This window comes from Ptychodera flava, chromosome 21 (genome assembly GCF_041260155.1).
Source record: "Ptychodera flava strain L36383 chromosome 21, AS_Pfla_20210202, whole genome shotgun sequence".
Classification (NCBI taxonomy): domain Eukaryota; kingdom Metazoa; phylum Hemichordata; class Enteropneusta; family Ptychoderidae; genus Ptychodera; species Ptychodera flava.
The window spans coordinates 22451668-22523756 of NC_091948.1; the positions used below are offsets into that span (position 1 = coordinate 22451668).

General features: G+C 38.0%; 4 protein-coding genes across 4 annotated transcripts in view; 3 read left to right on the top strand and 1 right to left on the bottom strand.

Annotated features, from left to right (window-relative positions):
- The first annotated feature begins 233 nt into the window (after positions 1-233).
- Positions 234-12266, top strand: LOC139121735 (solute carrier family 40 member 1-like). Its single transcript, XM_070686861.1, has 7 exons — positions 234-878; positions 1844-1926; positions 3351-3510; positions 4835-5083; positions 5518-5730; positions 10437-11198; positions 11879-12266. Exons 1-7 carry the CDS (start codon positions 476-478, stop codon positions 12205-12207), a joined length of 2199 nt encoding a protein of 732 aa, XP_070542962.1. The 5' UTR covers positions 234-475; the 3' UTR covers positions 12208-12266.
- Positions 12267-14901: 2635 nt separating this feature from the next.
- On the bottom strand, positions 14902-28331 carry LOC139121736 (sorbitol dehydrogenase-like). The gene is made up of 9 exons (XM_070686862.1): positions 28173-28331; positions 26828-26861; positions 26201-26365; positions 19832-19991; positions 18362-18480; positions 17693-17758; positions 16727-16902; positions 16464-16585; positions 14902-15882 (listed from the first exon to the last, which is right to left on the bottom strand). Exons 1-9 carry the CDS (start codon positions 28227-28229, stop codon positions 15726-15728), a joined length of 1056 nt encoding a protein of 351 aa, XP_070542963.1. The 5' UTR covers positions 28230-28331; the 3' UTR covers positions 14902-15725.
- A 20810-nt stretch (positions 28332-49141) lies between these two features.
- Positions 49142-58996, top strand: LOC139121737 (NXPE family member 2-like). The gene is made up of 6 exons (XM_070686863.1): positions 49142-49367; positions 50632-50819; positions 51398-51786; positions 52324-52890; positions 56200-56252; positions 56962-58996. The coding sequence occupies exons 2-6, from the start codon at positions 50721-50723 to the stop codon at positions 57198-57200; spliced, it is 1347 nt and encodes a 448-aa protein (XP_070542964.1). The 5' UTR covers positions 49142-49367; positions 50632-50720; the 3' UTR covers positions 57201-58996.
- Positions 58997-65036: 6040 nt separating this feature from the next.
- LOC139121739 (NXPE family member 3-like) overlaps positions 65037-72089 on the top strand; it is a 7838-nt gene continuing 785 nt past the window's right edge. Inside the window, exons 1-5 of the mRNA XM_070686864.1 lie at positions 65037-65225; positions 65668-66056; positions 66650-67216; positions 70431-70483; positions 71218-72089. The exon at positions 71218-72089 is cut by the window's right edge and continues 785 nt beyond it. Of these exons, the coding sequence (XP_070542965.1) occupies positions 65127-65225; positions 65668-66056; positions 66650-67216; positions 70431-70483; positions 71218-72056 (1947 nt within the window). The 5' untranslated portion in view covers positions 65037-65126 and the 3' untranslated portion in view covers positions 72057-72089. The remainder of the gene's footprint in view (positions 65226-65667; positions 66057-66649; positions 67217-70430; positions 70484-71217) is intronic.

Consider the following 72089-nt stretch of genomic DNA (forward strand, 5'->3'; position numbering starts at 1 on the left):
TACCGGCCAAGCTATTGGTATCTGAAGTTGTTGACTAAGCGTTATGTAATGTCTGATTATATCTGATATAACTACTTTAGATTGCATATTATCAGTGCAGAAAGAGCCCAAAAAAGTGCACTGTTTTTTTAGATGCAAGCGTCCCATCATGGTGGGATTCTGAGATCTGGGTTTGAAACAGCGCCACCAACGAAAAGGTTGCATAATAATGACCCTGCCATGACCCTTAGGTTATCTTTGTTTACGTCATCGATTAGACGAAAACGATGATTACAAATGATGGCCGCGTAGTGCTGGCAAATTTTGCGTAGGGTCCTTTAAAACATTTCAGTCAACAGGTGTGGCCATGCGCGGCGTAACTTCACCATCATCGTCAGATCTGCAGTTTTATTGAGGGGTGGTGGAGTGTAAAATCTAATGCTGTGAGTTTGTCGCCTCGTTCATTAATTATGCGGGGAACAAAACCTGTGGAATAATGGCTGATAGTGACAAAACTACATTTGATGAAGGAGATATCGACAACACCCAGTCCGAAAATGACTGTGGAATAGTTGGCAGCGAAAATGAAGGTGGGTCGGATCCTTTTGAGCCCGATGAAGACACCAACTTTACAACGGACAAACATCGACAAGGCAAGAAGTCGGACAGCGCAGAATCACCGACGGCCAACACTGAAGTTAAACAAGATGAAAAGCTAAGGGACGAAGCGGACGACAGTACAGATGCAAATGGCGAGACCGCTGACAAGCCTCTACTAGAGAAGCCTGCAAATTCCGTATCTGACGATGATGATCGAGAACTGGGTGACGGTGCCAATGTAAATGTTTCCACACGGACTTCTACCGAAGAAAGTTTGCCGAGAGGTCAAAGAGATGAAGGTATTTCCTGAAGGGAACATACATGTACGAGTTGCACGCATTGGCTAATTATGAATATGATAACGCGTAGGAAAATGTTTACTGACGATTAAATTATGATTTGAACATTTGACGTACTTTCCTAATACCCCTAATCTCTTGCCAAATATCTTCAGTTCTTGGCAAACTGAATCACATTTCTCAGAAATGGATATACGTTGTAGGAAAACTTGAGATAGAAACATCGAACCTAATAGGGGAGACTGCTATTAAAATCATGACGGCGTTGATTTGTGCATGCAGAAATGGGCCACAAAAAACATGTAGTGTTTCGCTTATTTTCTTCTAGCTTTGTTAAATTTGTTCATTTATATTGTTTGTTTGTTTGCATGCTTTTTGTGCTGAATTCAGGGCTAGACTAGACAAATCCAACGTTACCTGTATCAAATGTTATTTCACATTCACACGTTTATGCTTTTGGTTTAATTTCTTTGTCTGTTTACACATTTTTAGCTCATATTTGGGGTATGTATATAAATACCAAAAAGAGCTTATATGGTGAGTCGGTGGCGTCTGTATGTATGTATGTATGTTTTAATGCTTTCGTGAGATATCAGCAAAACAAATGAGCAACCCTGATGAAATACTAACACGCTTTTATTGTTATCAGTATTTCATAATTATATTATTTTTAATAATTACAAAAATAATATCATATTGTCTAGACTGTTTACTCCTAGTTTGCCTGCTAGTATGCATATTGTGATTTTGAGGTAGTATGAGTCAGTAAATTGTAATGGTTTTTGTTGTCATATTTTACCAATGGTACATGTATTTTAGAAATTTACCCTAGAGATCTACATCGACTAATGATTATCAAATCTTATAAAAAACCTAAATTTTGAGTATTCTCTACAATTGTTTGCTTACATTCCAAGTTTTTGAAATTTCTTTTTTCTTTTTTTGCTTTTACTGTGTCACCGCAGACGTTCCAACAGAACATGGATGCAGAGCATATGTGAAGAGTCCAAGCTTTGTGATATATTCCAGTCAAAGCCTGTCTGCATGGGTAAGAAAGTTCATGAACTGGGGTCAAACAGAAAATAATCCATGTATGGTCATAAAAGTGTTGCTTGAAGAGGCAGGTTATTTATCATCAGCTTTATCTGAACGCAAATTGACTCACTTGATGAAGATTACAATGGAAAATAGGGGCACACAGCATGGAAGTACACAATGTCATGAAGAACTATCGGATTAAATCCGAAAATCATTGAGTGTCCAAAAGACCAGATAAATGGTAATGTGTTCTCCCCAGAGCAATTAAAGAATTGTGGACATTTCTCTTGAATTTTGGTAAAAACATTAGAAATTCATTAACATAACTACTGATTGTATTGTTATGTAAATTGGTCTTTTTAGAAATTCTGGGGGAGGGGGAAGAAGCATCGTAGATACACATATGGTCAAACTTTACATGGAGTGAAGCAAAACCTACTCCAGTTGTCACACATTTATACTTGTGCAAGAATACTGCAGTATTGTGTAGCATGTACTTATAGAGCTAGAAACGGATCCGTTTCTAAAAACTCCATGAAGTACTCCATCCAATGCATCTCAAAATTGCTCCTGATTTAGATGATAGGACTTTAAACTCCCTCTTACACTAATGATCGTTGATTTTATTTTCAAACAAAGTGAAATTCTTCTCTATAATCAACCAAGTGGTCAGATGAACATACTGCACTTCTGTTTGTTATGATTCTGGTTGTAAATTGTGAAAGAGCGGTATTTTGTCTTTGATAACACACTGAACAGCAGCGCTGTCCCAAGGTAATTTTTGAAAATTTAGCAGCTAAGTTTGCAATATGATCAATTGTTGTTTTTCGAATGAATTTCTACTGTAACTGTTTTGCCGAAGGGAGAACGCTGAAAAAGGTCAAATATCCTGAAAGTACTATGCATATATGCAATGTTAGTTTCTTCAAATTAACCCTTTTCCTGCAAGACAGTATCACTTCCCCATCAGCCAACACAGTGAAAAGTGGTATTGAGCTAAAACCATACCTATTTCCACCCATTTATCTTGGTCTGTTCCAACAGCTTTAGTCAAAATCATGTTTACAGTATCTGTGATTTCAGGGGCCTTCAAATGTCCAATTTTTTGTTAAAATGCACCAAATGGGACATATTATGCTTCACTAGTTTTAACGAACTTGACCTGATGGTGAAATATGAACTTTGCAGGAAAAGGGTTAATTCTCCAATAACGTGTCTTAACCTTTTCACCTTTGTAACCCCCTGAGGATCAAATCAATGTCAAACAATTTAAGCTTCATGTTTAATTAATTAATTCATTACGTATACAAAATGGATCCTATACACTTCATAAGTACTGTTTATGACAATTTAGTTAGTCCATATCTCAAGGTTAAACAAATTTCTGAGCTTTATACCTGCAAAACCATAAGCGATTTACCGTCTTTTTTCTAGGGAGATCGTATGTGGAGGTTTGCTGTTGGTCTGTACTTGGTAGCCATTGAAGTTGATTCCCTGAGACTGACTGCTGTCTATGGTCTTGTGTTAGGATTGTCAGCTTTGATGTTTGGTGCTGTCATCGGCAACTGGATCGATGCTAATCCAAGGCTCAGAGGTTAGTACTAGCATAGACCTTCTCAAGGGTCTATAGTAATAGACAATGAAACATCTCTTTGCCATCCCTGGTGATTGTGGTCACATTATGTGATTTGCTGTGCATTTCATTGTTCTCCATAGATTGGAAAAAAACAGAGGGGGGGCAAATTTACATAACAATATATAATTTGCATATCCTTTTCTTGTGAAAATACATTCCTTTGGATTTCTCAAAAAAACACCCCTAAAAATCCCCTTGTGGAGAACAGTGTATTTGTATAACCTGCTTGAAATTTGTGAATGTGATTCTTACAGTAGAGGGATAGATATTCAGACTCTCAAATTTTTGATAACTTTTCTGGCCTACTGTTTTTGGGGACTGATTTCTAAGCCCATGGACTAAATAAAAGTTTCAGGTATCTTATTTTTGTTATTATTAAAAATTAATTTTTACCCCCACAGAGTTATAACAGGGATGTCAAGTGTTGGGATTATTAGATGCCAGTATCAATTTGTTTCTCAAGCGTAAAATTTTGCATGGTTTACTAAAATTTTTATTCTTGATTTTAAAAGGAGTAGTTGAAAGTTTGAGAAAAGTTTGACCAATAAAAACGACCATAAAAATGTTCAGGCAGATTAAACTACCTTAGGCAAGCTATCTTGTGCTGCAGTTTATTACTCCAACCTAATACAGTATCCATGTATGTCATCAAGAGGTATTTGAGACAGTTATAGAATTGCCCCATTGTCAAAACCAGTCACAAATTTTAGGTCACATTTCTTCACTTATAGGGACAATATTCTGGTCAACAAACACATTAAAAGCCAACACTATAAACGGCAACTGCAGAATAATGCGATAATCAATGATATCTTTTGTGCATGTAAATAAACATCTGAAAAGGCAAACAAAAGGAAATCAAGGGCACATCAGAGACATAAATTTGCTGCTTTTAAAAGCTCGTCCATTGATACATGGATAACCTATAATTTCCATAATCCAAGTAAATTAAGGCAGACAAGTGGCTCTGATAGATGCTTGTTTGGTCCACATGACATCAAGTGACTGTATAAGATGTCACATCGTGCAAAACTCTCTCTATATGGCATTAAGAACCATGATACTTCATGGTCAGGTACATGTATGGCGGTTTTGATGTCAAGAAAAAGGGGTAAAACATAGGTTATAAAGTATTGATGAAAAAATATATTGTATGTGAATGAAAGGAACAAGAAAAGGGTCATATTTGTTGTTACTACTCACCATCACATCACTTTTTCAGAATGCCAAGGATCAGAAACTAATATTTTTCTTTATACCATATCTTTTTTATACAATTCAGTGGTTAGGTTATGTCTGCTGATCCAGAACTCATCTATTATAGTGTGTGCATGTCTGCTCGGCGTCCTCATCATGTTCCAGTCAGAGATCGAACAGGTGATGGGAGGAAAACTCCACCTAGCAACCATCTTCCACATCCTTATCATCACTTTTGGTGCCATAGCAAACTTGGCAAGCATTGGCAACAAGATATCTGTACAGAAAGACTGGGTGGTCGTGGTAGCAGGCACTGACAAAGGAAAACTTGCCAGTAAGTTTGATGGTTAAACATGTGTTTGTATGTAGTTATAGAGTGCCAGGACTCTGTAATCACAATCACCAATTTTATCTTTACATTTATTGTGAATTTTTTACCAAGTTCAATCAAATCTGTCTGTCTGTCTGTGTCTTTCTGTCTGTCTGTCTGTCTGTCTGTCTCTTTCTCAGCAGGTCATTTCTTACATCTGAGCAACAATCATCTTCCTACCAAAATGCCATGTCAATTCACAGTTGGAAAAGCATGTGGTAACGTGAGAAAAGCACCTTTGCAAATGTTCAGTTACTTTATTCACATACAGCACCGTAGTACATGTGATACACAGGGCTGTGCATGTATTCTCGCATTATACATTTCCCATTTTCATTTGTCCTGTCATATTTCCTTTACAATAGGCTTCAAAAATCTATATGATGTTATATTTTCAGATCTGAATGCAACACTACGGCGTATTGACTTATTCGTCAATATCATCTCTCCCATCGTGGTTGGTCAAATCATGACATTTGCATCAATGTTTGCTGGTACGGTCTTCATCGCTGTCTGGAACATTGTGTCAGGCTTCATTGAGTACTTCCTTCTAGTGACGGTTTACAAGAAAGTTCCAGCATTGGCCATCAAGAAGGATGAAACATTTGCCGGTATGTAGAGAGATAACCCATTTAAAATGCTTCATAAAAACTTTGTTTTCTTTCCCCGAGGCATTTAAAATCCCCAGTATTCCGTTGCACTCACAGTCTGTGCAAGATATATTACATGTATTGTTTTTAAAGTTCCATTAGCTGTATCTTCTGGCAATTTTTCAGTTAGTTTTGATCGAAATAATCATTGGCTCATGTTGAATAGCCTGTCAAATAACAGAGAATTGCATATTATTCTGAAACATTACGTGCCCTACAACTAAATAACATGTGATTTTACAACGAAAATTTCAATTTTTGTCCGGACAGAAATACAAACTCTGTTGACATGCGGATTGCAACGTAGGCATTCTTCTTTTGCACCTGCGCGAGCCATTTACAGCAATTTTAAAATAAATATTCATTACTTTTGCCCGGTACTTACGTCGTAGTCCATTGTCCGAGCACGTTGCGTAGCCAGATGTCTGGCAATCCACGACGCGATGTTGTTTTGATCCCGCAATAAACGTGAACTTGTACATCTCGCGTGATCGCGGGGTCACCATATCTGCGTTCTCCCCAGCACGCTGAGCATGCCAGACGTTAACAAACGAGCTCAGAAGGGCAACACGTTTGAACAAAAATTAGCAGCTTTATGTGGCTATAACATCACTAATCGTGTTTATTAGTCCCCACGGACACCGTCCGGGGGGACTTATAGGTTTGGTCATGTCCGTGCGTGCGTGTGTGCGTGCGTCCGTCCGTTCACACAGATATCTCAGAGATGCAAGAAGCGATTTCATTCAAACTTGGTACAAGGATTACTTCATATGTCATACAGATGCACGTCGATTTGTTTTGGGATACGATCCAATATGGCCGCCAGGCGGCCATTTTATTACGATTTTTTCATGTACAGAGCCATAACTCAGACATGTTTCAACCAATTTTATTCAAAGTTGGTACAAGGACATTGACCAATGTCATAGATATGCACGTCGATTTGTTTTGTGATACAATCCAATCCAACGATTTTGTTACGATGTTTTCATATACAGAGGCATAACTCAGGCATATCTCAACCGATTTTATTCAAAGTTGGTACAAGGACATTGACCAATGTCATAGATATGCACATCAATTTGTTTTGTGATACGATCCAATATGGCTGCTGTGTGGCCATTTTGTTACAATTCAGTGTTCTCCCTGAATAAGGTAACAGGGGCGTGGCGCCCTCTTGTAAATTCCGAGCGCCCCCTTGCCAGAAATGAAAAAGATTTATTTTTTTGAAAAATAAAACAATAAAATTTACGGGGGAAAAAGTTGACAGTGATTTACAAGCAAAATGCGAGCGTGAGCGTCGATCCTGCAGACTGCAAACGTAATTCTCATCGATCTTGCAAATCTCGCGAGTTTGTGATATCATCCGAGATCATAAGCCCATGTGCAACTCATCGAAGGCAGCCATATTTGCATGGCTCAGTCCGTAACGGTACGTTAGCCACGGTCCCTCCATAGGGACCGTGCATTAGGTAACTGACGGTAGCTGAGTAAACATGGCAAGGAGCTTGAGGGTAACCAAGGACAGCAGAGTACACTGAAGTTTTTATAGGAGGTTAGAATTTCGTTTGTGTATTCCTTCCAAAAGCAAAACAACCTAATTTTAGGCTCGGTCGGACTTGTATCAGGATGAGAACACGTGAGTGTTATGGTGATAATTTTGCCATCGATGAATAAATGTATGTCTCTAGACTCGCTATGTTTTCGTTTGTAATAAAAGTTATGGAACACTGTTTCAGATCTCTTTTCCTTTGAGTTTTTTGTACGAAAAAAATCTGAAAAAATGCTCCCCAAACCTGAGTGTTATGGTGATAATTTTGACATCGATGAATAAATGTATGTCTCTCGCTACATTTTCGTTTTCAAAAAATGAAATCTTCATAATTGAAATCAGTGAACTGTAATAAAAGTCATGGTACACTGTCTCAGATCTCCATTCCTTTGAGTTTTTTATACGAAAAAAATCTGAAAAAATACTCCCCAAGTGCCACCAAATAACACCATTTTAATCGCTGTTTTTCAAAAGCTCCAACGGCAGGAGGGGGACACCCCCCTCCTGACCTCCCCCCGCGACCGCTGACGCGGTCGCTTGTGGTGCTTCGCACCACGTCTTCGCCCTCTTCTCAAAAAATCCTGGGGAGAACACTGCAATTTTTTCATATACAGAGGCATAACTCAGGCACATCTCAACCGATTTTATTCAAAGTTGGTACAAGGACATTGACCTATGTCATACATATGTACGTCGATTTTTTGTGTGATACAATCCAACATGGTCGCTAGGCAGCCATTGTATTACGATGTTTTCATATACAGAGCCATAACTCAGACATATTTCCACCAGTATCATTCAAAGTTGGCATTGACCTATTTCATACATATGCTTGTAAATTTGTTTCACGTCATGTAGCAGTAACATGTCAATTATTGAAGTTTCATAAGTAGGCTGATATGTCAAGAAATATGTACTGCATTAAATTCATGAAACTTTATACAGATGTTAACCGATGTAAAGCTCACATTGCTTTAACATTGAAAAAGACATTTATCAGTGTCATTTTAATTAATTTGTAATTGCATAAGTAATGAACTTTCCTAATTAGGGTGATATAGCCACAAATTAATACAACATCAAATGTGATGAAACTTGATACAGATGTTGATCTCATAGTGTTGTAAATACTGCATCAAACTTTATGAAATATGGTACCAGTGATAATCTGTTAAGTGTTAGAATTGTATGCAAAAATGTTTTGCAACATCCTGTTGATTAATTCCTAGTTGACTCATTTTATGAACTTTAGGATGGTGGCCTACATTGGTTTTATGTTTTCATCACCATGGAACTCATTCTTGGTCATTGAGCGCCATCTGTATCAAAGTATTTTTATCACAGACCTAATTAATGAAGAGGACTCTATCCTCTCTGAGGACATGTAATCAAAGTGCCCATTATTAACAAGTGGGGACTGTGTCATCAACGATGACTTGTTTCTTCGTAAAACAACATTTTGCAACAAATATGAGCCTCCAACATGGAATTTTCCGAGGTAAAAAATGGTCAAAAGTTACAAATAATGGCCCTTTAAGAAGAAAATATAAACCTGAAAGCAAGGTACAAGAAAGCATACAGACATTCACCATTCCATAACAAGTACAAATGGGATATTTAGTAAATAAACTATCGATGTCGAAAAATACATGGGTTGAAACGAAGAGTACTGGCAATGCAATGAGCATTGACAATACTGTCGATTTTATTCATGAAACAATCAGAAACGTGACTATCAATCCACAGCATGCTTTATTGGAACACTTTTTGATGTTCAAATTGTTTGATCTTTTGACTCTGTTTTGTCCATGATAAAGTGAGCAGGGAGCAGCCTGATGCAATCTTCTTTCAGTCACATACACATTACCTACAGTTCAACTTTGATGATGTTGTGCTGTTTTCAGTTCCTGCTTCCCATATTAAATTGAAACCACAGCCAAGACAAATTACATAGGCTAGAAAATTTGTTCCAGTTTCCTGACTTTTGAACGACCCACTGAACAGTACCTATTAGCGACCATCATCTCTAAAAATCAAACACGGCCCTTCTCCTATTGTTTACAATCAAGTTCTCTCATACAGTACATGTGTACAATGGTAAAACCATGACAACTCGTTACATGTAGCTTTTGCTTGTCAGTTTTACTGCTACATCATTTTCACATGGTAATTACAAGTATGAAACTTTGAAGATATTACTGTTCTTTGAGTTGCATAGCATTGTGCTTGGAGTTGAATAGACTGTGATTGAAGTTGCAGATTTTTAAAAATCTGCAGTATAGATACATGTAGGCCTCTGACAGGAAAATATCTCGAAGTTTAGGTACACACCATGAAAGTGTAACATATTGAGTGGTTATTTTGATTTTACCAAACATCTACATGCAATATATACATACATTCTTGTACTATTATAAATATAATTTTTACTATAACCCAAACGGGATTCGAACCCCACACACTCACGGCAACATCGCCTAGCTGCTAGGCCTCACACAAAACCAGTCGGCTACCGTTTCCAACCCAAAAGAGTTGGTCACAGCAACCGACTTAGATGTTACAATCCTGTGCGCGACCGAACAACACAGTGTACATGGAGCAGACGACACACAGACACAGTACAAACACACATATAGTAATCGGAAAAGCACGAAGCTTTTTACTGAGCTATCAGACAGACTCGGGGACAAGTAAATATCCACCAGCAGAAACTGTCCACTCAGGTTAAAGAAATATAATTTTTACTATAACCCAAACGGGATTCGAACCCCCACACACTCACGGCAACATCGCCTAGCTGCTAGGCCTCACACAAAACCAGTCGGTTTTAGTCGGTTTCCATAAAGGTTGTTTCGCAGGTGGGTGGCTAGATGGGTAGGTAGGTATGCAGTTAGCTAGGTTGGTGGTTGAGTGGGTTATAATATAGATCGATATGTACATGTACATGTACCCTGTAGTTGTAAAGTGGGTGGTTGGATTAACATATACATGTAGGTAGGTACATGTACTGTTATTAGATATGTTGATGGGTAAGGGAGACTAGATAGAGAGATAGGATGATGGGTAAGGTTGATTGATTCACTCGTTTATACACAATTTCTGCCTTCTTATCCAGAGAGAGCAGACAAAAAACATGATGGTGGTGATAATTTGGAAGAAATAAATCTTGAAGACGGAAACCCTCAGGAAGAGAAACTGAAGAGCAAAGATCAGGAAGATGCTGAAACTGAGGAAGGAGAGCGAAAGAAGATGAAAGCAGTTCACCAAATGTTTGGTGTTATCATAAATCTGGTGAAAGGATGGAAAGTGTATATGAATTACCAAGTTCATTTTGCTGGTCTTGGCCTGGCATTTCTCTACATGACTGTACTTGGCTTTGATTCCATCACCAATGGTTATGCCTATTCCCAGGGAGTGCAGGAGTGGCTCATTGGCATATTCCGGGGTGTTGGCGCCCTCTGTGGTATCCTGGGAACCCTGCTGTTCCCGTTCCTGAGGCGGAAGATTGGACTTGAAAGGACGGGACTTTGGGCAATCACAGAGCAGTTGAGCAGTCTGATGCTGTGTGTGGCATGCATCTGGGCTCCTGACGGTCCGTTCGATCTAAACTACGCATCCAAGATTGGTGGTAACATCAACATGACCGAAGTGGCAACACCAATGACATCCTTAAGTCCCAATATCAGCTTGGTAGTGGATACTTCTCTGAATGGGTCAACAGATTTTGCGTACAAGCCTTTACATGATAATAGTGTTTTACATATGATGAACAGCAGCAGCAGCACTGAGGCACCTAGGTTTTCCGAGACATACGAAGAGCCACAGTCCTATATATCAATCTCTTTATTCTTTACTGGAATTATATGTGCCAGACTAGGTAAGCCATTGTCACCTCACCCTGAAATACATGTAAGCTAGCTTTGTGTGCATCAGAATCAGGATGGTTATTCCATTGTCATTTTACTACTCATACATGTACATGTCGCACCTACCAGTTGAAGCTTATAGGGTAGGGATAAGGTTTAATGTTAGTGTCTGTGGGGTAATTTCCAGGGGTAAACTGTTCTGGAATCAGGGGTTCTCCAGGGTGCTCTCTATTTTGGAGCAATCCATTTATATGTTAATAACTGTACAAAAGAATACATTTTTACCACAGAAGAATATTCACATTATACATTGTTATGTAAATTGGTCACCGCTCTGTATTTTTCAAGCTGTGGGGAGCACTACTAGAACCTAAACCACCAGAGAGATTACTAAATCATCTAAAAATACCTGTATACAGTTTTCAAGATGAATTACATCTCCACTTTCTTACCAGAACTGCAGAAATTAATTTCATCTTAGTGGCTGGCAGTGAGTGTATGCGTATTACTTTATCACCATACTTTTTGAAAAGATATGATGATGATTATGATGATGATGATGATCATCATCATCATCACCACCACTACCACCACCACCATCACCATCACCATCATCATCATCATCAACATCATCACCATCATCATCATCATGAACTTGCACGATAACAGATTTCTCATGTCTGACCAACAGGTCTGTGGATGTTTGACCTCACAGTCACCCAGCTCCTGCAGGAAAACGTGAAAGAGACCCAACGAGGAGTCGTCAATGGCGTCCAGAATTCCCTAAACAGTCTCATGGATATGCTGCACTTTGTTCTAGTCATCATTGCGCCCAGACCAGAGACGTTCGGAATCCTAATAATCCTATCCATCTCATTCGTTTTCATGGGGGCGCTCCTGTATGCAGTCTACTGCTTCAAGGTCAGAGGTCACATTCTACCACTGCATCAGGTGCACGCATGTGGGAAGAACAAGTATCGGAATGGACACATTGAAAATAAAGATGATGTTGTTGCATAGATTTCAAGTTTTTAACCAACGAACTTTTTCATTAAATTTGGTTGGGGTGAGTAAATAGATGACAAGGTATTAAGGCCTGCATTTGATACTCTCAAAGACTAAAGGGCATTTTTTTACACTCTAAAGAGTACATCAGTATTCTATCTCTTGTGATTTAGCAAACTAGGCACCTTGCCCTTATATTATTGCCAGGTCCATCACTTCACTGTCTGATCAGTACATGAAAAGTTCTTTATCTATACATATTTTCACCTACTTCGCATGGTTTAACATAACAGGTTTATTTAATATATGTAGTGTTTACAGCATCTGTTTTCAGGGGCCTTCAAATGTTTAACGATGTACGAGCGGTACGCGCCGCGTGGAATTTGTCACTTCCCATAGGATTACATTGAAATTTGCTGGAAAATCAATTTCTACTAATGTCATTTTCATGCAAATTTGCACAAAGCTCAGTCTAGAGAAATAAATAATACTGATCAAATAAAATTATCACCGCGCTAAATTTTGAGATAAACAGCATTGAATTATTTCGTCCATAGAAAATACATTGGTGAAAAAATGCTGACTCAGCATTTTTTCTCACAAATGGCAAAATTCATGGTCATTTATGTCACAAACGAGCACGGTGACCCCTATATATTATCGCACATTTTGATAATACTTACAAAGGAGAATCCAAAAATTGACAATTTAGAGAAATGACACTACTTTTAATTTTACCGATCGTACATCCTTAAGTATTTGTCAAATGCAACATATGGGACATGTTATGCCTCTCTAGTTTAAACCACCTTGACCTGGTGGTGGCATATGAACTTGGCAGGACAAAGGGTAAAGGGTTGACACCAGGTTGACACCATGGTGATTTGACAGGGAACATTTGCAATATTGCTGCCATCTTACCAGTTTTCCTTTTGAGACAATAAGTATATCATATGCATGGAATGGAATCAGAGAAGTGTGTGTAGGGCAGGTTACAGGCAGTCAAGTGTATTATTAGTGCTGCTGATGTGCAGCGTGCTCAGACAGTTATATCTGAGTGGTCAATTGTCACTATTCATAGCAATCAGATACAACCTGAGATGCTGCACATCGGCCCTTTTATTATACTGTATACCACATATATCAAATGTCATGTGCCCCATAGGATTAAATAGTAACTTGATGATGCAGCGGGCTGCATAGTCATCATTTGATTCAAAGTGAACAGACGCTATTTTCAACGTGACAACTTCAGGATTTAAAAATGATCAAATTACAGGTTTTATATAGGAATTGCTGTTTTTAGAGATTTATGCATAAAAAAAATTGATAAACCTCATAACATTGATTTAAATTTATCAGTGCGCCATTCAATTATGAAAATTGTTCTATATTTTAACGTCTTATCATCTCTCATGGAAATAAAATATACGATTGTCATTTGCAAAGAAACCAAAAAATTTGGAGCGAGAACTATGTAAGTGAGGTTTGTAATAAAAACATTACAGCCCAAACAAGGGACTATGTACCCTCGAGGCAGGTGACCGTTTTGCCCTTCTTAGGTTAGGCAAATTTTCACCTGCCCATGGACACATAGTTCCATGTTTAGGCTATAATATGTATTCGTTTCATGCAGTCTTAAATGAGCCACTGTATCTCACTGTGGGTTTCTGCACTCTGCAGGAAGATATAGAGTAATTAATTTATCGGTTTGTCAGCACTACACTCAGACACACTTGTAAAGGCTGAAGAAACGGCAAAAAATGGTGTCAAAGGACACATCATGACAGGAACACACAAACTTAATTGACTGATTTTCAAACTCTTTACTGCAGTGATATTTTATGTCAAAAATATTTACATAAATGTTAATGTATAAATATTTAATGCTTTAATTCTTGGAAAAATTTTTACCTTAATATTTTATTTGGACATGTACAATTTTGTAATACATTTGTGTATGGTGAACACAGGTCTATAAAACAAGGGATATGGGGAAGGAACATACAGCAATGCAGAGACATTTTGTACTAGCCTGGCCCACAGATTTTCAGTACACAGAATGTCTTCCAATTGATGAGAAGTATTGTGCCACTGCTTGGATGGGTGGTGGATGAAATACACTTTTTGTCCTACCATGCCGAATAATTAGGAATTTGTTATGATGATGAATACACTTTCAACACTGCACAACCAAGAAAAGAGCAAGAAGTAATAGTCCTTTGGTTGAAATGTGTTGCCTTCATCCATACATGCTGTGTATTCAGTGATGCTCTTATTTGATACAGCATGATGTTTGCTACTATGCTTGTCTTTTAGCAGCTCAGGTGCAGCTGCATGTCTGAAAGATGCATTTTTATGGGGCCAGAGTCATTCTTTCACAATATATTTTCGACAGGTTTCTAGTTTGTGAACGGTGTTTATTAAACACTGCAATGCATGAAGAAGCTGTAAAATTGCTTTTGTTTTTATTTCATACCTTTAATATCGATAAATGTACTTTGTTCTGAAATGCATAGAAAACACAGAGATGTTTACTGTCTGTAAGAAGTTTTCAGTGTCTCTGTTAACTGTATGTCTGATGAACAGAGTATAGGAAGCACTGCTTGTGAATTTTGCTTTTTTTACATATCATCTTTCCTCAGACCTTTAACACACAGAGAAAGATCAACATATATGCAAAGTAACGTCACAATCTCCACACAAGTATCTATCCCAACATTTTATATTTATCTACACCATGTTTATGGAAACATCATCTTTTCCAACCAGTGAAATCTTTACAGATTTCATATTACACCTATACAATGAAGCACCTGAGTTTACAGTAGCAGATAACCTGAGGCCAGGAATCTGTTACATACCTGTGACGTAATAAAGTGATAAGGATTTATCTTGTTGTTTCAAATAACATTAAACCCTGTTGCTCCTTCAGTGTACTTCTCTGCTAGGTATGTGCAATAGGTTGCAAGCTCAGATTCACTCCAGAAATTTCTGAATTACCTCCTAGTTTTGTAGCTTTGAAAAACTCTCCAGTCAGCCTTTGTTCAAGAATCTATTGCAAGTACTGTATAGTCAAATTATTTCCCATAATGCATCGAGGTTTTGGAAATTCACTGATGAAGGCATGATGAACATGATTACAATAAATTTGATTTTGAAGGTTTTGAGAATGAGGTTAGACGCGGCATACTTGTAAAATAAAAAATAATAATTAATTCTCTTCAAAAGGATGTGTACATGTAACCAAGGATCTTTTTACCAGTTATTAAAAACTACCTTGATCAATGGTTTGTCAAATTTAAAAGTCACTGATTCCTCCAAAGTGGTGATTTGCAGTTGGGGGACACTGCCAGTCAAGTAACAGTCTTTCAAAAGCATATCCTGAAAAAATCTTGACTCATTAACCAATTCAAATGCAGAATGCCTCATTAGGACTGCATATAATCCATTAGTACACATAATTTGGCAAGTCTTATTGTATGCTAAGCTATCAGCTGGCTTCATTCCACATGGCTGTCCCTCCCCAGTGTTTATTCTTTCACTTTGATAACCACCTTGATTGCACCATCAGCTCCAGTTTTTGCTGTCTCAAAAGCATCTATGGTCTTGGCCATGGGAAACCGATGTGTCACCAGCGGTTTGACATCAACCTTCCCTGATGCTATCATTGCCAGAGCAATGGGATAGCTGCAATATAAGACACAAAAACAATCAGGACCGATCCAGTTTTTTGTCACCTCAAAAGCATCAATGGTCTTGGCCATTGGAAACCATGAACTTTGGGTAAACATGTTAAGTACAAATGAAGTGCAAGCACAAATGTCAAAGTCATTTCCCATAACTACATGTACTACTACTATACTACTACTACAACAACAACAACATCGACCAAGGTTTGCAGGATGCTCCCTTGAGTCAGAAGCTTAGTAGATCCCATAGTCACTCATCATTGTGGCTAGCTCTGAGGTTGATGTCAGTTGCAGAAACAGTGAAAGTCAATCCCACGACAATCCAAAGTGGAAGCTCACTGAGTGGGCATTCCATAGAAACTGCAAATCCAAGTCCAATTATGTCACTGTAAGCTGTTTTCCCATGATATCATATTAGTTCCAAAATGAGAGAAATGTACATACATAAACAATGTCTGCACTGAGAGCAAACTTACATTTTCTGGAAAGAAGTTCATGTGTGTGAATGTACCACTAATAACCAGTATCGTGCTTGTAATGGTATGATGGTACAGAATGACCATTCTCTAGAGCACTTACCAATTTGCATATCTGAATATACCCCTGATGTCCACTTCCCTAACAGCGGCATTGACTATTGGCAGAGACACCTCAGCAGGGCCAAGGCCAACCAGGACCAGTACACCACCAGATTTTGTCGACTGCAACATATAGAAAGAAGAGCCTGGTGATTATCACAAAGTCAACTTTCTAGTGCATTTATAAATATATAACAAGCAATGCGCAAAGTGAGGTCAAACAACAACATTAGAAAGCGCTGGTATTAAATGGGAGATACTCACATAGATACCAGTCTGAACGCTAGAGGGCGCTCCACTGCACTCTATGGTAATATCAGGCATTGCACCTAGCGCAGATTCAATCTTCTTGGCCATCTCTTTACCGTCTCTTGTGTCAGCTAGGATTGGATAGTCAGCTCCGAGTTTCTTGGCAACATTCAAACGTCCCTGGTCAATGTCTACCAGGAAGAAAAAAAATTCAACAAAATTACTTTGTTTTGATTTAAAACTGTCAATTGTTGCTGTGAAACTCATGTTTTAGAATTATGTTGTAACAAATACTTTGGTAGACACACAGCTATTATGCTTGTCTACAACGTAAGCCCTTGCATTTAATATATGATATTTCCTGAACCACTATGAGGATATATCAAGAGGTCCTGCAACCAAGTTTGTTGGTCCTGTGTTCATTTTTTTTCTTGAAGGTGACACAAAATTTACAGTGCTAGCAGACTGGCAGGAAAGCAATTCAACTGGTCTGTACAAAACTCTGTGGTCAGATATAACTTGAACAACTGAATTTCTTCACCCTTGCACTACAAAGTGCATGCACCGCCATTATGTCACATGACGTCATTGAAAAATAATGTGCAAATGGCAGTGATTGCTTTTAAATGACAATGCTAATCATAGCTTTTACAGTTATACTATTCACGTTGAACTATATACATGTACATGAGGGAACGCATTTGGTACCACAGTATCAATGTCTGTGACCAATACAATTCATTTATGCCCTAAAGAGTTTTGTTTTTCAATTTTTCGCACTCAATATTTCAGGTATCACCCCTACCCTGTTGCGAATAAAAGTGTAAAGGTTTTAGGTGAACAAAAATGTTAAAAGTTAATAATGTTCAAGTATTACGATTCACAAAGGCATTTGCTGAAAGGTGTACACGGAAAAGTGATGTTTTTTCTATATCTCTCATTACTTCTCATATCTGGTTACTGTCCCTTGATAATACTCACCTGTCATGGCAACTTCAGCAGCTCCCATTGCCTTGGCTGTAAGGAGATTAACCAATCCAATCGGTCCTGGAAAGCCGAGAATTGAGCATTATTATTTCAAATGTGCCGTGTATGCCAATATGTAGATGTAAAATCCAAAGCCAACTTCTAAGATGACACCTGAGGGTCCTAGAGTCAAAGTTTGAAGTTTTGAAGAAGACGCTACACATTTTAAGGTAACACTCAAAGATGAAAATGTACAAGTTTGTTTAAACGTCGCTCCAGAAAACTGTGAACTGCTCCCTTTTCATAATCAAGAGAAAAAAGCGTCAATGATGCAAATTTTCAGATTAGAGATGATAATCACATGTACCTTGAATTCAATGTTGTTTGAAATTCAAAATTACTGTCATACCCATTGTATATTATTGGATTCTCACAAAACAAAGATGGTGAAAACTATGTTTTCCCTTAAGGTTTCAAAATGAGTCGATACAAGCAGGGGACAAGCTATAGACTGAAAGATCCGTTGCTTGAGGGTGCTGTCTATGCTCCCCCTCTTACGAGCGTAAAGAGCCCCCCTAGAGTGACAGATCTTTAAGTCTACAGACAAGCAAAGGATTATACACATCCCTAGCTGATATATTCTGCCTTGATAAAATTTACAATGATGATCATGAACTCCCTTACCAGCACCACACACAAGGACTTTACTTCCCAAGGTTACACCAGCTCTGCGACAAGCATGCACGCCAACTGACAAGGGCTCCAGCAGGGCTCCTTCCTCCAAGGTCACATGATCAGGAAGTCTGTGGAAAGATGATAACTGTACACTATCTGAGCTAAAAGTGAAACCCCTAAGCATAGCACCATTCATACACAAATTTTCAAATCTTGACATTATACCGAAGACAAATGATACGCTTTACATTTTGCAATCAACATCCCGAACCAAACCATCCATTTATGCATGTAACATAATATTGTAGCATTAAATGAGATCCTGCCAGCAACACAGTAAAAGTATGTATGCCATGTTGTCAATATTGGCTTAGAAGAGACAAAACTGGATACTGGTACACCACATGCCCATAAAATCATAATATACAATAACAGGCATTGTACTACCTGCACTGATTATCAAAGGCATGTAATAGTATATACTGGAAACCACTCTTATGGGGCCTAGACTTGGTTCAAGTCGGTGAATTTTTAAAAATAAAATCATTTATGATAGTTTCTCTTGTGTCTCTCCTATTTCATACAAACCTACATGTATTCCGAATTGGTTGCCCAGGCCAGGTTTTTCCAGCGATTGAATGCGTTACCTTTAAGTCTGCGCAGTATAGTGAGTTAGTTTATGCCGGATTCACCGACTTGGACTTCTTGCAAAGTACCGGCGGCCAGACGGACTGTGTACACAGTGACGTCAAGCAAACACAAAATGATTGACAGGTCCAGCCATTATTCTGGCCAACAAGGAGAACGCATGAATTTAGTGTTAGTGGCGTCGAATAGGACCCTTTTGCCAGGCCTTTGATTTTCGCACGGAACAAGCCGCTTGACAACGTCTTTCCATCCTTGAATAACCGGCGAAGATTATCGCATTTTGCAATGTGGGCCCCACAAACAACACAGATATTTTCACGCGTTTTCGGTGATACAACAAAGGTCGTGCTGACTTTTGTGGGAGTGATCGCACTCAACATTTTGTCAACAACGCCATGTGAGTTTTATGCACGTCTCACTTGGGATCATCTTATGAATAATATATAAATAAATAAAAAAAACGCCATCTCATGAATAATTCATAGCAACGCAAACCCTGCAAGAAAGCCAAGTCTGTGATTCCGGGTTAAACTCCCCTGTATAGTGTCCACTCCACTCGCGCGCACGTTCACATGAGAGCAAAATACAAATCATTGCGTTCACTCCACTCAAACATTCACAAATCACACACTTGAACCAAGTCTAATGGGGGCCTAACTTGTCCTTAACCCTTTCACCACCATGGTTTGTCCCAAATCCATTGTTTCTATGGTAAAGTTGGACCTGTATACAGGGAACTGGGGGTGAAAGGGTTAAATGTTGTGAACTGACTGTGAATGGGAGGGGAGAGAAGCCAAAATGGCAATTTCCTCTTGGTACAAAAGATCTTACTTGTAACAGAAGTCAGCAGCGTGGCAGTAGTAAGTGGCGAGCGATCCATGCACAGGGGGTGTGGCACAGAACACGATGTCTGGACAGAGGTTGTACCTGCCACCTTTACAGAACTCACACATCCTGCATGGCACTCCAGGTTCTATGGCGACACGATCACCTGGAATGAAAAGAGACCACTGGGAATAAGCATGAAGGAAATAAAGAGGCACAGTAGTCTGGCAATGACATTCCGAGAAATCTGGCATCACCAGATGACTAATACAGTTCATCTACTGATAGTTATTGCAAGCAGAGATACATAGTCCGGGTCATTTCCAAAATTGGCCACTCATTATGATAATATATTCCGACTTTTAACCAATCATCGACCAGATGACGTCATTAGTAAAGTACAGGTCACGCCATGTCACAAACTACGCGCCAAGTGTGATTTGCAGTTTTTGGCCACTTATTAAGCTTCTGTCTTATGAATTTCGACAAATTTCGACTGTCACCATAATCCACATGTTCTGCAGAATATCATGGCTAAGACGAGTCCGATAGATGAAAAAATATTCAAAATATTTACGATTCATTTCTACTCCTAGTTTATCGATTTCTCTCAAATACCGAGAATCATTTTATAGACGTTCGTCACCTCTATTAGAAATACCGTTTTCAACTTCATTTGTGTAGGTACACTTATGGCACTTTGCAAGAAGTAAGAGCAATGTCAGAGCTTTAAAATGATATCTATGTTGTGGTTGTCTGACGCAGACTAAAAATAGTACCCGATTTTGAAAATGTGTTGACAGAGAGGCCTCAAAACTGTTCAACATTATGAGAGAATACAGTAAAATTTTTGATCGCTGCTATCTCCAATACAAATGGGGTTTTCTGACATTCTGTGTAGCTACATGATTTATATTTCGCGGGACTTCAGGCCAGAGTCCTGGGATCACAGTAATATATGGGATTTGGTTGTCTGAGCCAGACTAAAAATGGAACACGATTTTGAAAATGTGAATTGACAGAGTGGCAACACAACTGTGCAACATTTTGACAGAATAGGTAGAATTTTTGATCACTGCCATCTCCAATACAAATGGGGTTTTCTGAATGATCTGCGAAGGTACCAATTTATATTTGGCTGGACTTCAGGCCAGAGTCCGGGAATCACAGCAATACATTAGGGGGAGACTGCATTAACTTGCATGGTACCTGAAACCCGAGTCCTTGCCTGACCAACTCGGGTGACAAACAGAAGACTTTTAATCCCCCAAGGTGTGAATGTTCCGTTGTTATGTTTATCTAATCCAGCTGGTGCCATTGTAGTGCCATTGTAGGAAAGGCAGGTCTATGAAATTGATCCTCTACGGAAGTGGGGTATTCCTAAGTTAATGGAGCTTTCCCCTAATGATATGGGATTTGGTTGTCTGAGACAGACTAAAATTGGTGCGATTTTGAAAATGTTTGCTGATGTGACAGAGTGGCCACACAACTGTTCTACATTATGACAGATTACAGCGTGATTAATTGTTATTTCGCAAACGACATCCGTATTCCAATGAAATGTGCAACGCCAAGTGTTTTGGCAAAACCCCTCTTTCACAACTGACAATATTTTTGACACAGAGCTATGATAATACACAGAAAAGTTATGTGAATGGTGCAGCGGGGGAGATAGAGTGAAACACAGTATGGCGTACGTAACCATGGACGCGTGTGAAGGTTGCTAGGAAATACAATTTTTAGTGATAGCACGCTGGCCGCTGATTTGCTAATGATAGGAAAAAATATTATGGTATAGCATCGCCAATTTTGGAAATGACCCGTACTGATACATGTAAACTCCTCAAAATAGTTAAGTGTGGCCACCACATAAGTAGGCAATTCTATATACAGACTCACTCGGAAAATGACAAAAATACCATCAAGGACAGTGTGCTCATATTTGGTTTGAATTGGTTCATTCAAGAAATATTTAAACCAGAAAAACAAGAATGACAAAAGTAAATAAGGTCTAAAATGTTAGGTACTGGAGGTCAATTTTAGGAACACGCATAGCATGGGAATGTTTCAACACAGTCCCTCTTAATTTGAGGTCCGCCAATATGTAACAGTTCATGAACAATAACAGGAAATGACTCAGTGTGTAGGCTATAAATTCAGTTATTGCCATCACTCCCAGACACAGAAGGTACACTGCATACAATATACGCTCATGAGGTCATGGGTCATAGAGCCTCTCACTTAGATGTGTAGGCTGTTTCAGTTTATACCACCACTCCCACACATTTGCAGAATTTTCCCTTTTTCTTACTCAATCGCATATTTTTGACACTGACATGTTCATTTGAACAAATTCACATCTCAACCCCTGGGTCAACCTGTATACCAAATACTAAGATGGTAATTGCGGCGGTTTGGGAGTTTTGTGTTGGACAGACATATATCTGCACATACTAACATACATACATACATACAGACGCCATCGACTCACCATATAAGCTCTTTTTGGTATTTATCCATACACCAAAATGAGCTAAAAACTGTACTATATTATATGATTCATTCATCCTTTCAGAATGAACTTTCAATAGAGAAATATCAGACGCGACAACAGAAAGTACATACAGTTCATATGGGCATTTCAAAATATTATCATCTTTTGACAGTCATTAGTATTCTATATGTTATTGCATCTCACAAACCAGATTGACAAACGTTCAAGTCACTGTTCCAACATGCACGCTTAAAGGCAGGGGGAGCCTATAAATACCCCCTATCTCCCTGGGCATTCATAATCCAATATGAGTGGCGTATGGTAACAGCGTCAACGAATGCTCCCGAAAATCTGGAGCTTTCAACAACCATGGTGTAAATTAAAGCACTGTTCCAACATATTACGTTTTGTGAATACTTGTTGCATCACCTTGTTGGTGAAATTCTCTCATTTTTTCCATTTTAAGTTGATTTTTGATGCCAAAACTGCTTCGATGTTGTGTTCAAAGCGTCCACAGAACAATAGATGAAAGCATTCAAACAGCTGCCAATCACGAGGGGACGCGAAAAGGTGCAAACGATCAAACATTTGTTGTGTACATCGGATCGATTACGATGTCAACAATGAATAAACGATTCTTACCACTGAGCAAAATACTTGACCAACGGTCTATTTTTTACATCCATGCTGAACACGAGTCTCAGATGAGTTCAGACACAAATGGACTGCTTCATGGTTTCAAGCAGATTGCCTCTCCCTGTTTGTTTGTTGATCTGTGTACCTGTAGGCCTATGAATGGGTGATGTGTATGTTGACCTGCAGTACGATATTTTATGATAGGTCTCTTTTGGAAGTACATAGTGGCCTAGCCCTGTGTACTATGCCGTGTGTTCCCGGCGTTATACGGCCTCCCACCACGGCTCTGCTGATTGCCATGGACAAAACCGGCAACATGCGGATACAATATGGACGGAGCACGAAAAACTACTTTTCTGACTGTTTTCGGCCGAAATCAACTCGAGTCCGATCCAAATCCAATTGCCTACCCAAATCACTCAACCGCTCACAGAGTGCGAAAAGAATGCTCTCGTGACGTCTAAAACCGTTGTTTGCTGGCGATGCATGGTCAATGGCCGAGGCAGTGGACGCCCATTGGATACGTTCATGCCACGATTATGCAGGTGCCCATGAGCTGCACTATTTCCTGTCGGGTAGGGGCGATGAAACTAAATCGCGATTGACTCATCTCTGTCGGATTTGACCAAAAAGAGACACTTGAAATAGATTATAGCATCAAATGTTGACATTCAGACTGAAACATGATGAAAGGTCTGAAGATCGCCGTGATGTCATTCTTCTCTACACGTTTTTCTGAGCTTGTTTTTTACTAAATTGCTCTAATATTATCTGACCTTTTTTTTGATCAATTATTCTTTCCCACCCAGGGCACAACATTACCTTTTGTACTTTCATAGTAACCTAGGATTCATTTAATTCGCAGAGTACATGTAAAAGACTCTTATGTTCTTCCTCAATTGTCTGTGACTGATTTTGCTTTCCCGATATCGATATTGCGTTCGCACTCACATGTCTTGAACCTTACGTCATTCACTAAAATAGTTTTCGGACAAACTCAAGAAATTCGACAACTACTAACGAATAGTCGGCAAAATTTACAGAGATTAGCAATAATAATTATGGTCATTTTACCATCTTTAGCTAAGCGGATTCGCTTGGCGGAAGCAGTATATAACGATCTGAGTTCCCCGTTTTACCCTACCGTGTGAGTGTAGTATTCGAACGAGTGAGATCATAATCTTACGATGTTCCGAGTGGCCTGGAGATTTTTTATAATATACAATAAATTGACCTTATCAAAATTAATCTGTTTTACATTGCTTGGATATTGATATGATTTTCTATACTTTTTGACTTTTGATTTTTTGATTCTCCATTGGCGGCAGCACATATACGGTTACAACCGTCATGTGATGACCGGAGTGCGATTGTAAAGTTGTCGGGAACAGTTGTTGTTAAGAAGAAAAATCATTTTGTATTTAGAGGCTGCAGTTCGGGATTGTTCATGATAAACAACCAATTATACATTTCCTACATCTTTGGAACGGGGATTACGGTAATCTTTCATGTGATGAAAATTTTTTGAACGTGTTTGCAATGTGTTCCCACGATAAGTGTGAACTGATTCTTTGTCAGTAAAAATCGCCAGAAATGGTCCAGTAACCATGATAAAATAGAGTCGACACAGATGAAAAAATCATTGCGAGGAAGATAGTAAGAAATTCACATTGCAATATTTGCTGTCGTATTTCTCAGCAGGAACAACCCATTTTTACACGTTGTGTATAAGATGAGCAAGCAGGTGTTCTGTGGTCAATTGCTTCTTGATGGCAGCTATTTGGCGAGAAGACAGCGGGTACTTATAATCTCGCAAAATTATTGACATCATGTCTTTGTATTGACAATTTTCGATCGGAGGCAGTTCAAATCAACAGCCATGGTATATTAGGAATCGTGTTTATCACTTGACACCGAAATACCTGCTATCAACAGTATGTTATGTACCATCGGCGGTAACACATTGGTCGTAATCTTGTCTAATTCAGCCCCGCCTTTTGCACCGTCCTTAAAAAACTAGAAGTTTTTTACCCTGACATATAATACAGCGACCTTGCACACTAATGATCATTCCAATGTTTCTGTTCGGGTTTGTTGGCTTTTTAATTTGCTCCGTGGCCCCGGTAAGATTTCTTTCAAAACGATACACAGTTTGAATTTTTTTCAACGTAAATTTAGTATATTGCCAGTTTGTTGGGTAAAGTTGTCTGGAATGAAAGTTTGAGTTGACGCTGACAGAGTAGACGTCGAGCCCGGTACATTTGACTGAGATCCGGTCGGTTTGGGGTCGTTTAGTCCGGAAACCTGCAGAGTTCTGTATGATCATCGTTCGGAATTTAGGTGAATTTTTTGGTCAAAGTAATTCAGTAACAATGTACGCCAGATTCCTTGTGTTGTTTTTGTCACTGTCATAAGCGTATACGGATGGTTTTCGATTAAAAACGGTAAAAATATCCAGTGCTCGTAAATGCGTGCACAGTTTATTCAGTGACTGTTTACGCAGCAGTCGTCGATTCGACTAGGATTTGCCACCACGTAACAACTGTAAACACCGCGTCAACAGTCAATACGAAAATTTTCTGCTGAATCGAGTAAGATAATAATTGGCTTGCAGTGGGAAAGGTCAGTCCATCATCCGTCAAAGTTGTTGATCCAAAAAATCTCCACTGTGCACCAACTACATGAGTGGCTGTTATAGTTGTACATGTAGTTCCATGGGCTTTCCTCTGTCCCTTGTTACGAGCTATGTTCAAAGTGCGTCAAGCTACGAATATCGGTGAAGTACCGGGAACATTGATTTTGTTCAAAGCCACTGCCTGTTTGTTCCCCGTGTTGTTTTTTGTGTCCCTAACGTTGGCTGGCTCTATATGCGTACAAACATAGCAGTCGGGATTAAGATTTCCTGGATAAATATATTCACTCATAGTTTATTCCACCTCTGACGCAAAGATACACACTGTTTTACATGTGCCACTCCTAGGCCCTGGGATCGATTTCCATACCTTTAACAACACAATTCCTGAAAAAAGAAACTACTCTTCCATTGGTATATTTCAAATAATAGATGTATGTTACTGTCGGCTCTCAGAAAACTGAGACACATAAATTAACAAATCTCCTTCTACCCCTTTCACCTCCATGGTTTGGCCCAATCCCATTATCTTCTGTGGCAAAGTTGGAACTCTAAACAGGAAAATGGGGTGGATGGATAAAAAAAGAAACAATAATCAAAACTCATATCTCACCAATTTTCAAGTTCTTCACTCCTTCTCCTAGTGCTGTCACAATGCCACTAGATTCATGACCCAGGATCATGGGGGCCTTGACAATAAAATCCCCAATCTCTCCATGCGTCCAGTAGTGGACGTCAGATCCGCATATACCAACAGAATCCATAGCTATCATCACCTCTGGAATATGGTAAGAAATTAGTAGACTTCAGTACCACTGAATCTCAATCAATGATACCTACTTTGGTCAATGTAAGACGTACACATAACAATCATGAATGCAAAAAAAACACATCATTTTGAAACTTTGGGTCTTGTTAAAAATAGTGCACAATATTTCACAGTACAATCTTTTCAAAATGCCATGTTTTCAACATTGATCAGACTTCAAATTTTTATTTAAGTACAACATTCATCAGACTTCAAATTTTTATTTAAGTCATGAAGTGGAACATTCACAGAAGTACGACATCTGATCTGACCTGCAAAGAACCACACAAAGTGGAAAGGGGGGGGGGGGTATTGTTTCTGAGCATTTTAAGGTACTCTCCAGGGTATGCTATTTATACAAATCATCTTTAGTACATATGGCATCATCACAAAGTATTAAACTTTAAAAATTGGAATAAAAATCACGCCTACCATTTTGACTAGGGCTTGGAATATCAGTTTCCTCCTGCATCATAGAGAACAATGAAAAACAGTATACTGTGTTACAGTGTAAACTTGTTTAGAAAGAACATGAGACAATGTTGTTTATATCATAATTAGCACTTGATTCAAAGGGATATATGTACATGAGATATGAATGCCACATTAACTATAAAAATACACAAGTTTGGAACTGAAAATAGTTTGTAAATACCATTCTGACCAAAACTTAAATCTATCTCATGCGCCATCACAAGTAGCTCCCTTTGCTTGTAATTTCTTAGCTGTGGAAATGTTCAAACGCAGCTATCTGTGGTGGGGTAGGCTGTGTCTATCATATATTGCCCTGGGTCATGAATAGGTCAACCCCGCCATGAGGTTGACATTTTGATGACCCGCATAGACTTAGCCTAAAGTCATCAAAAGGTCAACCCCGTCACAGGTTTGACCTTTCGATGACCCGCATAGACTCAGCATACCCTGCCAAAGATAGTCACATTTTCACAGCTAGTAATTTGTATAAAAAGAAAATATTGTGTTACCACGCAAATAGCTGAATTAATTAATTAATTAATGACTAATTGTCTCTGAAACCAAATGCTTTTGTCCACTCTTTACTGTGTGTCAGGGAATGGGAAGATGTTTGACTTTGAGCAGGCTTTAGGCTTTGATGTATTGTGAAGCACGAAGGACGTGACCTCGAGGTCATTGAGTATTATTGTCCCAGGTGCACAACAATATCTAGCTCTGCATGGCAGGGCTGTGTGTTACCGGCGTTATACGGCTTCCCACCACTGTGGTGGGAGGCCGTATAACGCCGGTAACACACAGCCCTGCCATGCGGAGCAAAACAATGTATCAAGGTTCAAACATGGCGGTCAAGTGGGAGGGGCAATCTATGCACTAGTGCTATGTAGATCGCCTGGTGTTTTTCGTATTATGTAAAAAAAGACCACTTGCAGGACTCAAAGGGAAAAGTGCTAAGGATTTCACGACTACGTCATAGATGTCACTTTCATTGTACACAAGTTTACGTCTGCTAAGTTTCAAGCCCCCTCATGACGTCATTACAAATGACCTCGCAAGTTTGCGAAATTTCGAAAACGGTCTTTATGTACGCGAGAACATGAATACTCTAACATTCTCGATGGTATACCGAAATCTGGGAATAACATTTACGTACTTTGTCAGCAGAGTCAAGAACGCTAGGAGCAAGGTCACAGTTAGCGAGAGCGGATATTGTGGAAAATTAAGGTACATAGTACACTGTATATCATATATGCATGGTGTCCACCATTTCAAATATAAACATAAATAAACTTAAAGGGCAACTTACCAGTCTAAGATCACCCTTCTCGCGGAGGACAGCAGCAAAGTTCTTCTTTTCAGCCATATCTGAGAACAAACAGTGCCTCAAGCTTGCTGGCAAGCTGTAAACAAATCTTAGTTGTTGATTTGGGTTCGATAAGAGGGAAAATGCGCATGCGTTGAACACTAACCTAACAGCCTCGCTTTCACGTATTCTGAAACGATGAATCTATTTTTGTACACCGATGTTCAAGGGAAGCGCAACCACATGCGGCCCAATCACTATTAATAAGCTTATTATTGAGTTTTTCTCAGTTTTCTCTATCATTTTCTCTCCTTTTCTTCATGCTCTGACTGATCGCAGTAAATAAAATAAATGGTTATATAACCTAACCTAGCCTCTGTGACTCTTTATTTATTTTACACCCCATTAGCCTACAACAGTCCGGGTCAGCTCCAAAATTGGAGCGCTATACCATAATAGTTTCCCCCTTTCATTAGCCAATCAGCGGCCAGCGCGCCATCAGTAAAAATTGTATTTCCTGGCAACCTCCACATGCGTCCTTCGTTACGTACGCCATACTGTGTCGAACTCCCGCGCCGTATTCTGTCATAATGTCGAACAGTTGTGTGGCCACTCTGTCAAAACACAATTTCAAAATCGCGTACCAGTTTTATTCTGGCTAAGACAACCAAACCCCATATATCGCTGTGATTCCTAGACTCTGGCTTGAAGTCCTGCGAAATATAAATCGTGTACCTACACAGATCGTTCAGAATACCCCATTTGTGTCGGAGATGGCAGCGATACAAATTCTACCGTATGGGGAACAGTTGTGTGGCCACTCTGTCAACACATTTTCAAAAATCGCGTACCATTTTTAGTCTGCGTTTGACAACTACAAAACAGGTATCATTCTAAAGCTCTGACATTGCTCTTCTTTCTTGCAAAATGTTATACGCGTACCTACACAAATAACCTTTATAACAGTATTTCTAATAGAGATGACGAACATCCGCAAAATGATTCTCGGTACTTGAGCGAAATCGATAAACTTGGGGTAGAAATGAATCGTCAATATTTCGAATATTTGTTCACTAATCGGACTCCTTATGGACATGACCTTCTGCAGAACACGTGGATTATGTTGACTGTCGAAATTCGTCGAAATTCACAAGACAGGGGCTTAATAAGCGGCCCAAAACTGCCGATCACACTTGGTGGGTAATTTGTGACACAGCGTGACCCGTACTTTATTAATGATGTAATCTGGTCGATGATTGGCTGAATGCCGGAATACATTATCATAATGAGTCTCCAATTTTGGAGCTGACCCGGACTGTACAAGGACGTATATCTCACATACACACATGTTGTAATTAATTAGTCAACACAACTAATTATGCTAATCCGAGGACTTATCAGGGATTTTACCGGTTGGTCAACATCGCGAAAGATAGGAAAGGTACCGTTTTCATTCACATCTCTATATTTGCAATGTTGACCAACCCTTGATAAGTCCACGGATTAGCATAATTAGTTGTGTTGACTAATTAATTACAAGATGTGTATTTAAAGCGTCCTTGTAATGGGATGTAAAATAAATAAAGAGTCAAGAGGCTATAGGCTAGGCTCTATAAGGTGGGTTTACACGTGTATTTTTTTAAACCTGAGGGAATCTGATTAGTCGTTCTGTAAATATTCCTTATCAGCGATCTAAGCGATCTCACGTTTACACGTCATATACAAGGTATGAATTTAGTTCGGGTCAAGCGCCCTCAGCGATATCTTGGCTAGAGAACAATCGCTTGCTTGCAATGGCAGACCCACACATCATGTAGCTGCTGTCTACGCTCTTTTTGTGTTCTGTCAACCAATTGAGACGCCTTCGGCGAAGAAATTTACTAGGAGAGAATATTGTTGGCCTCGCCCCGTCTCATGTCATTATCTATTTCATGTTAAGATGAAACACCTAGACAGACACCTGCAATACAGACTCTTATACGGAAAATTGAGACAATCAAAGTTCCGGCCAATGCACACTAGTAACACTGGATTTCCATGAACACGAATACACCACATTATGAGGCAATTGAATCAGTTGGCAGAGCATTAAATCAGGAAAGATCATCAAACAATTACATAATCAAGTAACCAACAACGAAATACATGATAGCTCTGCTAGAAATAATCTTAATAAACAACACATTTGAATTCAACGATGACTTCTACCGGCAAATATGGGGATGCTCTTATACGGAAATAATCTCGATGGGTTGTTCGCCAGAAATAGCAGATATTAGGCCTTCATTTCACGAGACAGAAATGAGAATAATACTGAAACGCAAACAACAAATACCGACCTGGCTGAGGTTCAGGGACGATGTTTTTCTGATTTTCATCGGAACACAACACGAACTCAATGAATTCATATCAAACATCAACAAAATGCATCCTACTTTCAAATTTTCGTTTGAAAGCTCCTCTCAAGAAATCACATATTTAGACCTGACTATCTACAAAGGTCGTCGGTACAACAAAGAGAATATTCTCGACATCAAGACACACACAAAACCACAGATATTTTCCAGTTCTTACAAAGAAACTCATGCCATCTGGCAGCAACATTCAACGGTCTGATCAAAGGTGAAACATTACCATACATCAGAACACGTAACAACGAAACCGATTTTACACAGAAAGTCACACAATTTAGTGAAAAAAAATTAGTGAAAAATTACAAGATCGACAATATAAAAAATGAAATAGAACGCATTATCAGAGAGACAGATCATAAAAGCAGGAAAAGACTGCTTGAACAACAAAAAGAAACCAATAACGCCACCAACAATACAATAGTCTTCATAACAACGTATAGCCCGTACATCGACACGACAAAAATCAAGAAGGCCCTGACATAAAACTGGAGTGAACTTGAAAAAGACGAAACACTAAAAAAACTGTTCCAAAACCAACCAATAATCGCATATAGATGGAACAGAAATATAGGCCACACACTTATTAGCGCCAGACTTCATCGGATACTTTCTGTAACCATACTACCGTATACAGGCGACATACGGTTTCTATTCCCACTATATCGTACCCGCCATGGCTAAGCGACATTTTACATAAAACAGCCAAACATGATGTACACTTATATTATACACAATAACATACACAAAACGCAAACAACCCAAATATGAACGATGTGTGGAGTTGCTTTCCCTTTACTATCAGTTGCTCTCCCTTTACTAACAACTCATCGTAAAATGGCATCGTTTTTTCTAGCTCTGCCACTATGACGGTTGTTGTCGGACACGGACTTGAACTGAGCTCGCAACCGTTTGATTTTGTTGTGGCATTGTTCCGCTGTCCTCTCGAGTCCCTTCTCCCTGGCCTTGGCAGCGACGTCTTCATACACTTGCCGATCCCTCGACGTGCCGTCCATCATACGGATGACGTTTTCGTCTCTCCAGATTGAAATTAGTAGCCTGATCTCTTCCTGTGACCGATCGTTGCCGCGATCGCGAGAGCTTCTTACTTGAACACCGTCCATTGTGGTAATGACCGAACCCAAGACAGGATATAGTTCGGCATTTAGTTCGGTGTTCTGGTCACATGTGTAAATAGGCCATTGTTTAGTACGGAGCACCGAACCTGGACCAGCCCTCTGACACCGACTTAATTTAGTTCTTTGTTAGTTCGGTGTTGTCTGTTCACACGTCCAACTGACACAGGTTTATATTTATTCCGGTGTCTACTCCGGACTTAACTCCCACGTGTAAACCCCCCTATAGTCATTTATTTTATTTACTACGATCAGTCAGAGCATGAAGAAAGGGAGAGGGACTGACAGTGACAGAAAACTGAGAAAAACTCAATAATAAGCTTATCAATAGTGATTGGGCCGCCTGTGGCGCAACACACAACACAGTACACCTGAACACCGCCGTTGAAGTACAGGGCGCTCACAGCTTTCATCACACAGTAGTCGAATAGACACTATATTGTAAAGAGACCTCTGTGTCGACCACCCTCGCAAACACTCGCTCAGCATCTCTCTTCAGGTGCCCATGTATTTATTGGACGCCCTTCCACTGTGCCATCCAAACGAACTGCCAATACTTCAGAAGGATATCAAACCGAAAGTTTCATTTGGCTATCTTAGCAATGCAGTTGATGCGGCAAGTGCAGCAAAGAGGTGGTACGATATCCTTGCCGCGCGCGTGCTGCTTGACAGTCTAACACCCCTTGCACTGAATGGTATCATCTCACAATCAAAGCTGGGGCCGGACGTCTTTCATGTCGATAATCCAGCGTCCAAAACCGCTTGAGAAAACATCAGGTGAACGCCAAATCAATGATATTTTTTGGTTAGCTGGACATAATATAAGTTGAACCTATTGGCTTAGTGTTAAACGTTTTAACTTGGCTAAATTTGGCCTACTTTTTTCTCGGGCAGTCCTCAGGCAGCTACGGGCAGGACCGGTAAGTTACGATGATCGTATCCGGCGTCCAAACACGGCGAGTCACAAAACCCGGACCGAGACGAGTCGAGACGAGACCAAAAGACCTCCTATCTTACTGATAGAAAAGTTTTTTGCACACAGGCAGCATCTGTACCAATGCCAAGGGGGAAAAAGGGACGTTGTTCCACTTCTGTCTATAGTCAAAGAAGTGATATCCCACTCCTACCATCGACTTATGCTTTTTCATTTTCGTACATTCTAGTCAGTGGTTACATGGCTCTCCGAATCTGAAGCTTAATCTGAGGCTGCCTCAGATTCCATACACATAACATACATGTACTATAGTATCGGTAATATTAATGTAGAAAAATGGTGCAGAGCCACTGTAGGTGCCTGTCAATAGACAAAAGTTGGCTATTGACACGCGGGACGTTTTTCGCCATAAATCACCACATTTTAGTGAAATAAACTGCTCTTCTTCCACGTAAATGAAGAACACATTGTTCTGCCATGTAGTAATTACAAAATGAGTTATAATACGTCGGAAAACAATATTTTGCAATGCTAGCGAAAGCCGTCACGCACGGTATGTCGTACGCGTTCACCGTGTCACTCTAGCATAACCACGGTCCTGCATACGCGTATTTTTGCCGATTGGTGATACTTATTTGGTACAATGCCACCCTTTAGTGATGATGAAGTCCGTTTTGCAGTGTAAAAGTCGGAAAATCTTAGTAGTTCACGTCAGAGAACTGTCATGACAGGCATCGTGATTTCCGATGGCCGCGACATTGACAGCTTGGTCGCTTTCAACATAGCTCCGCATGCCTGCATTGAGAAACGACTATAACGATGGTGACAACGTTCGAAAGCTTCGTCAGCTAATCCAAATAACAAGCAAAATGCACCCGAAGTGTAACTTCACGGCCTAGAACGGCGCGAGGCAAGAGCCAGAGAGAAAGATACAAGGAGTCTCAACACGGGGAGCCGACATTTTAACCTTGACCCCCAGTTCGGGTCAGCACTGGTGTGCTGCCTCCAGGGTATAGCAAAGCCAATGACCTTGGGTACGACAAAACTGTACGCGGAAATTAAAACATTTTGGTAAAAAATTTTTCTCGCTTCAAACATCATATAGTAAACATAGCTATCACTTTTAATATCATGTCTTTCCTTCTCAATGTGCTAAAAAGTTCTTCAATATGGATCTATACTTGACAAATAGGTTTGCTGGGAAGCAAAGTCGCCTTGCCCCCACAAAATTGATTTTAATGGTTTTTAAAGTAATAAACTGGCCCATGCTTCTCAGAATGTTTTACGTAGCCTTTTTTATGCATGAAAATATGGACAAGGCGCCCTAGACTTCAACTTTTAATAGGCCACAATTTAGCGTACACACGTAAACCCGGCGTGTACGATGTTGCCGCACCGCCTGTCAATAGCCAAGAGTTGGCTATTCACACGCGGGACTCGTTAGTCTAATTTTACCCGATTTTAGCGAAACTAAGTGCCCCATGCTTCTCAAAATGTTTCATATAGCCTTCTTACGCATGAAATTATGGACAAGGCACCGTAGACTTTACCGTATACGATGTTGCACCAACGCCTGTCAGTAGACAGAATCCGGCTATTGACAGGCGCCTGTCAATAGACAAAAGTTGGCTATTGACACGCGGGACTTTTTTAGCCAAATTTTACCGGATTTTAGCGAAATAAACTTCCTCATGCTTCTCAGAATGTTTTCCTCTGCCATTTTGTTCGTAAGAATGAACAAAGTCGTCATCTACCTTACCATCCACGGTTTCTTTCAATTGCAAAGGAAAAGTCGAAATATGAGGATAAGAGGTACTGATATTGCAATTGGAGAGTCAGGAATTTCTCCTGAATGGGTTCATCTTTTAAGAATAGTTCTGAGAATAATGTTATAAAGTAACAAAACGTTTATTAGGTAAAAAAAATCAATTTTGTGGGGGCAAGGCGACTTTGCTTCCCCAGCAAACCTATAAAATTTGAGGAACAAGTCCCGCGTGTCAATAGATTTTGACTATTGACAGGCGCGGTGTTGAGGCAACATCGTGCACGGTTAACTTGTGCAATACGCAAAAATGCGGCGACTTTGTCCATATTTCAGCGAAAAGGCTTTGTAAAGCATTCTAACAAGCATGGGGCAGTTTCTTTCGTTAAAATGTGGTGAATTTTGGCGAAAAACTTCCCGCGTGTCAATAGCCATTTTTTGTCTATTAATGACGCCTTTTTCATAGCCGGATTCTGTCTAATTACAGGCGCCTGTCAATGGCCACGGCGTAAAATTAAACATATGAGCTCTGAGTTTACTTTCCTATAACGTGTTTATAAATGGTGAATCTAATTTCTAAAAAATGATTACTTAAAATCCTGTATGTATGTTTCTAATACAAGGTTACCTATTTTGAATTCACAGTAGATATCATAGTAGAATCTGAATCTGGCGCGTTATCGCTTAGGCCAAAATGCCGACGTCGCATCGCAGTTTGCATGTTTCGAGCTCGCCTTGAACTCAAGTTCAAAAACCTCAACAAATCTTTTTTCAGTTGTTCCGATCGTTGATTGTGCTATCTCATGCTTTGTGCATCGATCTTTAACACTCTCAACAAACTGCAAGCTTTCTGTAGTATTGTATATATGATGTATTTACAACGCCTGGCCTGAGGGGTCATCATGGTCTCGTCTCGACTCGTCTCGGTCCGGGTTTTATGACTCGGCGTCCAAACACTGCCCGTCAGGAAATTAGCGCTACAATTATTTATTGACGGCAGCTTTGAGACAGGACTCAGTTATTGTGAGTAAAACTAGACACATATTTTGTAGCTTTCTATAAATGTGGCAGTACTTTTTCGGGGTTGATGCACATCAGCAGGGGCTGAACGTTAACAGCAGCTCTTTGCATTTGGTGTTGAGACATGATCTTGGCAGTATTAAATTGTACGGCAGTCGATCAACGGGTAGCTTGGCCGGTTGGGAAGTCGCTACATTTAGATCTTTCAATCTACGTTTGTTCCTGCAAAGCCATTTTTTAAAATTTGATCCGTAACTTGAAGAACCATTGTGAGTATCTGTTCTACAGCAGACTGACTGCTTCTGTCCGGCTGGCCAGGGACCGTGATGACGCTGCAGTGTACAAACAGCGAAAGGGAGAATAAAACGCCATCCAAGAAATCGGTTTTTGGACCCCATTTCTATAAATGCCTATCAAGTATACATGGCCTGGTAAACACCCAGTACAAGACCCTGCGTCCGTGTTTATTTATGAAGGGAAAATTGTATCGGTGCCCAGTCCCGTTGACCTGATGTGATGACATTAAGGTGCGGAATTGTGTTTTTAACGTTTTTAGAAAAGCTGGAAGTTTAGAAAGCTAAATTAGATTATAAGTGTGAACACTAGAGATCTTGGAAATTAGAAAAAACGTAAGAGTTTATTTAAGTGGATATCTGATAGAAATCCAAATGTAATTTTGTAACAAAAAACACACAGCACAAATGAACCCCCGAATACCGGTCTTTCCAAATGAAAGGTCATAAAATTTTTGCTCATGATATGGTTCTAGCAATAGTAAAGGAGTTCTTACTGTCATTTAATGGCATGGATTTTAATGTAAACAAAGTGGCAAGTGATCCTGGGGGACGATTATTATTACTGATATCGACATTTCACACAAAAAAATTATTATATTTAATTCATATGCACCAAATGATGAAAAAACTCACATGTTATTTTTGTGAGAATTATTTGTAAATATGAAAGACTGTGTTCAAGATTCAAATGCTAAGATTATTTGGGGTGGGGACCATAACATTATTGTGCTTGACCAAATTAAAGATAGAATAGGGGGAACCCTAGACCCTGGAAGCATTCATGTAAGATATTTAAAAAGATAATGGAGTCATTTGAGTTAGTAGATATTTGGAGAGTGAGAAACCCAGATAACAATGCTTTTACTTGGAAAAGGTATAGACCAGATTTAATACAGAGTAGACTGGACTACTTTATAATCAGTGATAATTTACAGTTAGACATCCATTATACAGGTATAATGTCTTGCTTTCTATCAGATCATTCTGCTATTACCCTTGAAATGGGTTGGGAGGAAACAATAAGAGGCCCATCATCTTATTGGAAGCTGAATAATAGCTTTTTGAAGGACAATGATTATATTGAGTTGATTGAGGATAATTTTAAGTCATGGGTTCAAGAAAGTATGTGTATTGAGGATCCCCGAGTCAAGTGGGACTGGCTGAAATATAAAATGAAACAGATGTCAATAGAGTATGGTAAAAAGAAAGCAAAGAAGCGCAAGAATGTTATGAATGATTTAGAACAGAAATTGGTTCATTTGGGAAAAAAATTGAGTGATGCCCCTAGTGAAGAAATTATTTCTGAAATTGATAGGGTTCAAAATGATCTTCAAAATGAGTTTGACCAAAAAAATAGAGGGATCAATCATTAGGTCCAGGTGTAACTGGGTGGAAAACGGGGTTAAAATACCAAGTATTTTCTGCAATAAGAAAAATATGATAGTAGTGGAAGCCAAATAAATAAACTTACTAGGGAGGATGGAATTGAAAATAGGGGACTAGCTAAAATAGATCAGGAAATTAAGAAATTTTATCAGAACTTGTATTCATCTAAACTTGACTATAATACAAGTAGTATGTTAGAAAATAATTGTAACATTCCAAAATTAGATGATGAAATATCAAATTTATGTGATGGTCCAATTACTGAAGATGAAGAACTAATAGCCTTGAAGTCCATGAAAAAAAAAGACTCCTGGAAATGATGGTATAACCTGTGAATTTTATTAACAATTTTGGGCACTTGTTAAAACATTTTTGTTGAACTCCTTTTTAGCTTCTTTTGAACATGGTGAATTTTCACCATCCCAAGGACAAGGTGTTATTTCCCTTATTGAAAAAGAAGAGGAGGATAAAAGGTATCTTCGTAACTGGAGACCTGTAACTTTAATAAATGTTAATTAAAAGATAGTAACAAAGCGTTTGGCAAAAAGGTTGGACAATATTCTTCCTGTGTTAATACATGAAACTCAATCAGCTTTTATAAGAAACAGATACATTGGTGATGTAATCAGACTTATTGAAGGTGTAATGAATTACACGGAAGATATGAATCTTCCTGGTATCTTGATAACAGTTGATTTAGAAAAAGCATTTGACTCACTTGAATGGTCATACCTGTATAAAGTTCTAAAAACTTTCAATTTTGGACAGAGTTTTATAAGTTGGATTAAAACATGTTATAAAAATAGTGAAAGTTGTGTCATAAATAAGGGCACAAATACAGTAGTCCGTGGGCTAGAGGGGGTCTACGTGCCCCCCCCCCCCACAGGATAACAAACCTGTATTTTTCAGAACCCTTGGGATCCCTAGAATACGAAATGGAATTTTAACAGGAAAAATATAGGGACGCAATAGCTGTTATGGTCATGTTTTGAAGGGTACCGCAAAATCACGATTTTCCAAGCCAAATGCATTCTCGTCAAATCTGTCTTCTTTTAAGTCATGTGCTGAGCTCATTTTTTAACATAACCTCACTTGTTTGGTATCATTAGAAAGGGAATTTATTCTTCTTTAAGATGACATATTGCACTATGCAATATCTTCTACAGTTTTTGTCAAATATAACCAAAACTTACCCCTTACCCCAAAATTTAACATTGCAAATTACAGTAAAACTCAAATTTTACCAATTTTTTAGCTAGGCATAATAAAATATGCATTGCTTTGTCTGAAATTTGATTTATTTGATACAGGGACATGTCAGAAATATGAAATAGACTTTTAACAGAAAATATATTGGGAATCTACAGCTGTAACAGTCATATTTTGAAGGGTACCGCAATATAACAGTGTTGCAGATTTGCATGCATTTTTGTTAAAACTGTCTTCTTATAAGTTATTTGCTGACCTTGTTTTTGAATATAACCTGGCTTGTTGGGTATCATTAGAAAGATAATTAACTAATCCTCAAAATGACATATTGTAACATGCAATATCCTGTGTAGTTTTTATGATATATAACCAAAATTTACCCCATACCCCAAAGTTTACGTTGAAAATTTCAGTCATAGCTAAAACCAAATTCTACCATATTTTTAGCTTGACACAAAAACTCTGGCTGTTTTTGCTATTAAATCTGTTTTATTTGGTAGAGAAACATGTCAGAAATATGAAGTAGACTTTTAACAGAAAAAATATTGGGAATCTACAGCTGTAACAGTCATATTTTGAAGGGTACCGCAAAATCATAGTGTAGCAGATTTGCATGCATTTTTGTTAAATTTGTCCTCCTGTAAGTTATCTGCTGAGCTTGTTTTTGAATATAACCAGGCTTGTTGGGTATCATTAGAAAGATAATTAACTAGTCTTTAGAATGACATATTGTAACGTGCAATATCTTGTGTATTTTTTATGATATATAACCAAAACTTACCCCATACCCCAAAGTTTACGTTGAAAATTTCAGTCATAGCTAAAACCAAATTCTACCATTTTTGTAGCTTGACACAAAAAATCTGGCCGTTTTTGCTATTAAATCTGTTTTATTTGGTACAGGAAATTATCAGAAATATGAAATAGACTTTTAATAGAAAAAATATTGGGAATCTACAGCTGTAACAGTCATATTTTGAAGGGTACCGCAAAATCATAGTGTAGCAGATTTGCATGCATTTTTGTTAAAACTGTCTTCTTATAAGTTATCTGCTGAGCTTGTTTTTGAATATAACCAGGCTTGTTGGGTATCATTAGAAAGATAATTAACTAATCCTCAAAATGACATATTGTAACATGCAATATCCTGTGTAGTTTTCATGATATATAACCAAAACTTACCCCATACCCCAAAGTTTACGTTGAAAATTTCAGTCATAGCTAAAACCAAATTCTACCATATTTTTAGCTTGACACAAAAAATCTGGCCATTTTTGCTATTAGATCTGTTTTATTTGGTACAAAAACATGTCAAAAATATGAAGTAGACTTTTAACAGAAAAAATATTAGGACTCTACAGCTGTAACAGTCATATTTTGAAGGGTACCGCAAAATCATAGTGTAGCAGATTTGCATGCATTTGTGTTAAAACTGTCTTCTTATAAGTTATCTGCTGAGCTTGTTTTTGAATATAACCAGGCTTGTTGGGTATCATTAGAAAGATAATTAACTAATCCTCAGAATGACATATGGTAGCATGTAATATCTTCTATTGTTTGAATGATATATAACCACAACTTACCCCATACCCCAAAGTTCACATTGAAAATTGCAGTCATAGCTAAAACAAAAATTCTACCATTTTTTTTACCTAGACATATAACATCTGGCAATTTTTGCTATTAAATCTATTTTATTTGGTACAGAAACATGTCAGAAATATGAAATAGACTTTTAACAGAAAGAATATTGGTATTCTATGGCTGTAACAGGCATATTCTGTGGAGTACTGCAAAATCACAGCAGTGCAGACTCATATGTGTTTTTGTTAACTTTGTCCCATTGTAGGTCATCTGCTGCGCTTATTTTATAACATAACCATGTTTATTTGGTATCATTAAAACGCTAATGTACTACTTTTTAGAATGACATATTGTTATATGCCACATCTGATATAGTTTTCATGGAATATGACGAAAACTTACCCCATACCACAAAGTTTATATCGAAATTTAAAATTACTTTCGTAGCTATCGTCAAATTCTACCAATTTTCTAGCTAGACATAACAAATAAGGCAATGCTTTATATGAAATCTTTTTATTTGGTACAAGGGAATGTCAGAAATATGAAATAGACTTTTAACAGAAAATATATTGGGACTCTACAGCTGTAACAGTCATATTTTGAAGGGTCTCGCAAAATCACAGTATTGCCAACTCGCTTGCTTTTTTGTTAAATCTGTCTTATTATAAGTCATCTGCTGAGCTTGATTTTTTGACATAACCTGGCTTGTTAGGTATCAATAAAAAGGTAATTTACTAGTCTTTAAAATGACATATTTTAATATGCAATGTCTTGTTTAGGTTTCATGAAATAGGACCAAAACTTACCCCATACCCAAAGGTTTACACAGCAAATTACTGCAAATCTGAAACTCTACCTTTTTTTTACAATTTATTAACTTTATATACCAAAGGCAATGCTTGTATGCAATCTATGAAATCTGTGTTTTTGTTAAAAAAGTATGTCACAAATATGAAATTAACTTTTAACAGGAACATAATATGATTTTGTAGCCTTTTGGATCATATTTGGAAGGGTACCCAGGTATCAGGGCAAATTTGCCGAAACACATACATTTGCAATATATGGGTTCCCCCTCGAAAAATGATCCAAATGGCTACTAAATTGTATCATCTTCCCGTTAAAAGTTAGTTTTATACTTGTGACATACTTTTGTAACAAATAAATCAGATTTTAAACAAGAATTGCCTTTTGTATTATGTGCAGCAAAAAATGGTAGAATTTAAGATAAGCCGTAATTTGCGATTTGAACTTTTCGGGTATGGGGTAAAGTTTGACCATATTCCAGGAAAACTATGAATGACATTGTATATTACAATATGTCATCTTAAAGAAGAATAAATTGCCCTACTAATGATACCTCACAAGCCAGGTTGTGTCACAAAATAAGTTCAGCAGATGACTTACAAGAAGAAGAATTTATCAAAAAAGGTGCCAGTTTGCGGTACTGCGATTTTGCATTTCCCTTCAAAATATGGGTGTTACAACTATACAGTCCAAATATTTTTTCTGTTAAAAGTCTATTTCACATTTCTGACATGACCCAGTACCATATACAACAGATTTAATACCGAAACAGAGCTATTTTGATCATGTCTAGCTAAAAATTCACGGAATTTGATCACGTTATCTATGACAGTACTTTCAATATAAACCTTGGGGTATGGGGTACGTTTTGGTCATATTTCATGAAAAATATACAAGATATTGCCTGTTACAATATGTCATTGTAAAGACTATTCAATTACCTTTTCAATGATACTAAACAAATCCAGTTATAATCAATAACAACCTCAGTAGACGACTTATAAGATGACAGATTTAACAAAACCGCATGCGAATCAGGAATACTCAGATTTTGCTGTACCCTTAAAAATACAGCTGTTACAGCTATAGAATCCCAATACTTTTTCTTGTAAAATTTCATTTCATATTTCTGATATGGTCAAGTACAAAATAAAACAGATTTCATACAAAAAATTGTCTAATTTTTTATGTCTGCGTAAAAAATTGCTTGAATTTGACATTAGCTATGACAGTAGTTTTCGATGTAAATTTTGGGGTATGGGGTAAGTTTTGGTCATATTTCATAAAAATCTGTACAAGATATTGCATGTTACAATATGTCATTTTAAAAACTAGTAAATAACCTTACTAATGATACCTAACAACTTACATTATATTCTATAAGAAGCTCAGCAGATGACTTAAAAGACGATAGTTCAACTAAAATGCACGCAAGTCAGGAATACTGAGATTTTCCTGTACCCTTCAAAATCTGACTGTTACAACTACAGAATTCCAATCTTTTTTCTGTTAAAAGTCTATTTTATATTTTTGATATGACCCATTACCGAATGAAATAGATTTCATACAAATAAATGCCTGATTTTATATGTCTAGGTAAAGAAAATGGTAGAATTTGATTTTAGCTATGACTGCAATTTTCAATGAAAATCTTGGGGTATGGGGTAAGTTTTGGTCATATTTCATGCAAACTATAGAAGATATTGCATGTTACAATATGTCATTCTAAACATTAGTTAATTATCTTTCTAATGATACCTAACAAACCAGGTTATATTCAAAAACAAACTCAACAGATGACTTATAAAAAGACAGATTTAACAAAAATGCATGCAAATCTGCAACACTAATATTTTGCAGTACCCTTCAAAATATGACCGCTACAGCTGTAGAGTCCTAATATTTTTTCTGTTAAAAGTCTATTTCATATTTCTGACATGTCCCTGTACCAGATAAAATAGATTTAATAGCAAAAACGGCCAGACTTTTTTGTGTCAAGCTAAAAAAATGGTAGAATTTGGTTTTAGCTATGACTGCAATTTTCGATGTAAACTTTGGGGTATTGGGTACGTTTTAGTTATATATCATGAAAAATATAGAGGATATTGCATATTACAATATGTCATTCTAAAGACTAGTGAATTATCTTTCTAATGATACCTAACAAACCAGGTTATATTCAAAAACAAGCTCAGCAAATAACTTATAGGAAGACAGATTTAACAAAAATGCATGCAAATCTGCAACACTGTGATTTTGCGGTACCCTTCAAAATATGACTGTTACAGCTGTAGATTCCCAATATATTTTCTGTTAAAAGTCAATTTCATATTTCTAACATGTCTCTGTACCAAATAAAATAGATTTAATAGCAAAAACGGCCAGAGTTTTTGTGTCAAGCTAAAAAATGGTAGAATTTGGTTTTAGCTATGACTGAAATTTTCAATGTAAACTTTGGGGTATGGGGTAAATTTTGGTTATATATCATGTAAATTATAGAAGATATTGCATGTTACAATATGTCATTCTAAAGATTAGTAAATTATCTTTCTAATGATACCCAACAAGCCTGGTTATATTCAAAAACAAGCTCAGCAGATAACTTATAAGAAGACAGTTTTAACAAAAATGCATGCAAATCTGCAACACTGTTATATTGCGGTACCCTTCAAAATATGACTGTTACAGCTGTAGATTCCCAATATATTTTCTGTTAAAAGTCTATTTCATATTTCTGACATGTCCCTGTATCAAATAAAACAAATTTCAGACAAAGCAATGCATATTTTATTATGCCTAGCTAAAAAATTGGTAAAATTTGAGTTTTACTGTAATTTGCAATGTTAAATTTTGGGGTAAGGGGTAAGTTTTGGTTATATTTGACAAAAACTGTAGAAGATATTGCATAGTGCAATATGTCATCTTAAAGAGGAATAAATTCCCTTCCTAATGATACCAAACAAGTGAGGTTATGTTAAAAATTTAGCTCAGCACATGACTTAAAAGAAGACAGATTTGACGAAAATGCATTTGGCTTGGAAAATCGTGATTTTGCGGTACCCTTCAAAACATGAGCATAACAGCTATTGCGTCCCTATATTTTTCCTGTTAAAATTCCATTTCGTATTCTAGCGAATCCAAGGATTCTGAAAAATACAGGTTTGTTATCCTGTGGGGGGGGGGGGTTGCACGTAGACCCCCTCTAGCCCACGGACTACAGGTTATTTAAGCAATAATCCCCGCCACACGAGCCGATAGGCGAGTGCTATATGAAGCGAATTGTACCAAAATCGAGTGTATACCCGACTGCGAAGGGGGTTATTGCTATTATACTATATCAACTTGCGTGTATTTGTTGTCTTACTTGGGTATTTTCATCACTATGAGCGCCAAATGCAGAAAACGGACGTCTGAGAAATCAAACGTCGGAAATTCTGCGCCCGAGACCGAGCATTTTTATAAGTTGGGATTCCGTACAGGCACACAGTATCCTACGATAAATACGCATTACGTCCATATCGACATTGCATTTTATTCGCATGCAACATGAACGATACTTGTCAAAAAATACCTGCTGCACTCACACAGAAAATGGGTCAAGAGTTCAAATCAAAAGAAAAAAGTAACAATTTTTTTGTTAATTTACATTTAAAGAACAATACACTCAGTGTGACATTTTTCGGACAGGGTAGTAAATTTCGCCCAAAGTCGTTTAGTAAATGACCAGCAATACGAAATCTTATTACCATACCTTTCGAAACTTTATTGTGGTTATCCTCAAACTCAGTTGACACGACGGGAGTAATATTTCGGGGTCAAAGTTGCCAAAGTTTTGACCCCATGTCGATGGCGTAGTAATCGGACTGCAATCCCAGAAATCGTACGTCGTGTTTGGAATGTGATTAGGAGCTAAGTATTGATAATTTGAAACTTCAAACCACCGATTTTTAATTTCGATGTGTTTAGAAAACTGTATATAAGAATATTCATTATAATTAGTTATGTTTAATCCATGGACGACTCAACTATATTTCGACGTGTATAGCGCTTCGATATCGGACACGGGCTGTCTCCGTGTGTGTTGCTTTCGGCACCATGTATCGTACGGTGTGGCTAACTTCGCTAAGTTTGTTCAGTGAGTATTACTTATAATTGTTTCCATTGCATATTTTGTTTGTATTAAAATCGCACAGGCATTATTTAATAAAAATAGCGAGTAGGCCTATATTTCATCGTATGGAATTATTTACCTGTCAAGTTTTTTATGCAGTAAGTCACTTACTACGTTTACACATGCTAAATATTGTCTGTCCGAAAACTTGTACACTTCTTACGTTCATTAAATGTGCTTTTTTTTCTAGAAACAACTGCGCAGTTTTCGTTAAAACTACATGCAATCGTAGCGAACAATGGAAAGAATATTTTCAAAATCATTATTCCCCCACATTCAAAATTCAATGCTAAATCAGGACTTTAGTCAAAATTTCAGTTACTTTGACCTGACGGCAGTATGTTGACAGTATCACTGACGCGGTATCAGACGACAATTTGTGATCGCCGCTCGTAGCGAACTCAATAGCTTCTACCAAAATAACTATCGAAAACGGGACAACAGTATCACCTGACTTAATATGAGGTCACATGACCTGTAAAACGCTATCGATACGGAGCGAAGTGAGTGTAACTAAAAGCATGTCACTAAATGTCCGAAAACTGAGGTCGTCCGAAAACTGTCACACTGAGTGTAGTCCTGGCTTTTTCTGGCATACTAAAAATAGATTTGTCTCATTCTGTACCGCATACCGTCGCGACATTCAGTGGTGGCACAGTGAAATTACAGGATCTATTTTTGATGGATAATTTGGACGTTAATTGTACCAGAAAACAAGCAGTTTTAAAATAATCCAGACTTGCGATGACTGCAACTGTAATGAACAGTTGTGCAGATTCTGAGTGTGTTGCCCGATGCAGGGAGAGCTGGACGCTGACACTGCTCGTTGCATTTGATGTCAAATATCGTCGCAGTCGCCAGGAGTCATCCCATTCATTGAACTTCTTGGTCTACATCGTTAGGACATCCCGATCTGTTATAGCCCAAACTTTGGTAAATAATATCTGACATACCGTTACTGTGAGGAAGTGTCAATTTATTTGCGTATGAACGAATACTATCTTCATTTTAAAGAGGGGTACTAGGATATATCGCGTCTCCACTCCCGCAATATCAAGCAAAGTGCACGGTGCGCTGTCGCCCTAATATTTGTGTGCATCATACCCCAAACGTGCTGCTTCAGAGATGTCTTTCATCACCGATCCCAACTTATTTACACCAAGAGGTGAGTTACAGACCCACACTTTATCTGTGTATCAAAATTCGGTCTTCGGTCTTTGAAACAAAGTGGACTGTTTTGGTCTTTCTCGAGGGTCTATGGTTTAGACAGGTACGTTCAAATGTACCGACCGGGCAATTTTCGAAAATGCTGGTTTAGGGGCCCGTTTTAGCACTGCTATCAGTGCTAAAACAGTATTTTAGCATCGGTCGAATGAGCTCTCGTCCAATCAGAATGGCGCATGGTAGCATGATATAATATAATTTAAATTATTCAGGGGAGTCAGACAAGGCGATTGTATGATCACCAATGTTATTTGTGCTGGCTTTGGAAATGTTTTTGATTTTTCTCAGGTCTGAGAAAAATATAAAAGGTATTGATGTACATGGGGAAGAAATCAAAAATGCTTCATTTGCAGATGATCTTACTTGTTTCATACAAGATGTAAATTCTGCAAGAAATCTGTTCAAGTTATTGGAGAGATTTACAAGTGTTTCAGGTCTCAAAGTAAGTATAAATAAAAGTGAAGCTACGTGGCTTAGAAAACAAAATAAATTGTAAAGATAAACATTCGGAGGTAAAATGGACACATGACCCAATTAAAGTAGTTGGAGTTTACATTTCATACGATAGAGAAAGAGCTCTCCCTATGAATTTAGCAGAACCTTTAGAAAAACTCAGATATAGCTTAATTTTTTGGAAAAGTAGAGACCTGACAATTCTGGGAAAAATTCAAATAATTAAAAGTATGGGCATTTCTAGAATAAAGTATGTAATGAATATGATTGAAATTCCGTATATTGATTTGAAAAGGGTTAATTCTTTGATTTATAAGTTTCTTTGGAAGGGTCCTGATAAGATTTCTCGACAAACAATGATTGGTATCGGTACTGTAGAACAAGGGGGAATCTCTGTGCCTGATGTTAGAACAATTTATAAAGCTCAGCGTATTAATTGGATTAGGAGATTCTGTGATTCTGGTATAAGACACCCCGTTGAGAAGAATTGTAATGAAAGAATTGGAAAGAATTGGGGGTATAGAAATGTTGTTAAATTGTAATTTTAATGTTAAGAAACTATCCGTGAATTTTTCTAATTTTCTCAGATGTATGTGACAGGTTTGGTCTAAAGTAAATAATTATGCAAAATATGATGAAGAAAGTATACTTGACCAAATTATCTGGAATAATCAAAACATTTTATTTCAGGGGAAATCAATGTTCTTTAAAGAATTTGTACGAACAAATATTGTGTACTTGGGACAATTATTTGATCAAAATGGTAACATTATTTCATGGGAAAAAGCAAGACAAATGGGAGTTCCAAATTCATCTGTGTTGCGATGATTTGGAATTATTGATGCCATACAAAAAGACAGGAAACGAAAAGTAGATAAGCAGGTGATTGAAAGTTATAGAGTTCCTGAAAAAGAGATTTAATTTAAGATTTGCATAGTGTGTAAAGAGATAAAATGTTATAATAGAAGAAATGTATCCAAGTGGATAAATGATTGCGTAATGCTGTCTATCTTTCCATATAATATATGGTATAATACATATGATATATGCTAGTACGCACATACACCGCTGTCCGGAGCTTATGCACACGGGCCCTATGACGTTAGCCACCATGCATACCTAATTTAAAATATTAATGTACTGGGTTCGACCAGAGAGGGATGATTAAAGTTCATGTGAGCTAAAATATTTATCGAATTATATCCAAAATGTCAATTTTCCCTGATACAAAATTAGCTAAAGCCGTACATTTATATATATTTTTGACAATATATATGAATGTAATTGACAAGATTAGGGTGATTAGAGGTGCACATATGTACAATATGTCTTCCTGGTAAGACTTAGACCTATAAGGTCTGAAATGTGAAAATCAGGGTCAAATTCCAAAGAGTAGGCAAATGATAGAGGCATAAATGAGGGGTGGGAATATCGGGTAATAATGGAAGTCTATGGGGACGAAGCAGTTCTGGTAAGTTCATACCGGCATTTCAAACTTCAAATTTCCAGGGGCATGTTTCATAGATAGGAAAAGGGGTAGGGTGGGCGGGTTTCACTACCACCACATTTACTACTGGCTAAAGTAAGGGAATACTACAAGGAATACTGCTAGCCTTTTTGATCTGAGTATCATGATCGCCTTCGGGTGACATATTGTGAGGTAGTGCTCTCATCACTGTTGTAAAGGGAGTCAAATATGAATAAATGTATCATTTTTTCGGTATTTTTTGGTGCAAACATTAATGAGCAGATTCTTGGTGTACTTCTATACAATGCATATTAAAATACCGAGTACTTGACTTGTCAATATAGACTGTATATTTTGTATTCAATCGTTAGTGTTGATAGCTCGAATATGTCCGGACCTGAAGTCGGTTGTCAACAATAACACTGCATATCAGATACACACATACACGTTGCATTGCTCAGCCAACCGCTGATTATTTCGCAATGCTTTAGGGAGACGGCCAATATTCTGTACTCTGTACTTTTCACACGGGATGACTTACTGAAATCAAAATAAGTAAAAAATTTCAAGTTACAATCGAGACAATATCCGATTCAGTGTACACGTTGTCTTTTCTTTCTATTGAATAACGTAAAACCCACTATCATCGTTTCATTCGTTTCATTTTGACGAGTATTTCTATGGCATGTATAAATATGGTCAATCTTCTAATAAATTCATTTACTAAAAAGATTGTGAAATTGGGTCTGCTACTTGATTGAAACAAGATGTGATGGAAAACGTAACGAAATGTTATAAGCGCATGCAACTTAATACTCTTAAATTGTAACGAATGGGAAGCCGGTTCCAATTGAAAGGAATAACCTTGTTTTGTCGGCACATCAACGCTGATCTAAATTTCCGTGCTTTAATTGGTTCATCCCAGATAATTTGTACAGGAAAAATTGTAAAACACGGTCTATATTTATGATGATGCGTTAATTTGAACGGCTCAAGGACCCAAACCGAGGTTATCAGTACACAATTAATGCATCCACAAAATATCATTTAGACCCAAACCGAGGTTATCGGTGCACTAATAAAATTAATATGGTTGCATTGAGCGTGTTGCACCTGCCAGATACGTAACAATGGTGTAATGGTTTCCATGCAAACAACATATAAGCTAAAGTTATGCTCATACTTGTCAATTTTACATTAACTCCACCTCCTGAACATCAGTGCTTTCAACCGAAAGGGTGCCAAGCCATGCTAGTGGGAGAGACTTTACATGTTATAGACCATTTTACAAGCAAACCTACGAAGGGCCGCACTAGTCGGAATCCTTAAACTATGTAAGTAACATAATTTTGTTAACTATTGCGATGATTTTTAGCTGTCACAAGCTGCATGGATTAACGTGTGTTTCGAAAAAGAAATCCTAGTCGTCATCAAAGTATTGTTAAGGCATCTTTCTGAAATGATTTTCTATTCGATAAAAATGTCCTGGAATCATTGACGTTTGTGTTTTCGCTCGCTTCGTAGGAAGTTGATCCTTTCATCTGACTTAGAATGCATAGATTTCCCTTTGCATAGATTCACATTGACTACAGTGACTCTTTGCGGAGAATATCATGCTATAATATCCAGTGGGTTATCTGTGGTTGGATTCGCCCCTTCAGAGGCTGCCTTCCACTGTAAGATAGAATGCTATTCGCGGACTGATTTTCAGTCTCTCAGCAATATATCTTTGGCCTACCACTTGCTCATTTTGAAGCTCTTGGGATAAATGAAATTTTCAGCGGCTCAGTTTTGTGAAAATCGGGAATTTTATTTTCCCCCGTAGAGATAACACAGGAATAGCGGCCTTTTTGAATCATAAATATCATTAAATATTGAGTAATTTTGTTTCCCTAGTACCGCATTTTGCACGGTGACCCGATCGATTTTCAATCTTGATTTTGAAAGAGAAAGGTTGAATGTTTGCTTGAGGAAAGTTTTAGCAAATGGTTAAGATTTTCAATTTAATAATAACATTGGAATCTTACAGGCAGAGAGAGAAAAGGCCTTAGATTAAAAAAGGAATAACTTTTTCATAAAAGTAGAAAAAACTAAAACATTGATACAGCACTACGTGGCATATTTTAAATAGATAACACCAGAAAACTTTCTCTTCCTCCAATATACAAATAACTTTATCAATATAGCTGAGGTCAATTGGAGGTATGCTTGCTTACAAGCCGACATATTGTGATTGTAACTTTAGAACCGTTTGTTGAACCTTTGCATCTGATGATCAATCGTATTTGGTTTTACTATTTGCCAAATTTTGCCTCTTGAAACTTTCCCTGTAGATGACGTTGGAACGTTACCAGAATTGTGACGTGTCACTAAGATCGAATGTCGGCCATTTTCCTTGTTCCTGATTCGTCTAAACGAAAACGTTGGTCAATTAGCAACCATGGCTGGCACTTCTCACACGATCTAGTTTCTTACAATTGACCAATTACGCCTTGATAGCGTGGCAAAATGTTCGGAAAGGTGAAAATTGAAAAATTTGATGTAATTTCAATTATACACATTTTCATAGCCTTCTTCATGTGTTCATTTTTTTGCAAGCCGCCAAATTTTCAAGCCTCTTTCAACGACACCGACTCCATCCCAATTGCTTGTTGAACGTCGCGGTGCCTAAACGTCATTGCAGCATCATGCCACTTCGGTTATCATTTATGACGATAAGGCCAAGACTGACGTCACTATTTTGTGTCGTCCTCGGAATGGCTATCGGAATGTTCCTTAACAGCAAGGTAAGTGAAAGACATCTATGAAAATGCAGATACAACTTGATTAGTGTCTCAAATTGCTATCAGCCGAAGTGAACATTTGATGAGAGGTGATGTTTCTGGATAAATTTAATTAGAATATCTCTCTTCACGAAGCTCAAAAGATTTTTAAGCCCTTTAACCTTTTCTATTAATCTTTATACTGTGTTGGTTATACCAACAATTGAAAGTGTAACTTACATGGAAAAATCAACGACATTTCAGCCATCATTCTGGACATAGCTTGAATTTACAACATACAAGTCTAGAGGATAAGGCGAACTACTCCAAAACATAGAAAGAGATTGTATCAGTCTTAGCACTGGAGATTGAAAGAGCTTTTGAGAGAGAGAGAGAGAGAGAGAGAGAGAGAGAGAGAGAGAGAGAGAGAGAGAGAGAGAGAGAGATATTAATATTAATACAGTGCCGGTGCAATTTTATGCCCCGGTTGCGAAGTCACATGTACACATGTAAATTAGACATACACTTAATGGAACTAGAAAGGGTACTAATGCGGCAGCTGTTACCGTGTTGCAGATTACTTTTCATGTGCTTTCTTCTAGTCTGGGCTGAGCGTTAAAGACGGCCATGCCTTTGTGACGTATGTTAGGGACATTCCAACAACAATTTCAAGGACAGTCACCCCAGCTAGTTTCATACCGACTCCCCAGATCGAAGAAGAACCAAAACAGGTAACAGGGGGCATTAAAATGGCTACAGCTGTTCATGACAACGTCGCTGAAGCTGATGACTTGAATTTTCCACTCGACAAGTCCCAAGAACTCATCCTGTTTCCGTATAACAAGTTTTCACGATACGGACTGGAGTGGAAAGGGATCGTTGAAGAGCTTATGTGGGCTGACAAAGAGACAGATGGTACCACTTCCCCTGGAGATAAACCGTTTCTCATTGGGGATGGCACCTTAGGTCTCACGTCGGTCAATTCAAGCAGGTATGGTCAATATTTTCCGGAAAGGTGATGACGTCAGCACAAAGTGTAGCTTATCACAAGCATGGTTAGATTGCAAAACATGGACCACTGAACTAAAACATTCGATTAAACCTTGTCAGAACAGGGAACAGTGATATAGTGTTGCGATTGTTTGAAATTTAGAAGCTTTAAGTTCTTATTTTCTACACTTTTAACGGTGTACTATGTGTATCGCTTGGTGACATTACTTGAAGTTATTATGTTCTGTCCATATGACGTAAACGCTTCATAGAAAAATCACATATGTTGTTTCTAGCAAATTTATCATGTGATAATCCAAAGCAATTAAAAACGTTATACGACATAAATACGGTACAGTTCCCACGATAAGCTACTATAATGCTGTAAGATATATTACGTTTTCGAACTGAATAGCAAAGGTTTGTGAAACGATATTTCTAAAGATTAATATATCTCTTTATTACAACACTCTCTGCATAGACAATATTCGGAGAATTCGCCTTGCCAGAATTTTCAGCTTTTAGTTTACTATTTCAGGATATATTTAAAAGGAAACAGAACCATTTTCAGTAGAGGTGAACTAATACACCTTGTAATCGAGGCTGAAGATGAACAGGGACGCGCCAGAGGACGAGGTGGAGATTTTTTCTTCGCCGTTCTATCGAATGACATAAAACACCAGCGAACCGCAGGAAGGGTATTTGACCATGGTAATGGGACATACGACGTGTATTTCCATGCAGCATGGACAGGTGCTGCCAACATCACCCTGATGCTGTATTTCACCAGGGAGGCAGTTCATTGGCTCAATACACAGGTCAGGGGTCAAGAAGATAGAATAGGTTGGATAGGAATATACACGCTTGATCCCGAGAACTCTGAGGAGGGTGAATATTCATTCTGTCATATCGTCAACGAAGGAACTTGGGAGAATGAATGTGAGTACAGAAATCCAGTGTCGATTGGAAAGACTGTCTTTCTCTGTGAGCGCCCTAAGAACTTCAAATGCGAAGATATGTACGCCTTGGTGGGCGACGTTGACGGTCTGAACATACGTGCTGCGCAGATGATCAACGAGAGTTATAATATGAAGATTTTCAGCAGGTATTATCATAGACAGGATAGAAACAGGATGGGAAGCTGCGGTATTTCCTTTGAAAGAGCTAACATTGAATAAATTACTTTGGGTTTGCCATAGACCCTCGAGAAAAACTCCGTCTATGGGTTTGCATACCCATTGATTAACAAACCAAATTACCATCGAACCGTCGCACAATCTCGCAAAACATGCTTTCAGGCCTTAAGTTCAATGTGTCCTAAACATAACCTTTTCGTAGCAAAGAAGAGTTGTTCGGAATACTGTTTCTTCAGTATTAATTGATATCATATGAAATACATGCATTTTGGCACACTGGGAGCTAATGCGCAAAGATTAAACTCGCGTTAGGGAGCATTCGTTTTTTTACAGGGGGCGGTGGAAATCAAGGGGGTTGACTTTTACGAAACCGTTTTTTCGGGTAGATCAAATTTTACAATTAATGATTGGAGGGGGTCAAATTTTAGAAAAGTTTGTATGGAGTTATGGAAAAAAAACGACTTTAAAATTTCACTGAAATGTTGCTTGATTCACAATACATTGTAGTCTATGAAGAAACTATGAATGTTGTTTTATAAATACAAAACCAGCTAAATTTGTGTATTTACAGAGTCCTGAGCAAAAGGTCAAATGAAAAATTAAGTCAAATAGGATATTATTGATACGGACTTTGACATGGGGGGGGGGGTCGCTGTTTTTTTGTGCATGAAAATTGGGGACGGTCACTCTTTTCCTTGCAAACACTTTCGAAGGGCCCAATTTTTCACCCAGGACCATGGAGTGCAAAGGGTAAATCTGATGAAATTCATTTATTGGGGGGGGGGGGGGGGAGTCACATGTTACATTTGATTAATTTGGGGCGAGGTCAAATTTTAGAAATTTAATTTGGAGTGGGGTCGCTTTTTAAATTTCAATTATCGCTTAAGTTCCATTGACCTCCTCCCCGTAAAAACGAATGCTTCCCTTGGTCATTTTGTCCTGGTCTTCCGGTTCGTACACTTGCTCTCTCCAATGCGATTCTTCAGATATTTTTTTTGAGGAATGACCGTAAAGTCTGCATTAAATTTCAGATCAGAAAGCGACTAGACCTACCATAGATTAAATGCACATGTGCAACGACGAGTCACATATCCAACTTGTATCCGCCGATAAAACGGTAAACAAAATCACCGACACACGACAGCTGTTATACACGAACGGCGTGGTGTCGATTAAACCACAACGTAAATTACCGATTTCTCCATCATTCGCTGATACCACTGTTAATACAATAAAAAACAACCGACATAAACGCAACAAATCATTATAAATAAGGGAAACAGAAATCTAGCTAGTTTAGCTCTCATTAATCAGAACATCACATTTTGTGTTTTCGCCAGAACACGTGTTAATGGTTTTCTTTGACAGACTAAGGGAGCCTTCAGTAATTGCAGGGGATGGGCCGGGGAATTCTGTGCGCATCTGTACCGTAAAATGTAACCCTCCCCCTATTCTCGTGTGTAAAATGTGACCCTCCCCCTTGTCCGACATTCTAAAACCTGATTCTCCCCAATCACTCCTGTATTCTCGAAAGGAATAACTGAAACAATATCAGCTAATTTACCTAACAAATGGTTATGTAATTATGGGGGAGGGCTGGCTGGAGGAGGGTCGTAATTTATCACACAAGTATTTTTGAAAGGTCATGCTTTGCGGGAGGGTCACCACTTATATTTTGCGCAACTATAAGGCGGCAAAATGTGGTTGATATAGTGCTTCACCAAAAAATATCAAATCATTATACATGGGAGTCTATCAGGCAAACTATTGACAATTTTTCTCCCACACATAAGGAAAGGCTATATCTGTACATTTATATAGTATGTTTGATAATATTATGTAAATGTAGTTTTCTTGAAGAGGGAAGTAAAATATGCATGTATGTACAAGAAATTTGATTTTTAGATTTAAATGAAAATGTTGATTCGATATACATGGTAGTCTATGAGGAAACTATGAATAACTTTTTTCTATTACAAAACTAGGTAAATCTGTGTATTTATGTACTCTTGATTATTGATATGTATTTGAGCAAGGTACTTCAATCTTCTGGTCCAGTGACAAGCGATAATAATAATTGTAAAGCGCCCTGAGCACAAGTACTTGTGGATATGTGCGCTATATAAAAACCTATTATTATCATACATTTAGTCACTGAGGTAGAAAAAAATCTACAGACTCCAACAAAAAAGACGAAAAGCTTCCGTAAAGATGACGATTAGGCGAGACGTTGGAACGTGCTGTCTAAGGTTTGAAGCTATACTATGACGCAATTCATGCGGGATCGTCACAGCTTCAGTGTTGGATTTGAATCATGACTCTAGATCGCCGAAGTTTCGCTTTTAAACTTTAATGTTGATTTCATTGTTCATTAATGCCATATAATCCCATTTGGAAGGAATGCATTGTTTTTTTGTCGTATCTATGAATAAATCAATCTTTAGGATGACGGAATCAGACTTCAATCGGAACGACAACTTTATGCTGAAAATAAGTCAAACGAATTTTTTTTCACTGCGAACTACCGAATGTCGAGCAGCGGCTTTCGCCTAGCTGACAACTATGCAAAATCGATATACACATTTCTAATCATTCCAAACTGGTTGGCGCATAGACCCGCGAGAGTTTTTCTTTTGTTCTTCCAATCCTGTTTCTCTTCTGTCTATGGTATTACACATATACACGTTTTCATTTACGAAATTTGCATGCGTTCTATTAGAGTACGTGTGTACATGTATGTGTGAGTGTTTGGGTACGGTAAATTCTTTGAGTGAGTGGGTAACGTTTAAAATTACTGTTTGTAATGAACTACTGTCTATTTGTTATGTAAACACAACAGGAGATGCCAAGCTTTACAATAACAAGAATATTTCAGGTCGTAAGAACATAGCGTAAGCAAATGTCCTATGGCATTAACTGTGAAGAGGCATATAATAAAAATATTATTGCCTGAATGCATGGGTTTGTGTGCCCTTGCAGTAGGAGACAATTTGCCCTCCTGGCGTCGGGCAAATTGTCACCTGCTTTCGGACAAATAAATCCATGTATTCGGGCAAAAATATATAATGGCCCCGCGACGTCATCAACGGTTACAATTGAATCCTATGGGGCGCGCGACGTTCGATATACGAGGCATGTAACATATATATATATATATATATATATATATATATATATATATATATATATATATATATATATATATATATATATATATATATAAAATATGCATTGCTATCAACTCACTGATTCGGAACATGCATTAATCTTACTTCCAGAGACTATATCAAGGCATCATTTGCAGCAAATCCGATTAAACTGGAGATCAAAGGTAAGCAACACATAAACGTATATCATTCACATGTATTAAGACATTATGTATTGGGAGTAATCCGGAGTATAGGGCAACTTAAGATCAATCAGTGCCCCTGAAGAGAAATTCTGAAAGAGGTCGCTATACACATTGTTTGCTTACCATTTGCATTTCTCCTCGGGGCATACCGGCACAGCCTGTCCGAATAATGCCAGGGAATGATAAATCTCATCATCCGGTAAAAGTAACAGTATGCAAGACAAGCTTATACTCTCCGAAGCACATGTTGCAATCCGATACCATATTATATAATCATGAGTCCGTCGAATTCCGTTACCAGAGGATGACACATTCAGCGTGCATGACAACCACAATCCTCATGGTTGCAATCGTCATGCGGCAAACAGAGAAACCAGTTTGTTCTTTGCAACCCTTTGACCCTACAATAAAACACAACCTAGTAGTGATCTGTAGTAGTCATCGATAAACTATCATTTAAATTTGACTGTAACTCGTCTGCCCTTTGAAAACCATCAACTCAAAGAATGAGACATTTCCGTTGTTTCGGACAATCTGTGAGGCTTGTATAAAATCACAATAAAATCATGGAATGGACATTTACGTCAGTGATATCCGAAAATGACTTCAGGATAAAGGTTTTGCACTCTACTGCACTCTTTTGTTCGTCTTCATTGTTTCTTGCTTAATCCTTTTATTCTGGTTTCAGAACCCGTTGATGGGGTGCCCGTTAAGAATGGAATCCCGGAAGTGCCCCTATGTGATGCAGATCAACCTGTTCCAATCTCTGATGGATTTTGGAGGGACAAAATGGTGTACGAGTATTCGTCATGCAAAGCTACACAGTTCAGTGACCAGGAAATCTTTCAGTGTCTTGAGAATCGCCATCTTTGGTTCTGTGGTGACTCAACGATGCGACAATGGTATATATGCTGCTTTTCATACTGACCGGTCGCCAAAAATACAGACACGCAAAATCTGACATCATGACAGGTAAAAACACAACTACATACATGTTCTCCCATGCCTTACGAACTGGCGGTACTGCAGGCAATATTAGCCATTTAACCTTTGAAGCTGACATCATCGACAGGATCGCCCGGACAGAATCCTGCAACTCCGCCGTTATGGTCATGAATATCAATTATCATTTTCTTTCGTGGTCCACAAGAGCCTACATAGAAAGACTGCTTCACGGGAGGAAGGCAGTCGTACGATTACTGTCGAGGTGCCCCGGCGCTAAAATGATGATCAAGATGACACATCCACGTGACAACGAAGACCTCATGCAAACTGTACACAGCAGTAACTGGGTGCTGTATGACATCAACCGTATCGTGAGACGTATATTCGGAGGGCTGGGGGTCCACTTCATAGACATATGGGATATGTCCCTGTCGCACATTTCCCCGGATAACATTCACATGCCAAGAGAAGATGTTATAACACAACAGCTGATGCTTTATCTGTCGCACATCTGTCCCGAGATGGCAGCCAGTAATGCAAAACACATATGAATAACTGATGGCAATCGTAAATTTAAACATTACTAAACATTCTTTATGTAGCAGGAGAAATAAATATTATATTGCTTAGTGCCTTCACTTTGAAAAGATTTATAGCTGGTTAGCTGTTGAGTTTCAAAGAGAGATATTTAACCCTTATTGCCTGGTCATGAGGGCTCTAGCGCCCGTTCATTACCCCGAGGGGCCGTGCGTTTGTAGAAATTCAAGTACATCGCTATTCCCAGAGGCTGTAAGCCGATGCGTATAGCAATGTGTTTCTGGTGACGCACGGCCATAAGGGGTACAAAACAGGTGCCATAGTCCGAGAAAAATGCGAGTAAAATGAAATTATATTATCATAGTAACGAGGTACTAACCTCAAGTGTTCTGACTTGAATAGAAAACAAAGAGAGCGTTTCTGGCATTATACTTGCACTTTCACATAGCACATTTTATTCTTTACCGATGACCATAGATCACATTGCGATGTCACAGAGTCAAGTTTGCATGTAAAGTTAAAGGTCGTATATATTGTCTGCATTCGTTAAGCTGAAGGTATTAAGCTTTCGAAACTAGGAGTTTCAAGAAGAATACAATACTAAATGCTTGAGAAAAGAAAATTTCAAATGATAAGGAGTATAAATTCAAAACCAAAACAAATACTCAGAGTTTAAAATTTGCCAACACTTAACAGACCCAAATTATCATATAACCACATATTTATTAAGAATGCACGCAGAGTAAAAATAAACATGTATTGCGTAGTTCTGACGCACATGTTCAACACTACCTCTTATCAGCAGGTTGTAGAGCCAAATAAATAGGGCAAGTTCTTAAATTGATTCATTTTTAAATGCATTAGTGGACTTTTTGGATTCATAAATCCAAGCCGACTTGAGTTTATGCAACTCTGGCCAGGTCAATGGCACCAGTTGAAAAGCACACAAAACGACAATCATGAGAGAGTATACAAATTGTGAATTTCTGGCTACATTTTGCCAAATTGTGAACAACTGAGCACAGTGACCTGCCGAATTTTTGTTTTCAGAGGTACAAGACATATACAACTTAGATGGTACTTTGATATATGTTTCACAAAATTGGCAATACTGGAAGATTAAAATGTTCCATCAAATAAATGTTTTAATCTCAGAAATTTTAGGTGAGAAAATGGTAAATTTGGTACAAAATAAATGATTTCATTTAGTCACACATTTTTCATTTTAATGAGAATATTTACTGTTCAAATGTTTACTTTTGTGTTATTGTGCGATGAGATGTGAAAATTTCATTCACTGCATCATCCTGGAGCGCGACTGTATGAACTTGAAATGAATGGTTTTATATTTAAGTGATTTGAGAACAACTGTGACTTTTCATCGTAAATTTGTATAAAATCAAGTACGTGACTCCATCTTTTTTCTCTAATATTTGATTATTCTCATATGCCAGAATTCGAAAATCCATGGTAATTGTTAAGTCTCCTATAGTCCTCTACATGTTGCTCTCATGCCTGATCTTAAGCTTGTGTATACAAGTACATGTATGTTTCACTGTCAATTGAGTGTCCTGTGACCCAAACTCTTCTTAAACTACATCAGACATCAGAGCTGTCACTGTCACTGCGGGTATCCAGTCACACACTGTAAAAATAATGGACGCTAGACGCGTCTTTACGCGTTCAAAATGTACATGTCGATGTTCAAATTTGAACGGCTAGTGTTCATGTTGTTAACACTGGTGTTCATATTATTAACAACGATGTTCTAAACCTGAACACGATGTGTTAACAACCATCTCCTTCAAGTGTTCAAAAACTCAGTAACACAAAAATTTTGCAATACTGTTAAACAATTAACAATCTTTTCTGTCTTTTACTTTACAATGATTATATTAAATTTACTACAGCCTCGCTGTCCGGCAAACGAACACGTATTTTGGTGTAACGAATTTCACACTAAGTGAAAAATATTTCCGGCCTACAATTGCTGAAAGCATGTTTTTTCTAAAAAGGCAAGTATACAAAATAATTTTACACATTTATTAAGGGTTGAAATTTTGAAAATTTGAAAAGAAAATCAGAAAATCACCATGAACGTTTTAATTTTAACATCGGCGTGCAAGAGGCGTTCTACTTCTGAACACTTGGTGTTCAAGTTTGGTGCCTTTTCCTATGCCATGATGCATCAAAAAGGAAGTTGCGACATTTTTCTTGTAAGCGCACCCCGAAGTCGTGATCGTGCGGAAGCAAGACCAGAAAGGGTAAGTTTTCTCTCCTAAATAGTAACAGGCATTAAATTTTGAAGTATCTGTATTATTATCCTTTGAAATTGATTGTATTGTACTTTGAAATAGCTTAACTACGTGAAGAAACCTTTTTTCTTTCAGTGGCTGGTATACCAACAACTAGCTTTGAATACGCAGTGGTATTTTTGGCCATGGCCTATCGATCGATTTCACTCGGGTCAAGGGACATTGCAACACAACTGTTGCGATAACCCTTGACCTGAGCGCGATCGATACGCCTTGCATAGTACCGCTGCTTAATCACAGCTAACACATGTCTTTTAGTCGACACATCGCATGTAAAACATCAATTAAACATCGTAGAGAATACAATGTATTGTTTCAGCATATGCCAAGAAGAAGCAAATATTTTGTAACAGTATTGAAAAGAGGCACTGTATAGGAAATTCTCCCCTTTTCCTTAACCTAATCAGCCGCTTGTCTTTCATTTACAGTCTCATCTCGCCATATTACCTATTGTTGCATTATTTTCAGGATGTAAATACTTGAATTGAACTGAAAATCCAAGAGTTGTAACAGAAGCTGGTGGTACAGATAATGAAGAAAATGAGTGTACAGGTAGCTGTCTGGAAACAAGCTTGAGAACCTCAGTTCATCTCTAATGTAGATTTAAACTTCCAAGAGTCAGTAACTGAATTTTGATAAGTTTCTGTATTTAGTTCTATAACTTAATCTAAGCTTTGGTAGCATGCTATGATCAACTAAATTTATAAGCTTTCACAGACGCGTAGTCTCTCTTACCAGATACAAGGGTGGAATGAAAATTAAAGCTGAAAGCGACAGAAAATTCAGAGTAAAAATATATCCACTCTGAATTACTGAATATTCTGAAATTTTTACTCTGAATTTTCTGTAACTTTCTGATTCAATTTTTCATTCTCCCTTGCATCTGATGAAGGAGACTTCACGTCTTTGAAAGCTTAAGCCCCTGTAACATTTAGTTGATCATAGCCTGCTACCAAACCTAAGATATTTTTGTTTTGTATTGTAGCTCAACACGTCTCTTGTTCTTAGCAACTGGTTTTTAGCTTTGCTGTCAGCTAAATAAGTGGATGTGTAGCATTGTCCTCAAATTTTGTACATGCCAAAGTTCTTCTTCAAAACAGCATGTACGAATCCTTTAATATTTGGATTACAGGTCCCCAGGCATTACCTTAATCAGATTTGTTCAAATTATGATGAAATATGCAAATTTATATTTTTGAGGTTAATTTTGCTATTTTTGGCAAAAATCTTCTTTTCTGTTACTGACGTCTTCAATATTTGGTAAACATGTCCACAAGAGTGACCTTAGTCAAATTTTTGCTAGTTGTGATGAAATATTCACATTTTTATATTCCATGGCAATTTTTGTTGTTTTGGTCAAAAAATCTTTAAAAAATCTTCAAAACTGCTAATTGAACAGCTTTGATATCTACGACATAGATCTCTACTGATAGCCTTTTTCAGATTTTTCAAATTATGCAGAAATTTGCAACTTTGTATTTTTAAGACATTAAAGACATTTCAGACATTTTTAATACATTAGGGATTACCAGAATGTGATATGATGAAATCTACATTTGTTTTATTTTGAGGGTGATTTTTACCATTTTTGGTAAAAAATATTGTATAAAAATTAATAGCAGGGTACACCAGAATTTGAAAGGTCTTTACGAATATTTTTTTAAAATCCGAGAAAGTAGATTTTTGAAATGTCACCGATTTATTTCAGGGTTTATTTAAAGATATTACAAACAAATAAACCTTTTTGTTTATGAAGGACTTTGTTGGACAACGAAATAGGGTTTACCCTGCCAAGGACCCACTTTCCCCACTTTCTGCATGTTGTGCCGTACTGTGACACTTTGACAACTTGACATGATGTGTTTACTTTAGTGTGGATAACTACTTATCATGTGCACTAGAGAAGCCTTTACTAACTTTTTTTCTTCAAAATTTACAATTGTCTATACAAGAGGAAATGTCTTTAAGAAACCATCTTACAAAAATGGAGTATGCATTTCATACATGTACGTGTTTTCAACACAATATTAGCCAAATTTTTAGCTTTTTCAGATTATTTTTTGTACGGTTAAAACAAGTATGAACATAAAACGTTATCCCCAATATTTAAGTAAAACCTGTTTTGTCGTTACTTTGTTCATATTTTTAAAAACTATCTACAGTGTTTTTTGGGGGTTTTTATTGCTTATGTTTTTGATCGGAGGGTGTTAACACCGTTGGTATTTTACTCTGACAATTTTTACATACAAAATGGTAATATTTATTTACCCATTTTACAGTAAATTATTGTATTTTACTCTAGAAATGTTTTGTATATTTTTAGAATAAAATAATTTTACTGAATATCAGTGGTCTGTAATGTTATTTCAAGGCTTGAACACCCCCCTGAACGCCTAAAATTAAAGGTGTTCAACAAGCGCTCATCGTGTGTTCTAGCCTTTAACACACTTTTCGTTGAACGGCATCCATGCGTTCAAAAAGTGTTACAGCCCTTTGAACGCGTAAATACGTTCAATTTTTCGAACACATTTCATATGCACCGTGTGTTCAGATATGGTACACCATGGTGCTCAATATAGTGTCTGATGGACACGTAGCGTTCAAAATCTGCACACGTGTGTTCAAAAATTGAACGTTGGTTGAACACGTCGTGTTAAATTTCTGAACGTCTAGACGCGTTCAAAAAGTGTTACAAAAAGGCGTTTAATTGGTGTTCTATCCTTGAACACTTAACTTTACAGTGCAGTGACACTGGCCGTAGGCAGTAGCAGGGCAGTAGCTGTATTACCTTTGTATTTTTACAATATTTTTGTCAGTTTATACAACTGCGTTCATGTTCTACTGCCTATACAGCATGTTGAATTGTCCAGTATTCAGCTTGCCAAGACAGACTACGTGTACCATGTATTTGTATCATAACTTTCAGTCTGAACTCTAATTCAATTGTCACCAATATTTAGACAAACGGGCTTTGTTGACAAACTGAATATTGTGTTTTTCAGCATGCTGTAGAGAGACACCAAGAAACTTTATTTGATACATTGCAACGGAATATTAAAAAAAAATTATTAACAGATGCAGCTCCTGCCCTAATACGAGGCCAACTTGTCTTGTTTTTACGAAAATTTAATGGCATTCATACATTTTTAGATTTTTTTTGAGATTAAAGTCATAAAATGCGACAAAACGGTTCTAGATTTTGTTTAATTATTACTAACATTAGAACCATAGGATGACATTAAAATGTTGGAAGCCAAAATATTTTCAGGTCCCCTCTTTAGGCAGAGCAAAACTTTCAAGTCCCCCCTCGACTACAACCAAGAATTTTCGAATCCCCCTGAATTCTTCCAGACCCACTTTTTGTGAACGCGGCCTAATCGGTTCAGCCCCGATAATTTGTTCAGAAAGAAACTGTGAAACTCGGTCTATATTTAAGATGTGTTAATTTGAACGGCTAAAAGACTCAAACCGAGGTTATCAGTGCACAAATAATGCATCCACAAAATATCATTTATCATATTAGTATTGCAGTGTTTAGCGTGTTGCACCTTCCAGATACGTGACAACGGCGTGATGGTTTCCATGCAAACAACATATAAGCTAAATCTATGCTCATACTTGTCAATTCTACATTGACTCCACCTCCTGAACATCAGTGCTTTCAACCGAAAGGGTGTCAAGCCAAGCTAGCGGGAAAGACTTAACATGTTATAGATCATTTTACAAGCAGATCTACACAGGGCCACACTAGTCGGAATCCTTAAACTATGTAAGTAACATAATTTTGTTTACTTTTGCAATGAGTTTTAGCTGTCGCAAGCTACACAGATTAACGAGTGTTTCGAAAACGAAATTCCAGTCGTCATTAAAGTATTGTAATCAAGATACCTTTCTAAAATGACTATGTATTCGATAAAAATGTTCTGAATCATTGACTTTTATGTTTTCGCTCGCTTCGTAGGAAGTTGATCCTTTCACCTGACTTAAAATGCATAGATTTCCCTTTGCATAGATTCACAGTGAATCTTTGCGGAAAATATTATGCTATAATGTCCAGTGGGTTATCTGTTGTTGGATTCGCCCCTTCAGAGGCTGCCTTCCACTGTAAGATAGAATGCGCCTCGAACAGATGTTCGGTCTCTCAGCAATATTCCTTTGATCTACCACTTGTTACGGGTCATTTTGAAGCCTTGTGGGTAAATGAAATTTTCACCGACTCAGTTTTGTGAAAATCGGGAATTTTATTTCCCTCTATAGAGATACTACAGTGATAGCGGCCATTTTGAATTTCAAATATCATTGAATATTGGTAATTTTGTTTCTCTAGTACCGCATTTTGTAAGATGACCCGATCGATTTTCAATCTTGATTTTGAAAGAGAAAGGTTGAATGTTTGCTTGAGGAAAGTTTGAGCAAACGGTGAAATTTTTCAATTTCAAGGCCTTACATTAAAAACAGGAATAACATTTCCAAAAAAGTAGAAAAAAATGAAAACATTGATACAGCACTACGTGGCATATTTTGAATAGATAACACCAGAAAACCTGCTATTGCTCCAGTATACAAATAACTTAACCAATAGCTTAGGTCAAGTGGACTTATGCTTGCCAACATATTGTGATTGTAACTTTAGAACCATTTGATCAATGGTATTTGTTTTTACTATGTGCCATATTTTGCCACTTGGAACTTTCCCTGCAGATGACGTTGGAAAGTTACCAGTATTGTGACGTGTCATTTAGATCGAATGTCAGCCATTTTTCTTGTTCCTGATTCGTCCAAACGAAAACAATTGGTCAATTAGCAACCATGGCTGGCACTTCTCTCACGATCTAGTTTCTTTCAATTGACCAATTACGCCTTGAAAGCGTGGCAAAATGTTCGGAAATTGAAAATTTAGATATAATTTTAATAAGTTATATTTTCATAGCCCCCTTCATGTGTTCATGTGTTCATTTTTTGCAAGCCGCCAAATTTTCAAGCCTCTTTGAATGACACCAACTCCATCCCAATTGCTTGTTGAACGTCGCGGTGCCTACAACGTCATTGCAGCATCATGCCACTTCGGTTATCATTTATGACGATAAGGCCAAGGCTGACGTCACTATTTTGTATCGTCCTCGGAATGGCTATCGGAATGTTCCTTAACAGCAAGGTAAGTGAAAGACATATGAAAACGTACTTACAGCTTTGTTTAGTGTCGCGAAAAGATTTCTAAGTCCTTTAACCTTTATTATTAATCTTTATACTGTGTTTGTTATACCAACAATTGAAAGTGTAACTTACATGGAACAATCAACGACATTTCGGCCAACATTCTGGACAAAGCTTGAATTTACAACATTGGGATAAAGACAAGTTTAGAAGATCAGGTGAACTACTCCAAAACCAAGAAAAAGATTATATCAGTCTTGGCACTGGAGATTGAAAGAGCTTTTGGGCCTGGGGGAGGGAGGGAGGAGGGAGATTAATACAGTGCCGGTGCAATTTTATGCTCCGGTTGCGAAGTAACATGCAAAACAGACATACCAGAAAGGGTACTAATGCGGCAGCTGTTACTGTGTTACAAAGATTACGTTCGATGTGCTTTCTTCTAGTCTGGGTTGAGCGTTAAAGACGACCATGCCTTTGTGACGTATGATAGGGACTTCCCAACAATAATATCAAGGACAGTCAAACCAGCTAGTTTCACACCGACTCCCCAGATCGAAGGAAGACCAAAACAGGTAACAGGGAGCATTAAAATGGCCACAGCTGTTCATGACAATGTCGCTGAAGCTGATGACTTGAACTTTCCACTCGACAAGTCCCAAGAACTCATCCTGTTTCCATATGACAAGTTTTCACGATACGGACTGGAGTGGAAAGGGATCGTTGAAGAGCTTATGTGGGCTGACAAAGAGACAGATGGTACCACTTCCCCTGGAGATAAACCATTTCTGATTGGGGATGGTACCTTAGGTCTCACGTCGGTCAATTCAAGCAGGTATGGTCGATATTTTCCGAAAAGGTGATGACGTCAGCATAAAGTGTAGCTTATCACAAGTCTGATTAGATTGCAAAACATGGACGACTGAATTAAAAATTCGATTACACCTTGTCAGAACAGGGACCAGTGATATAGTGTTGCAATTTTTTTTTAAATTTAAAAGCTTTGAATTTTTATTTTCTACACTTTTAACGGTGTAATTTGTGTAGTACTTGAAGATATCATCTTTTGTCCATATGACGTAAAAGTTTCATATAAAAATGACATATTTTATAACTAGCAAATTTATCATGCAAAAATCCAAAACGAGTAAAAATAGTTATTTGACATAAATATGGCAATATTATGGAACAGTTCCCACGATAGGCTACTATAAGGCTCTAAGATACTTTTATATTACGTTTTCGAACTGAATACAAAGGTTTATGGAAAGATATTTCTAAGGATTGATATATCTCTTTCTGACAACACCTGGTAATATATTACCTTGAATGGAAATGATTATTGGACCAGTTTAATGTCATATAGGATAGACAATGTTCGGAGAATTCACCTTGCCAGAATTTTCAGCTTGTAGTTTACTATTTCAGGATATATTTAAAAGGAAACAGAACCATTTTCAGTAGAGGTGAACTAATACACCTTGTAATCGAGGCCAAAGATGAAAAGGGACGCGCCAGAGGACGAGGTGGAGATTTTTTCTTCGCCGTTCTATCGAATGACATAAAACACCAGCGAACCGCAGGAAGGGTATTTGACCATGGTAACGGGACATACGACGTGTATTTCCATGCAGCATGGACAGGTGCTGCCAGCATCACCGTGATGCTGTATTTCACCAGGGAGGCAGTTCATTGGCTCAATACACAGGTCAGGGGTCAGGAAGATAGAATCGCTTGGAAAGGAATATACACGCTTGATCCTGAGAACTCAGAGAAGGGTGAATATTCATTCTGTCACATCGTCAACGAAGGAACTTGGGAGAATGAATGTGAGTACAGAAATCCAGTGTCGATTGGAAAGACTGTCTTTCTCTGTGAGCGCCCTAAGAACTTCAAATGCGAAGATATGTACGCCTTGGTGGGTGACGTTGACGGTCTGAACATACGTGCTGCGCAAATGATCAACGAGAGTTATAATATGAAGATTTTCAGCAGGTGCGGTATTTCCTTTGAAAGAGCTAATCTGGAATAAATTACTTTGGGTTTGCCATAGACCCTCGAGAAAAACTCCGAGGGTCATACCCATTGATTAACAAATCCAATTACCATCGAACTGTCGCAAAATCTGGCAAAACATGCTTGCAGGCCTTAAATTCAATGTGTCATTAACACAACTTTTTCATAGCAAAAAAGAATGGTTCTGAATACTATTTCTTCAGTGGTAATTGATATCATGCATTTCAGCACACTTGGGAGCTTACACGCAAAGATGAAACGTGTTTGTTGGGAGCATTAGTTATTTACAGGGGGGAAGGGCGGTGAATATCGGGGAGGGTTGACTTTTACGAAACCGTCTTTTTGGGTGTCACATTTTACAATCAATGATTGGGGGGGGGGGGGTCAAATTTTACAGAGGTTTGTATTGAGTTATGGAAAAAATTGATTTTGGAATTTCACCGAAATGTTGCTTGATTCACCATGCATTGTAGTCTAAAAGGAAACTATTGATAATGTTTTTTAAATACAAAACTAGCTAAATATGTGTATTTATAGACTCTTGGTTATTAGTATTTATGTACTTGATCAGACTAAGGTGGTTACAGGTGTTTGTGTGAGCAGAAATTTAGATTTTGGAATTTCACCAAAAATGTTGATTCACTATACATTGTGGTCTGTAAGGAAACTTTGAATATTGTTTTTACAATACAAAACTAGCTAAATATGAGCTTTTATATAAGTTTGACGATTGATATAAAAGTACGTGATGAGAATATTATGTTTGAAAGAGCAGATCTGAAAAACAAACATGATATTGGAATTTCACCCAAGTGATTATTTTTAAGGTTCAAAAAGAATTCTTTGAAAGTTCAAAGGTCAAATGAGAAATTATAAGTCAATTAAGATATTATTGATACGGACTGTGACATTTCTGGGAGGGTCGCTGGTTTTTACATGAAAAATGGGGAGGGTCACTCTTTTTCTTGCAAACACTTTTGAAGGACCCAATTTTTCACCCAAGGGGGGTCGAAGGGTTAATAAATCAAATCTGATGATTTTTTTTCGGGGGGGGGGTCACATTTTACAATTGAGTAATTTTGAGGGGGGTCAAATTTTAGAAATTTAATTCGGCCCGGTCGCTTTTTACATTTAAGTTGTCTCTTGATTCCCATCGACCCCCCTCCGTAAAACACGAATGCGTCCCTTAGTCATTCTGTCCTGCACTTCTGGTTCATACACTTGCTCTCTCCAATGCGATTGTTCAGAGATTGTTTTGCAGGACTGACGTAAATTCTGCAATAAATTTCAGATCAGAATGCATGGCTACACCTGCCATAGATTAAATACACATGTACAACAACGAATCACACATCCAACTTGTATCTGCCGATGAAACGGTACACAAAATCACCAACACACTGTTATTATGACGCGCGCTTTATACACGAATATCAATTTCTCCAAAGCCTTGAAAAGTATCCATCATTAATACATACAATTACATTCGCTGATATCACTGTTAATAAAAAAAACAAACAAAAAAAACACCCAAAAAAACCCGCCATAAACGCAACAAATCATGATAAATCGGGACACAGAGATCAAACTAGTTTAGCTCTCATGAATCAACACATCCCATTTTGTGTTATCGCTAGAAAGCGTGTTAATTGGGTACTTTCACCGACTAAGGGAGCCTTCAATAATCACAGGGAGTGGGCCGGGGAATTCTCTCACACAAAAAACATATCAGTACATTTATATAGTATGTTTGATAATATTATGTAAATGTACTTTGTTTGAAGTGGGAAGTAAAACAAGCATGGGTGTAAAAGAAGTTGGATTTTTGATTTCATTGAAAATTTTGATTCACTATACATGGTAGTCTATGAGGAAACCATGAACAACTTTTGACAATACAAAACTAGGTAAATCTGTGTATTTATGTACTCTTGATTATTAACATTAATGTATTTGGTCCAGTGACTCAGGAGTAATAATAATTGTAAAGTGCCCTGATCACAAGTACTTGTGGATATGTGCGCTACATATAAGAACCCATTATTTTACATTTAGTCACTGAGGTAGAAACAATCTACAGACTCCAACAAAAAAGACGAAACGCTTCCGTAAAGATGACGATCAGGCGAGACGTTGGAACATGTTGTCTATGGCTAGAAGCTGTACCATGACGCGGTTCATTCGGGATCGCCACAGCTTCGGTGTTGGATTTGAATCATGACTCTAGATCGCCGAAGTTGCGCTTCAGCGTGGCAAATTTAAACTTTAATGTTAATTTCATCGTTTATTAATGCCATATAATCCCATTTGGAAGGAATGCAATTTTTTTGGTCGCATCTATGAATAAATCAATCTTTAGGGATGACGAAATCAGACTTCAATCGGAACGACAACTTTATGCTGAAAATAAGTTAAAATTTTTTCACTGCGAACTACCGGATGTCGAGCAGCGGCTTTCAACTAGCTGACAACTATGCAAAAATCCATTCACACATTTCTAATTCACACATTTCTAATTTCAATGGCGCATAGACCCTCGAGAGTTTTCCTTTTGTTCGCTTCCCATCCTGTTTCTCTACTGTCTATGTTATAATATATATACACGTTTTCATTTACGAAATTTGCATACGTTCTATCAGAGTGCGCGTGTACATGTATGTGTGAGTGTTTAGGTAGCGTAAATTCTTTGAGTGAGCGGGTAACGTTTAACGTTCCTGTTTGTAATGAACTATTGTCTATTTGTTGGGTAAATACAACAGGAGATGCCAAGCTTAACAATAATCAGAATATTTCAGGTCGTAAGAACATAGCGTAAGCAAATGTCCTATAGCATTAACTGTGAAGAGGCATATAATAAAAATATTATAGCCTGATCGCATGGGTTTGTGTGCCCTTGCAGTAGGAGACAATTTGCCCTCCTGGCGTCGGGCAAATTGTTACCCGCTTTCGGACAAATAAATCCATGTATTCGGGCAAAAATATATAATGGCCCCGCGACGTCATCAACGGTTACAATTGAATCCTATGGGGCGCGCGACGTTCGATATACAAGGCATATAATATATATATGTAATTAATATATATATATATATATATATATATATATATATATATATATATATATATATATATATATATATAATGCATTGCTATGAACTCACTGACTCACAAGATGAATTAATCTTACTTCCAGAGACTATATCAAGGCATCATTTGCAGCAAATCCGATTAAACTCCAGATCAATGGTAAGCAACACATAAACGTATATCATTCGCACCGAAAGCTGAACTATTTTCTTCGCATTTATTCTGGGGTAATCCGGAGTATCGGGCTACGTAAGACCAATCAGTGCCCCTGAAGAGAAATTTTGAAATAGGTCGCTATATATTGTTTGCTTTCCTTGCCACTTGCATTTCTCCTCGGGGCATACTGGCACAGGCTGTCCGAATAATGCCAGGGAATGATAAATCCAATCATCCGGTAGAAGTAACAGTATGCAAGACAAGCTTATACTCTCCGAAGCACATGTCGCAATCTGGTACCATATTATTATTACTTATCATTAGTCCGTCGAATTCCGTTACCAGAGGATTATACATTCGGTGTGCATGACAACCGAAGTCCTCATGGTTGCAATCGTCCAGCGGCAAACAGAGAAACCAGTTTGTTCTTTGCAACCCTTTGACCCTATAATAAAACACAACCTGGTAGTGATCTGTAGTATTCATCGATAAACTATCATTTAAATTTGACTGTTACTCATCTGCCCTTTGAAAAATCATCAACTCAAAGAATGGGTCATTCCCGTTGTTTCGGACATTCTGTGAGGCTTGTATAAAATCACGGAATAAAATCATGGAATGGACATTTATGTCAGTGATATCCGAAAATGACTGCAGGATAAAGAAGTTTTGCACTCTACTGCACTCTTTTGTTCGCCTCCATTGTTTGTTGATTAATCCTTTAATCCTGATTTCAGAACCCGTTGATGGGGTGCCCATTAAGAATGGAATCCCGGAATTGCCCCTATGTGATGCAGATCTACCTGTTCCAATCTCTGATGGATTTTGGAGGGACAAAATGGTGTACGAGTATTCGTCATGCAAAGCTACACAGTTCAGTGACCAGGAAATCTTTCAGTGTCTTGAGAATCGCCATCTTTGGTTCTGTGGTGACTCAACGATGCGACAATGGTATAATATGCTGCTTTTCATACTGACCGGTCGCCAAAAATTCAGATACGCAAAATCTGACATAACGACAGGTAAAAACACAACTACATACATATTCTCCCATGGCTTACGAACTGGCAGAAACGCAGGCAATATTAGCCATTTAACCTTTGAAGCTGACATCATCGACAGGATCGCCCGGACAGAATCCTGCAACTCCGCCGTTATGGTCATGAATATCAATTATCATTTTCTTTCGTGGTCCACAAGAGCCTACATAGAAAGACTGCTTCACGGGAGGAAGGCAGTCGTACGATTACTGTCGAGGTGCCCCGGCGCTAAAATGATGATCAAGATGACGCATCCACGTGACAACGAAGACCTCATGCAAACTGTACACAGCAGTAACTGGGTGCTATATGACATCAACCGTATCGTGAGACGTATATTCGGAGGGCTGGGGGTCCACTTCATAGACATATGGGATATGTCCCTGTCGCACATTTCCCCGGATAACATTCACATGCCAAGAGAAGATGTCATAACACAACAGCTGATGCTTTATCTGTCGCACATCTGTCCCGAGATGGCAGCCAATAATGCAAAACACATAGCGGATGGCAATGGTAAATTTAAACATTACTGAACAATCTTTACGTGGCAGGGGAATAGATATTAT

Coding starts and splice junctions, on each gene's coding strand:
- LOC139121736 (XM_070686862.1), bottom strand. CDS start 28,229: ATGGCTGAAAAGAAGAACTTTGCTGCTGTCCTCCGCGAGAAGGGTGAT. Junction 26,862..28,172: donor AGAAGGGTGATCTTAGACTG/GTAAGTTGCCCT, acceptor TCTATGATGCAG/GAGGAAACTGATATTCCAAG. Junction 18,481..19,831: donor GCTGCTGACTTCTGTTACAA/GTAAGATCTTTT, acceptor ATCTTTCCACAG/ACTTCCTGATCATGTGACCT.
- LOC139121737 (XM_070686863.1), top strand. CDS start 50,721: ATGCCACTTCGGTTATCATTTATGACGATAAGGCCAAGACTGACGTCA. Junction 51,787..52,323: donor ACGTCGGTCAATTCAAGCAG/GTATGGTCAATA, acceptor TTACTATTTCAG/GATATATTTAAAAGGAAACA. Junction 52,891..56,199: donor AATATGAAGATTTTCAGCAG/GTATTATCATAG, acceptor TCTTACTTCCAG/AGACTATATCAAGGCATCAT.
- LOC139121735 (XM_070686861.1), top strand. CDS start 476: ATGGCTGATAGTGACAAAACTACATTTGATGAAGGAGATATCGACAAC. Junction 1,927..3,350: donor GTCAAAGCCTGTCTGCATGG/GTAAGAAAGTTC, acceptor TCTTTTTTCTAG/GGAGATCGTATGTGGAGGTT. Junction 3,511..4,834: donor TGCTAATCCAAGGCTCAGAG/GTTAGTACTAGC, acceptor TATACAATTCAG/TGGTTAGGTTATGTCTGCTG.